General features: G+C 45.1%; 1 long non-coding RNA gene across 3 annotated transcripts; it reads left to right on the top strand.

Moving 5' to 3' along the window:
* Window positions 1-45,027: 45,027 nt before the first annotated feature.
* Window positions 45,028-47,741, top strand: LOC122919187. 3 transcript variants are annotated; one of them, XR_006386761.1, is made up of 5 exons: window positions 45,028-45,222; window positions 45,770-45,977; window positions 46,553-46,609; window positions 47,028-47,143; window positions 47,513-47,741. It is a non-coding gene; the product is annotated as an uncharacterized LOC122919187 (long non-coding RNA). The 3 variants fall into 3 exon arrangements; XR_006386762.1 differs by lacking the exon at window positions 45,028-45,222 and having other exon boundaries at window positions 45,353-45,977; window positions 47,032-47,143; XR_006386760.1 differs by lacking the exon at window positions 45,028-45,222 and having other exon boundaries at window positions 45,353-45,977.
* Window positions 47,742-72,089: the final 24,348 nt, after the last annotated feature.

Below are 72,089 nucleotides of genomic sequence, written 5' to 3'. Positions count from 1 at the left end.
AAAATATTGATGCCAGACCCTAACCCAAGAATAATCAGATTGGAGTTCCTGGGGGTTGGGATCAGGCATCAGTATTTCTTAAAAGATCCCCAAGTGCTTCTAATGGACAGCTTGGGTTAAAACCTACTGTCTTAGTTAACAGAATTTAGTTACCTAAAGAGGTAAATGCTGCTTTTAAAATAGTTTGACTTTTTCCCTTGGGCACCCAACAAATCATGTTGATTAATTAACATTTTCCAAACAACAGTAACGAATTAACTGCTGCTAATGTTGAGGCCATGGAATTAGACATGATTTTTAGGCATCAGACTCATGTCCCCAGATAGAAGGTAGAACATGAATTTCTGAGAATGAGAGCTTGGCAGACAACAGTCAGGGATAGCCTGACCTCAGCTGAGCAAGTGCCATGGAGGGAGCAAGACAGAACTACTGGCTCACTTCTACATTAACTTAAGTATTTATTAAGTACACCAGTCACAGTGCTAGGGGCTGGAGAGTCTGAGATTAAGAGAATATGACCGATGCCCCCACAGGAACTGACAGTCTAATAGGGAGAAAGAAATACAGATAAAACTTTCCGGCCACCCGTGCAATATGTAATCTAGATACATAGCAGGTACTTGGGAGAACAAGGAGGAAGTATGGAGGATGAGGATTAGATAGAGGAACTGTCATGAAGACAGATGAGGATTCCTGGAAAAGGTAACTATGAGCTAAATCTAGAAGGACGAGTGGAACTCTGCTAGGTCAATGAGGTCTACAACCTCTGCCAAAGTGAGGAAGAGCATGACCAGTTCTGAGAACAACCCAAGTGATAAATGAAACTGGAAAGGTAGGCAAGGAGCTGATTATAGAGGCCCCTGTATGTTCTCTAAGGGTTTTGGATTTAGCCTTGGAAGTGAGGAGGTTATTGATGGAATTCAGGTAGAAAAATGATATGATCAAGTTCACAGTTAGAATGGTCATACTAGCAGTTTATAGAGCCTTGATACTCAAAGTGCAGTCCACAGACTAGCATCATCAGCATCACATGGGAGCTTTTTAGAAATCAGAAAAAAAAAAAAAAAACAACTCAGCTCCCATCCCAAATATACTAAATCAGACTCTGCATTTTAACAAGCTCTCCAGGTGATCCACATGCATTAAAGTTCGAGGTGCACAGTTAAAGAGGAGAAATTTTCATGAAAAAGAGGTGAGATTTTTAGGAAGACCAGTCAGAAGGCTATGGCAACAATTTGTTAAACCATCCTTTTAAATGGCTTTTTAACAACTGCCTATGCACACACCCACCTATAGACCCTCTTCCAAAACATTCAGTTGATAACTGAAACATTCAAGAAATACTTGTCAAGATAAGCTGAGTTTTATCCTCAAGTTACCTTCATTTTCCACCAGCTTACTGAGAATCCTGTAAATCTAACCATAGCATGAGATCGACAGGCCACGTGCACTGGAATATGCAGTGATATCTATTGTGGAATTTCAGGTGCAATTTCAGCAGAAGGGAGGAGAGGTCCCTTCATCTAGCTTTGATGATGAGTACAAGCAATGAGCCTATAATCTTTTTCTCTCTGTTATCTCAAAAACCATGTGTGGAGAAAACACTATCTTGGTAGTGGGGACCCAGAGACCTAGACCAAAGTCAATTACAAACTTTACAGTTGTTGGTTCAGTGTGCTGAGAGAGATAGAGACCAAGAAGACACAAAAATAGCGATCTGAAAAGAGAGATGGGAGAAGTTATGTGTCTAGGGGTGGCCTTTGATGGAGATGATTTCTTCTCCTTTATCATGGACAGTAAGTGATCATGGGAAAAAGCTGAAGCTACCTGAAAGCATTCTTTTCACCAGAAAATAGCCTTCCCAAAGAGCACATCATGAAGAATTTGAAAAAGGGAGTGTGATCTGGTAGGTAAGAAGTAAGGGGGCTAAAAGGACAAACAAGCAATTAGTCTATAAATAAGCATAAATGTACCTCATCTTTAACAATCAGCATGTTATTGAACAGGGTGTACAATTGGACTGGGGTTAAATTAAACGTATTTTAAGCCCATTCTGGGAATTTGCTATTTAAAGGAATCCTTTGTAAAATGGATAATCACCCACTAATGAAGCTTTTGTTAAATCTAGAGTTCTACAAAGCTGAAGTTCCCAAACAGACTATGATTGGAAGATCACCCCACAGATATCTGGCAGAGTACAATTTGTCTGTATGCCAGAGAACTGAGATCTGTAAAGAGTCCAGTGGTTAGGGAACCTTGCTCAAAGGAGTCCTGCCTTGGTGAAAAGTGGGTATGTAGATAGATGAAAGAGTACATAAGTTAATAACTAGAAGATTCAGGGATTTTAATCCAAGATCCAGGGATCAAGTTAAGTAGGTGGGAGACTAGTAAAGAGAGAGCAGATTGCACATCACAAGCAGACAGAAGAAAGGGCGACTGACCACAGAGAATATGGAGATGGTGCTTAAATCGTGATTGAGTCTTCCTTTACTCATCTCTAGATTTCTAGTGTTGTTATCCAGAATGTTTCAAAATACTGTCAATTTAATTACCTGATAAGCATCAGTTCTTAACTAGCTAGAAAGACATTCTGTATTGCAATGCAATACACAAGTAATTTAGTGTTAATAAAGTGATCTTGTATATCTTGTATATTTTGACTCTAAGTGCCAAAAGGAGACATCCCTCTGTGCTGGACTTCTTTGAATGACTTCACAGAAAAAATGGAGCTTGGGACACCTGGATGGCTTAGTTGGTTAAGCGACTGGCTCTTGATTTTGGCTCAGGTCATGATTTTAAGGTTGGGAGATCAAGTCCCACACTGGGCTCCATGCTCAGCTCAGAGTCTGCTTGAGATTCTCTCTCCCCTTCTGCCCCTCCCCTACTTGTGCATGCACTCACTCTCTCTCTCTCTGTCAAAGAAATAAAATAAATAAACAGATGTTGAATGAAAAGTTAAAAGACGGAAAAATTTGTAGTTTGGAAAGGAACGTGGGAAGAGGTCATCAGAATTAAATCCAGAGGTATAGTTATTTAAGACTCTCTCTTAAAATTACCAAGCACAAATCATGGACTCTGAAATAAATAAATATGTATATCCAATTGTAAGCATAGAACGGGACTCCAAGAGCAAGCCCAGGGTGAAGATAAGAACCAAACACATTTCATTCTCAATAGCAACCTAGGATTGTCATGGCCTCCTCGTGCTTCCCACAAAGTAGAATGCTGCCTTTCTACAGCCAAAGGATGAATGAGAAGGAGGTTGAGAGATACAAAAGCATCAGTGCAATGAATCAAAACAGAATTCAAGGGATGAAAAAAAATTCAAGAGATAGGCCAGTGAAAGGGTCAGAAAGGGGTTAAATAGAGTCAAAAGAAGTTCCATTTAGATTTCAACCAAGATCAGTACCAGCTATTTCTCAAAAGCTTTTATGACTTCATGTAACTTAGCAACTGACCTATGTTTAGTTTTTGTTTTGTTTTTATCCATGTTAGTATCTCTGGAGTCACTCAGCAAAAATGCTTAGGATTGTGCATTCACTGAGGGATGGGAGGCAAGGGGAAAAAATATGTGCTATGTCCTGTTTGGCAAGGTTGTGACAATATAGGGCAGCAAAAATGATGAGCAAAAGATCCAATCCTTGGGGTTCTCAAAAGAAAAATCAAAACCTAATGGCTGTTCTTATGATCTAGACATGTACTCAGGACAGTGTGTCCCAGAAGGCCACTGTGGGACGTGTCCTTGGGATATTTCAGGATTTTATTCTTCCCCTACCTGAAAATCAGAACCAATCCCCCAGGCAGTCTGTCTTCATAGACCCCCTTGTTCTATCCCATATTGAAACAAAGGGACTGGGAAATAAAGCAGGCTCTCTTACAGTTGATGGTGGGCCCCCACAAGAACTCTACCCCCCCCATCCCCATAAGATTCTCTTCCTTGTGAAGAATATTTGGTAATGCCATGGCCAGTGAGCTATCCCAGTTGTGAGGGATGACTCTCACTGGAATGGTAGAATCACATACCCTCCCCCGACTCCCCTCCCCCACCCCGTTATCTTCTTGCTGTGGCCATGCTGTGGCGAGGCAGAATAGCTTCCAGCTTCCTCACTAAGGAAGCCGTTTAATGTGCATATCAGCACCACCACAGCGGACAGCTCATAGCAGGGCTGTCTGCGGAGTGTGTCCTAGAAATTTGTTCAAAACTTGGTAAAGGAAAGTTCCTAGTTGTGCACTCAGCCACCCCTTTCACTCTGCCCTGAGACAGAGCCAAGAAGTTTTGTGACCCTCTCTTGGCATAAGGAGAGCTCACACCTCTCCACAGGATGTCCATCTCGCTTTTCACTTTAGAGAGTTAACTGAAGGAAGGTTGTTATTTGTTTAGACCCCAGTAATGCCACCAGGAAGTCTGAATCTTTCTAGTTTCTACTCTGCCAGCCTTAGCTTATTGGCTTTTCGTCACTAATGGTCTCAGGACAGCTGCCCCTGCGCCAGGTACCACATCTGCATTCAAGAAAGACAGAATAACGAAGGGATGTCATTCCAGTAAATCTGTTTATTTTATTAAGAAAACAAAGGTTTTCCTGAAGCATCCAGAGAGTCCCACTTAGGTCTCTTTGGCCAGTACTGTCAGATGACCACATCTAGCTGCAAAAGGGGCTGGGAAAATGAGAATTTAGCTTTCCTACCCTTGGTAGTCAAAGCGTCAAGGCAGGAGAGTCAAGGCAGCTACCATGTCTGCCATAAGCAAAAAGTATAACCACTATCAGGTTACATACCACTGTAAGGCTACTTCTTCATCTGTAAAGTGGAATCATTCTAGCACCTTCTTCATAGAGATTATAGAAAGTCACATGACATGGTTCCCATAGGACATGGGACACACAGGCTCTTCAGGTCCCAGTTCAAGCACTGGATATTCTTTAGTCCCAGGAACATGCCAGCAAAAATCTGGTTACAGAGTGATGTTAATGTCCATAAAGAACTTTTTTGAGTCAAGTAAGGTACACATCAATATAAAAGTCATAGGAAGCTTGAATCTTCATGACCTCAGAGGCCAAAACCATTTTTTCTAAAAAAGGTTAATATGTTTAATTACATTAAAAATAAAACTATTCCTTATCTACAGAAGAGAAGCTGGGGCTCAAAGAGGTTAAGCAATTTGCCCAAGATTACATAGTTAAGAGTGTTCATGATGATAATAAGCACTCTTTATGAAACACCTAGTATGTACATGTATTATATTTAATCTCACAACAACCCATAGGTATTATTATCTCTACTAAGCTATTCTATCTTAGAGAGGCAATAAAGGAAGCCAGAGCTGTCTGATTCCAAAGCTCTGTCTGTTCTACCCTAATGTATGTACTTGACCCTTCTGCCATCCAGAGACGGGACCCAGGGAATGATCAAAAAGAACATTCAAGCAGGTCTGTTCTGTGAAATGTACTTCCAATAAGTAAATTAAACTCTTGCAGATCAGCTGAGGGGAGAGAGATATTCAGCATAAACTATGATGATGAAGCAATAACCGTGACATACTCTTGTCCTGCAACCTGCTGACAAAGGAGCCAGGTTTTCAATTCTGGAACTCATCCACCCACCACCAATTCCTGGCCAACTTCCTGGCCATCCCATAGGTACTTCTCACCCCCTCAAGAAGAATCCTTTTCAAGAGACACTTCCCATCTAACCCGAGATACCACATTAGGTCAGCCTTGAAAAGCAGCCACATTTCTGGAGGTGTTGTTCATGCTGAGTTTATTAGAAATGAGTTTAATTCATTCCCTTTTAAAGAGCCAACTAAGAAAAAAAAAAAAAAAGAGCCAACTAAGAACGAAAGGAAAATGAACCTCACATAGGTTACATATTTTGAAAGGAAGTGGGAGCTTGATTGGATAAAATGGAAAGAATACTAAACAAAGAGTCTGAAGCCCTGGGTTCTGATTGCTTCTTCATTGATTGGTTGACTGGGTGATTCTTTTCAACTGTACGAGCTTCAGGGTCTCTTACAACTCAGGCCCCAGAAAAGCAGGAAGCAGGTTTGAAAAGGCAGCTTTCTGAGAGAGGGGTCAAGATTTTACTTAGCCACATGGCTGGCTAAGTAAAGTGAAGTTTAGCCACAAGGGTAAAGTAAGTGAAATTCAGGGACAATATTTTGAGGGCAGACAGTTAGGGGTGGAGGTAGATAGATGGAGATATAATGGAGGGAGCAGAGGGAGCAGCTATCAACACTCAATGAGAAATCCAGGAAGAGTGTATTACTTCCTGGGCTTACCCAGGGAGGAGAAAATGGTGGTCCTTGTCTTTGCAGACATCGGGACCCATGCTGCCCATCTGTGCAGTGAGATGAGCGGCCATGGTTCCCTTCCTAGGAAAAACTTGCTCTTAACTGAGAATCATTTTGGAACAGCCTGCTTGCTGATGTGTCAAATAGAATGAAGCTTCTCTATTAAGTCAGGAGATTGAATCCAGCATCAGCTTTATGCTAGGCACTGTGGGAGATACAGAGAGGCCTAGAAGAAAACCTGTACACAGAAGAAAACTTGCACTGACCACCAATTTTCAAGCCCAAGGCTAGGAGTTGTGCATCTATTATCTCACTAAATTTCAGAGGTCACTCTTACAAAGTGAAAAGGAATAAACTTCCATGAGAAACTCAGATGATAATGATGATAATAATAATTATAATGCCTAACATCTTTGGAGTGTTAGGAGTGGAGAGCCAGGCCCTGTTCTAGCATTCTAATGTATCATCTCCTTGAGACTGTGCTATGGGGAGGTCTCTTGCTTTTTCCCTTCCTTTTCATAGTTTTGCCCTAATCATTATGGCTTCTATTTCCTGAGTTTTCTTCCTGCCATGTGGGGCCTCTGAGCCTGTCTTTGATCTCAGTCCATAAAGTGATTCTGGGAAAAAGAAAAGGTTGGTCTCGATAAGCTGAGAGCCCCCAGGGTGGCCTTGACTCAAATGGAAGCGTCCAGGGAGAAGCACAGGAAGTGCTTCTGGTTCTCCAGGGAGAACTCACCAGAGACCAGGTGCATTAAAGAAGGGGCATCCCTTCGGAAGTGATCCATCACTTATGACACTTAAAATGGAGCTGGGAAGAATTAGACGACAAGGATGACAGAAAGGAGCTCCCTCACTCATGCCCAGGAAAATGAAACTGATTGAGTTCCTCCCAGGGCTCTCTCTCTGACTCCCCAACTTATAGACTCAGAGGCCTATAGACTCAGAGGCCCCTCCCAAGAAGTGGATGGTGAGCTCAGCCTGCCTGAACACAAGGACTCTAAGTTTTAAGCCCAATTAGACTCTCCATTTGCTGCTTGACCCTTGATCTCTTAAGTAGTGTCTACACAACCCCAAAACATTTTATCGGTTGAATCAGAAAATTCAGCCAGTCATTTACCAGAGATCTGAGCTCCAAATCTTTGGACCAGTTTGAAAAGATGCTTTTATTGGATTGATCAAATTGAACAAATGTTCTCCCTTGATGCTGGCATGGCCGTGGGTCCATATCTAGTTACAGCACAGAACCTGAAGGGAGGGATGAATGAGGAAAGAATGTGAGTTGTTTTTTTCTTTTTTAAGATTTTATTTACTTATTTGACAGACAGAGATCACAATTAGGCAGAGAGAGGAGGAAGCAGGCTCCCCGCTGAGCAGAAAGCCCGATGCAGGGCTCGATCCCAGGACCCTGGGATCATGACTCGAGCTGAAGGCAGAGGCTTTAACCCACTGAGCCACCCAGGTGCCCCAAGAATGTGAGTTTTTTAAACCCAGGGCTCTGCTTACCCAATTTTGCGTGAATAAATTAGATCGAGTACCTTAGGTTTCTGTTAACCACATCTATGGGAAGTGTCTCCTCATCAATGACACTTCTTTAGTAACAATTATAATTCATAGGGCGCTTTATAGTTTATAAGTACAAAATTTTATATATATCTGCTGAGAGTCCCCCGAGGCTGTGGTTATTCTAAACTGAGGGTCTGAGGACCTATAGATGGCTGCAGGAGGACCCAGAGGCAGTCTCATAACCAGGAACGAAGCAGGCCAATTGCTGACCAAGCTGGGTCAAATGTTGCTTAAGGACAAGTAAGATGAGACTTCCCTGACTTCCCTTCCCTTCTAGGTCCTTCCAGTCACTAAATATTAGAGTGCCCAGGGCTCTGCCTTCAACCCCTTTGGGCTCTCTCTACACTCACTCCCCTATAATATTCCTATAGCTCGATGTTTTTACCAAATGTATCCTTGTAGCCTTGACCTCCCTCTCTCAGCTCTAGACTCATATAAGTAAATTTCATGAGGACAGGGATTCTGTCATAATTCATCTGTGCATTCTTCACGGTACCTTGAGCAATACTAAGGTAGCAGGTCTCAGCAAGATGTGCTTCACGAAACTGTCTCCTAAACACAAAGGCAAGATTGGCCATGCCACTGAGAAAGATCAGCACTCATTTCTCAGGCCTGTACTTTCATTTCCAGGATGCCCAAGGGTGACTTGTCCCCATGGCATTCCAAGGGAGCCTGTACACCTTTGCTCCCACGTAAATGCCATACTTCTCCCAACCTTGAACAAAATACCATCACCAACATAAAAGAACTGGGATTTCCAGATCCCACAAAACTGGAAACTAAAATAGCAGAATTATTCACCTCTGTCAGAATAATCTCCAGAACAAATCCAAGGGGATCCTGGTAAAAGACATGAGGAGTTTTCTCCAAGATTAAGCAGAGACAGTTGGTATAAGCTACACTGGAATAGTATGCTCACTGTGGTATGTCACCTCTAAAATATCCCCCAGTCATCCCCACCCTCTGCTGTTTACACTTCTGCATAATCCCTTCCCCTTGAGTGTGGGCTGGATTTACCAATGGCTAATGAATAGAATATGGCAGAAATGGTGGTAAGTCACTTCCAAGATGCTGTTATAAAAAGACCATGGTTTCATTTTGGGACTCGCCCTTGCTCTCTCTACAAGCAAGCTGCTGCACTGCAAGGCAGCCCTGCAGAGAGGCCCCCATGGTGAAGACCTGAGGCCTGCCATTGCCACACGAGTGAGCAGGAACGCAGATGCTCCCCCCAGTTGAACCTTGAGCTGACAACTTGACGGCAGCCTCTTGAGGGACCGTGAGTTAGAATCGCTGGCTCAGCTACTTCTAGATTCCTGACCCACTTAGAAACTGTCAGATAATAAATGTTTGCTGTTTTCAGCTGCAATCTTTTTGGGGTGATTTGTAACATAGCAATAGAGAACTAATGCACCAGTTTTAGCATGTACGGCCCCCCACAAGCTCCGCGTACCTATTTTAGCTCTTTCCCACATTTGTTCAGATGTTAACATACTCACTCAATTGTTATACACACATTCAGTTCGGTTGTTATTCACATGTTGGTGTTTTATTCATATTTGAATGCTAAATGCAGTACTTAAACATAAAATATTCATTTAAGTGTACATGAAAGCTCTCAGATGCTGCTTTACCCCAGGTTCCCAAGAAAGCAGTCTGAAGCAAATTGTATGTGCCAACATATTACCAGTGATATAATCCAGGGCCACCAGGGTGAGGGGGAACTGGGAAGGGAGGTGGGAACAAATCCCGAGCTTCACAAAATAGCACAGCCCGTTGCTTAGTCATACCGGAAGTTTCCAGAAAGACAACTTGGAGTCATGGCACCTGGAACAGTCCATGAGACAGAGAAAAAGGGAATCATTTGTTTGTTGGTTCCTTCCTGTCTCCCGTCTCTCTGTGGTCAAACTTCATCCGATGGACATGAAAGCCCTCTATGCTTCCAGGTTGTGTCCACATCCTCAGGGCAGCCACTGGGGAAACCAAGTCCCATGCCTATGATCTGGTGCTTCCCCTGAAACCAGACATGAGGGTGCCTAAGCCTCTGTGGGTGCCTCAATACCACCCTCCCCACCCCCACGGTGGAGCTGTTGTGGCTACCACTACAGCAGACGTTAGAGACCTTGGCAAAGTCTGGCCCTCACTTGGAGGAGGCTGAGACAGATGGCAGTGTTAGGAGGTGAGGTGACAGAGGAAGCAGCTGGGGTTCTTCACTGATCAGACAGCCAAGAACTTGAGGGCAGTTGAGACTGAGCAGATCAGGGTGGAGTATAAACAGGATCTGGAACAGACTCCACACAGATGAATGCGGATGCTGCTTTTATATTGGAACTGTGTATCTATGGACACACTTTCAGGTGTTATCTGTATTCACTCAGACTTTATTACTTGTCCTCTGAACACAGGATGTGCCACCCCCTCCAGGAGGCTTGGAAGACAGGTTCGGCAGCTCGGAGTTTTGTTGCCTGAAGGCATCCTTATTCCTCAGGAGAATTTCACTTTCCTGGAAACTTAATATTATTTAATTCCATTGTCTGGTTTCATATCATGATGTCACCAAGAATACAGGAAGATGGGAGCTGACCTAGGATGAGATTGCAGCTGAGACCCGAGTCGACCCTCTAGAGGGCTCTGGTGTGAGGATGGCCCTTCAGTGTTGTCCTAAGTGAAGGGAAAGAACCAGCCTTTGTATTCCTGCATTAGCCAGTCATCAGGCAGACTGCGTCCTGAGGGGAATATAACCTTGGATGAGACAGCTCCCTGCTGCCAAGAGCAAATCTCAGCAAGAGATGCAACTCTGAGCCCCTCGATGCCCTTCCCAGTGACCAGAGATGGACACATGGGCCCTGTAACAGGGATCTCGGTGGAAGACCACAATATTCTTGGGTAAGAAAAAGTTTTCTATATCCTTCAAGGTTCTTCTGACTGATCTAAGAATCAAGCTGATATGAGGCAAATTAACAGGAGGAAATCAACTTTAATTTCATACATATGAGGAATCCACATAAGCATGAGATTCCAATGACAGTTGGGCAACATGAGGTCCATTTGTCATCCTGAATTAAGGAGAAGAGGGGTAGGGATCAGGGCTTCAAAGGGAAGAAAGGCAATTCACAGGAAGAATGGAAAAAGTAAATGTTTGGTAAACAAGTACTTATTGGGCCATCCAGAAACAGTGAGACATAGAGAGGACTCTGATCAAACAGGCCTTGCTAGGTCTCCCCCCTCAACATAACTAGTTCATATTATAATGTAGTTATTTATGGTGCCAGCTCACTTCCTCAAGCAGGTCTTCTATCTTTTAGACAGTTAGAGGGAAGGTGAAAACTGCTGAGTCTTTTGGGCCTCGGTTAAGTTTTCAGCTCAAAATAATCTTTGTGCCAAAGTGATGCATCTTGGGGTAACTTCTTTTGAACACCTACCATGTTCACTACAGTTGGCTACCGTCTTGACTAAACTTCTCGTGTTAAAAATTGCGACTAAAGGGTGCCTGGGTGGCTCAGTGGGTTAAGCTGCTGCCTTCGGCTCAGGTCATGATCTCAGGGTCCTGGGATCGAGTCCCGCATCGGGCTCTCTGCTCAGCAGGGAGCCTGCTTCCCTTCTTCTCTCTCTGTCTGCCTCTTGCCTACTTGTGATCCCTGTCAAATAAATAAATAAAATCTTTAAAAAAAAAAATTGCGACTAAATCTAACTCTGATTTTCCTCCAAAACTGAACATAATGATTCACCCTAGACTTTTTCCCCAGAGTTGAAAAGGTTTTCAATGAGGTGTAATAAAAGATTTTACAGTGTTTGCAGTGTTTACAGTGATCACGTGATGTTTCTTTCCAGGCTCCAATGATTCCCTGATTCACCAGATGACAGGGACGGGAGCCAGGCCTCAAGTAATCCCAAAGTCCAGGAACCTTTTCCTTAACAAATAATCCGAAATACAAATTCAGCTTTCTTAATCACTGTGCCTAGATTTCCTTGTCCCTCCTGAACCAAAGGGCAAACCCAGCCATTGGCTGTAGACCAAGAGGATGTTGCCCTATTGTCTCTGTTGATCTAAAGAAACCAGTAAAATAAAATAACATATAATAGCCATAATCTGAGGCCAGAAATCTCATATTCCTCCTCCTATCCCAAGTCTGGCTAATTTCTTCTGATCATTCTCCCTTGCCTTCCCCTTCTACTGTCCCCAATGGTATTGAGACTGCAGAGTCCTGTCATTGTATCCAAGTATTCAAACTCTGGTTTGCCAGGTGCCCAGAATCCCCCAGGTGCCTAAAGTCAGTGCTTCTCAAAGTACAATCTGAACACTTTGGGGTCTGACACAGTAGGAAATGGGTCCCCTATCCTGGCTATTTCCAGAGCAGTTATTATGGGTTTTGTTTTGTTATTGTTGCTTTTCATATGTTTTACACTCTGATCTTCCTATAAAATATTTTCAGAAGAGAGGTCAAGAAAATGCATTTGAAAAGCTCTCTTTCTGATCAACATTCAAGTGCTTTGCATCACCAACACCAAATTGACCTCCGCTTTGTACCTACGCTTCCTCTCTCTGAGCACAAGCTCCCATCTCTCTAACACTTGCTAATTTCCCACTTTAAGTGGGAAAATGTGGACTCGAGGCAGTATCTAGCTGGTGTTGCATAACCTTGTTTCCCGCTGTGCTCCCTTTACAGTTGCCTTCTATTGTAACAAGTAATATCTGTTTACCATCTTACACCTGTGACATAAACTTTTCATTTTAAATAGGTATAATTCACATCATTAGATAAATGAATTTAAAGAAAACTATGAAGTAAATGACAGAGCAGACTCAGAGTTATGGCAAAGAACATGAAGGTGGTCCAGGGATGAATGCCATCCTCTGTGGGGCCGTTACCCCTTGCTGGGCATTCCATCTGTGCTCGCTCTATCATCACTAGCTTCCAAATACAGCACAGCGAGAGTCCTCCACCTTATTGGGCATGAGAACCAGAGAGTCCAATTCAATATGTTGGAGGTGGAACCCAGGAATCTGCATTCTTGACTGACACCTCAGCTGGTTCTGATGCCCGATTATCCCCTTTTTGACGTATCCATTCTCCAGGACTCCCAGGCCACAAGTTCCTTAAGGGCAAAAATCATCTCTCACTCTTACTTAGCTGGGCTTAGCACATGGGGAGTCCTCAAATCAATGTTTGGAGGGATAGAGTCAGCTGGATAGGGCAGAAATTACATGCAACCGGAAACATCAAGCTGGGAAAAAGCCTTTCTCTCTACAGCTAGGGAATGGAGCTCGGTGAGGTTGAACTCCTTGGGTCTGACCCTTGGCTGATGAAAAACAGAGTCGCAGCAAAGGCCAAATATCTGAGCTCCCGCCTGAGTCCTAGACCACTGTCTCCTGCCTTGGCAGGCCTGCCAGGATTAGAGCAGGAGTTGATGAGAACTTAACAAATCATGAGCAAATATTCAGTTAGTTTGGCTCACTTGGTCCCACATCAGAATCTAAGCCTTGAATTTTTCAAAGGCATAAGAGAGACTATGAGAGTCTGGGTAAATCTGCCCAACTGGAAGAAAAAGAAAAAGCAAATCTACTCTAGGTTGTCAGTAGAAACTTCTTCAAATGCAGTTGCCAGACATGGAAGATGTGTTGGAACCAAATAAGGACACATAAGGAACCAGACGGAGACATAAGGAAGCTATACCACTCCCCGACGTGCAGACTGGGAGGTCCTGTGCAGCCGTCTCTATCCATCCCTATGTCCCTATGGTTATTGCCTCCATTCAAGGCCCCATCAAACAAGCCTGTGAGCTCAAATCCTTACCCTGCTTCTCACTATCTATAATCTAACATCCTCTGTACCTTCGTTCTCTCAACTGTAAAGCTGGAATAATAATAGTTGTTACTTCATATCGTCATTCTTACCTCAAGGGTCAGAACTCTGCTACCTTAACATGCAGTAAACATTGGGTCAGAGTGAGCAACCGCTCACATTTTTCTGTAGTCACTAGTCAAACACCTACATTATACACAATACGCATTGCCTAACATGCTATCTTACAGGTGTGATGTGTGACAAGGTTCTAAATAAACTGCGCCAGTAGACCAACATTCCTCCGAGTTAATCTTACCAAACCCCATAAATCCATAATAGCACTGTATGTGCTAAATAGTCCTTAAGTTAATTATTTAATTAGCTAGTGATTTACTAATGCACCAATAAGCTACTAATACCTAATTGTCCTTATCAATACTACCCTAAGACTGGACATAGTCCACAGACCCAATCCATTCCTTGATAACTAGTATAATGCCTGGCACATAGTGTATCTTCAGTAGATATTTGTGGAAAAAATAAACTTACTTCTGGTTTCCATTTATTTTCATGTTCAAATATCTTTAACATTTTGTTATTATTGTTTGTGTTTTGTGTGTAACCCGAGTGCCTGGTCTCATAAGGACCATGAGCTTGGGATACTGAAAACTGAATACTGAAGTGACACCAGGCCTTCACTAACCCCTCCAACAATGGAAGAAAACAAGGAGTCACAAGAGAAAATTTTCTGTTGTGCGACTCTACCAGAAGCCTGAGAAAATACTTCACAGGCAGGGAATGATGAGAAGACCCTGGGCGGTGTGGAGTGGGGAGGAAGCTGATGGGCTCAGAGGAGAACAAAAATTCTACAGCAAGGAACATGCCAGCAGTCTAATTAAGAAAAAGGGACAGGGAATTGGAGACAGAGTGATGTGTCAAAAGATAAATTAGAACAGATATGAAACTACTGACCTGCTATTCCTATTCTAAGATCTTCAGTCAGCATAACCATAATGCAGTTTATGTTCCTATGAGCTGCTCACTGAGAGGAGAAACTGTAATAACAAGTCTTCCTCAAAAGTATGGCCTGAGTCAGAGAAAGACAAGTATCATATGATTTCACTCATATGTGGAATTTAAGAAACTAAACAGATGAACATGGGGGAAAGGAAGGGAAAATAAGATGAAATCAGAGAGGGAAACAAACCATAAGAGCTAGGAAACAAACTGAGGGCTGCTGGAGGGGAGATGGGTGGGAGGTTGGAGCAACAGGGTGACGGACATTAAGGAGGGCATTTGGTATAATGAGCACTGGCTATTATATGCAACTGATGAATCATTAAATTCTACCTTTGAAACCAAAAACAAGAAAGGAAAAAAAAAAAGAGGGATGCCTGGCTCAGTCGTTCAGTGGCTGCCTTCTGCTGAGGTCATGATCTCAGGGTTGTGGGATTAAGCCCCACATGGCTTTCCCTACTCAGCAGGGAGCCTGCTTCTCCCTCTCCCTCTGCTGCTCCCCCTTCTTGTTCTCTCTCTGTCAAATAAATAAATAAGAATCTTGAGAGAAAGAAAGAAAGAAAAAAAGAAAGGAAGGAAGGAAATGAATGATTTCAAGTGGGGGTATCCACTTAACACAAGAGTTTTGGGGAAAAAAAATTAGCAGTTATACCTTAGTCCCCATTTTAATGATATTAACAATGAAGATGCCAAAAAAGAAAAAAATACGGCCTAGCTTCCTTTGTCTTGCAAGGAAAGCTCTCAGCTCTGCACAACACTAATTGGAATGGGCTGCAGGAGGCTTTGAGCATGAAGCCGAGGGAAACTGAGGTTTCCCATGCCTGTGTGTCCTTGTACAGGGGTGGGTGTGGGAGCAGCAGGCCTGAAGTGAAGTCTTCCCAAAAGTGACCAGGTGAGATGGAGTGGTGACATGTAGGAGGCAGAAGTAGAAGAGTATCCCTGAGGTTCCTGTACAATCTGTAGGGAAACTCAAGGCCTCCAGTAACCTGGAGATGTCATGGAATGGGCCACCTGTGCCAGGCGCTGGGTTAGTCCACCTCAATGCAGAAAATCAGTTGGCATCTCAGGAAAGCCAAGTGAAATTTTACTTGTATTTGACTTTTTATCCATCAGAGTCCTGGCAAGAATTGAATAGCAGCCCAAGTCATAGATGAAATTAACCAGGGATGATGTCATACCCCAGGGCTAGAATATCAGGGACCCATTACCTTTCCTGAACCCACAGGGCCAAGGGGAAGTACCCGTTGCCAGATCCCGGGGGGAAGTAGCTATGGAAGGAGATGGTCCCCATTAGCACCAGTGGTCTCTGGTACAGGGCACAACCAGCCCCAGCAATACGGCAAGGAGGGAACCAGGGGAACAAACACCCTACCACTCTCTCAGGCGGCAGGGCGTGTCTCCTGTTGGCCAAATCTAACCAGAAGCCAGAGAGTAAGTGTGACCCTGAGGCTCAGGGCAGAGCGAAGGATGGAGAGTGGATCAGGACTGGGAGGGGCTGTTTGAGGCAAATGTGACAGAAGGTGATTTCACACACCTCCCAAATGTATTCTTACCCTTCTCCAGCCTACTTTCTACTTGTATGGACCATATCAAAGGGCCACATCCCATGATTGCTGGCTTCTGGTTGGGTTTAGCCATTGACAAAGTTGAGAGTGTGAGCATAATGTTTATTTGTTTATTTATTTCATTATCTCCATCTCAACAAGGGGAAGCTGACTACCTGAGTCTCCATCCAGGTCCAAATGACAAATACTCTTTCCACTTGTCCCTTCTGACTATCACACACACTTATCTCTTGTGGCCCATTATAGCTCCATGCCTTTGTAAAGAAAGAGTTATTTTTTAAAAAAATTTTTTTAATTTCCCTTTGACTTATCTCATTTTGAGATGCTGCCTTTTTCCTGTTGGGACCCTGACTAATTCATTTCATAAAGATGATTTTTGTAAGGTGACATTGTTCTATAGTAACACATATCCAATTTTTCAGTGGAAATAAATGAGGAATTATAATTTATTTACCAGAAATCCATTTTTACTTCTTATGAACCATTTTGGAATACATACATTCTACTATAGGAAGGCACACCTGTACAAGGGATAGTTCATTATAATTTTTTTCTTACACAAGTGGGGAATATAAGAGAGAGAGGACATTCCTTTCCCCCAAGACCCTGTGGCTCTGCCACTGGCTAGCTCCCAGCTTCAGCTTAAGTAATTGCTTCCCAATGCTAACATTAAAAGCAAACTGACCATTTAGCTTCACTATTCAGCAAAATATGGATTGAGGGGATGTTCATCTGAACAGACTTGAAATTCTAATTGGTCTTTCCTGCCTTAAAAAAAAAAAAAATTCCAGCTCTCCTTGTGTAGAATAAAATAAGCCCAAACCAGAAACTCCAAAGCCCTCTGAGATCCAACTCCAACCTGCTCTCTTCTCTTCTTGCCCTCTGAGCGAATATCTTGTATTTCACCTACCATCGATGGCTACAACACTCTTCCCTGTCCATGCCCTGTCTTTACTTCTCTGTGGCTGTGTATTTGCTCTGTTTGCATCTCTTGCTGTCAAAATAGTACTTGACATGCAAAGACTTCTACACATATTCACAACAGCTATAATTTAAATAGCCACAAACTGGCAACAACCCAGATGTCCATCAACAGGTAAATGGATACACAAACTGTGGTATCCATACAAGTAACTTCTACTCAACAACAAAGAACACGGTATTGATACATATAACAACACGGATGACTCTTACAATCCTTATGCTAAGTATAAGAAGCCAGATCAAAAAAGAGTACGAAATGTATAATGCCATTTATGTAACATTCTAGAAATGTAAACTAATTTATGGTGGCAGAAAGGAGATGCAGTGGTTGCCTGGAGATGAGGGCAGAAAGAGGAGGGATTACCAAGGGCCTCAAGGACTCTTGGGAGGGTGATAAAAATGCAAGTTACTGATTGTGATGATGGTTTCACTGATGTACATGGTTCCAAACTCGTAAAACTGAACACTTTAAATATGTGCAGTTTATTATACACCAACTGAACCCCCAAGAGGGGTCAAAAATACCATAAACAAATTATAACACAAACTGGAAAAACTAATGGCAGCAAACCAGAAAAGGAGTATTGCTCATATTAAGTGCCCCCAACAAACTAAAAAATACAACTAAAACAAAAACAATAATAATAATACAATACAAATGAAGCAATGGAAAAAGGGTACAAGCACAAGTAGTCAATTCAGAAACAAATACAATGACACGCATGTGTGCCTAAAATCCTTCTGCCTCAACACAATGTAAAAATACACCCTCTTCACCAAGGGGCCTGAAGGACCATTGGTGTCTGGACTGAAGGTCAGGAAGCAGCTGTCTCATGGGAGGGGAGAGGGGTTTTTAGGAGCGTCTTCACCACATCTTCAGCCCTTTCACTTTCATCATGCTGAGCTGCACTACTTGCCACGTCAGGTCACCAAGTTCCTTATGGGAAACAGAAGTCGCATTCCATCTGGACGCTTGTCCTTGCATTGCCCCTCCTCAGTCATCATCGGAACCTTACCATGTTCCAGTCACCGTTACATTTAGATCATTCCAGCCCAGTACAAAGAAGGGCTGGTTACTCATCCTCAGGCCAGGAGAGCGCTTGTGACGGGCTGTATCACAGTCTGCGTTCTGTCACAGCCAGTGGCACACCTCTCTCTCTCCCCCAGAGGGAACCACGGACCCCTGAGGGCCCTGGGCGGGTCTGTCCATGGCAAGCCTCCCTCAGAACGCAGCACAGCACCCGCCACTCTTCACCCGGAATAATATCTTGAGTTTTAATGTGGCATTTACGAAAGCACTGTCGCATACTTTTTTAATTCCACTTTCACAAGAACCCTGAGCTAGGATGATGATTAATCTTATCATTATCCTGACTCTCAATGTGAGGAAGCAGAAGCTTGCAGTTGGGTGCCTTTCCTCGAGGCGGTCCACTGCAACAGAAAGGGGACACGAGCCTCCACCCACTCCCTCCCTGTCCTGGGTTGTCCCCAGCGCCCCCATCACTTGGGGAAGGACAGCTGAGCGGAAGCGCCCCCGCGCTGGGGCAGGGGGGGTGGTGCACCCGCAATGTGCTCTGGCGGCTCCACGGTTTTCCTGCATCCAGTCTCTCTCTCTCTCTCTCTCCCTCTCCCTCTCTCTCTCTCCCTCTCTCTCGGCCCGGCTGTTCCACTCTGTTTGCGGGCAGCAGCCGACTGAAACTGACAGGCTGGCGGGGGAGCTGGAGCAGAGCGGGTCGAGGGAGGGAGGGGTGTGGAAGGGGGGAGGGGTGCGGCAAGAATCGGGATGGAAAAATCCCAGGTGAGGAGGAAGAAATGAGGTAAGAAACAGGAGCATCCCTAAGAAGCGGGAGACAAAGAGAAAAGTTGGACCTCCGAGGAACACAAAAGAGTACATAAGCCTCTATGAAGGGGGGGGGGAGAAAATGAACAGATGATGGCTCATTTATTAATTATTAACAAACAAGTAGCACTAATGAATAGCATCATTAAAGGACATTTTGTGAATATTAATATGTAGCTATATTCTAAACGTTCTCCCCTTGGCCAGCCAAAGTCTTTCCGATCTTTGCTGGAAGGTCACTTATTTTCATTACAACCACACCCCATCAAAACCCCACCATAACCACCCTAATTCTGTCAAGCATAGTTCTTATCACCAATAAGATCCCATAAATTAGTGTTTCCTATACTATTTTTACCATCTATCTCCCTGCACTTAGACCGTATGCTCTACAAAGACATGGATTTTTGTGTATTTTGTATACTGATGTGAACAATTACCTAATATACGATAGGTGCTCAATAAGTAGCTAATGAAAAAATAAAATAATACTAGACAGAAAAGGCAGAGAGGCTTCCTTTCATGCACCACCACCCACTTCCTGCACAATTCCTCTCTCCAGCCAGCCCTTTCTCTCACCCAGGCTTGCATGAAAGTTCAGCAGTGAGCTCAGCCTTTCCCTCTGAGCAGGCTGTGAGCAGCAGAAGGGCTGGGACTGAGAGCAGATCACAGAGCTCCTGGCTGCTAACCCCTGGCACTCTGGACTCAGGGTAGCATCCTTCCACACAAGCACGAAATCAGAGTTCTAGACTTGAAACTGTCCAACCCTCTCATTTTATAGAAGCGGAGTGCGGGACCCAGTGAGGTGGAGTGACAGTGAGCTCCTGAGTCCCTCTGCGGTCTGGACTGATACACACATGGGGGCTTTGTTGGTAGGTAGCCAGTGGGCCAGCTCTGGGAAAATGTTGAAGGTAGAAGACACATTTGGGCCTTGCAGCTTTGGCTTTCTGTTATTGCCTCTCCTCACCCCTGCACAGGTCTGTCCTCTCCCAACCTCCCCGGAGCTGTAATATACGCAGTGATTCATTCAGTGATCGCATTTGGCCCAGCAGATAAAACCCTTATTTGGATTAGTGCAGGGGAGGAGGCTCTGGCAGTAGGGTTTCAGTCCTCAGGGAGCTGAGTAGAAAGGTATTTCGCAGAGGAGGGCAACCTTGTCCAAACCCTAATATGTGGTTTTTCAAAGGAGCTTGCACCCTTTTAGAACCCACGTGATAGTAGCAGAAGCCCAAAGCCAGTGTGAGGAAATGACTGGCTCATGGTCTGTCTGTGAGTCGGGCTATAGAAATTCAGGTTTTTCCATTTCCGGCTCCCTGCCTGCAGATTTTCTCTTCCTTCCATTATCATTAGGGCTTGAGCAGGAAGAGCTGCGTATATAAGAAAAAGGTCCGCAGGTTTTCCTTGGATCCTCCCAGATCTAAATAAGCCTGTGATACGGGAGCTTTTTCTCACCCATACCTCTTTCATTTTTTAAAGATTTATTTTAGAGAAAGAGAGAGAGAGAGTGCGCGGGTGTGTGAATGGGAGGGGTAGAAGGGGAGGGAAAGAGAGAATCCCAGGCAGACTCCCCGCTGAGCTCAGAGGAAGAGGCAGGACTCAATCTCACAACCCTGGGATCACAACCAGAGCCAAAACAAAGAGTCAGATGCTTAACCAACTGCGTCAGCCAGGCACCCCCATACCTCTTTCAAATAGACAAAACGACATCATCAGAGAGGACTTGGAGCGAGAGATAAGAAACCCAGTGCTTAAAATAAGCCATAATGACTTCTATTTGTTCAGCATCTAATACATGCCAAGAGCTTATACTCACTCATCCTCTGATATAATCCACACATCAGTCCCATGACGTAGGCTCAGAGAGGTTAATCAGCCTGCCAAATGTCACACAGCTGGTAAGTCTCAGAGCTGGCACTCAGACTGAGCACTGTGTGCTTGGGCTCCCTGTCAGGCCCCCTCCGGGCCATCCTAGCCGCCTTGGGCAACAGCAGAATGGAGCAAAGGACCAGCTTCCTGTCTGCCTTCAGGAGGATGACCCTCTTGTCTCTCAGAGGCTGCCATCCCCACGGGGTCCTTTCCATCTCACGTTTCTGGGTTAGGTTTTCCACAGCTCCGTTGCCATGGCACTGGGGGCTCTCGTCACTATTCAAAAACCCAGAAGAGGAAAATAAGAGGACTCGGCTCTTTGATTCGAGAGCTGACCAGTTCTTTTAAAAGATAAACTCAATCTGGTCCTTGAATCAGGATTAGAAATGGGAGATAGATAATGGCACTTATAGGTCTTGGAGTTATTTAGCTTCTTGCTTCAAGTTCAGCTCACTTTTCAGACATGATCACATTCTCCTCCACAGGCTCTTAGCAAAAGCCAGGAGTAGAGAAGGGGACAATTCTCTGTCGGCCGTACCTACAGGGAGGCTCATGGCCCCCGTCCATGTGTCTGAACTTGTTCCTCTTCGCTCCTCTACTGCCTGGCATGAAAGATAAAGATGTCACACTCCCGGCACTGTTACATGTAAATGGAAATTTACGGGAAGGCCATGGTTTACTCCATCGGGTTTAAAATATCAAGAAGTAAATATGCTGCAAGGTTGGTAGGTAGCCCGTTAGAGATGAGAAGGCTTTTACTGCTTCAAGCCCTGTTCCCCCCACCCAGCAGTCACGTGGTGTCTCCCAGAGGAAGAAACAGAAGTCCCAAGAGAATGAGCGAACCAAAGGGAAGGGGTGCCTGCTACCCCGCTTCAAGACAGCCTCTAGGGATGGAGACCACCTTTCCTACTGGCGGTGAGAAGCAATTTCCACCCCTACTAGGATGCTCAGAGTTTGTGTTGTTCATCCCTCACTCTCTTGGCTCTTTGATTTTTCTCCTTGACTCTGCTTGCTCTTAGCACTTGGTATCATGGAAAGAAAATGCCCTTTGGAATCAGGGAGACTGGGATTTAAAGCTCAGCTCTTCCTCAACTGAATAGCTGAGTGATTTTAGACAAATTACTTAAAATTCTCTCAATTCGGGTCTGAGGACAGCCTGGGCAGACCCATCCACTCTCTGATTTCCTGTCCTTGTTTACTTAAATAAGGTATCAGAAGATTCAAGTCCTTGCTCCACACTTTGGTATCCCAGTGCTTGCATTTTGAATGCTTTTAGCATTCAGTTTTGGATTCCACATCTCCATCCACCAAGTTTTTATATTTACACACTAGGGTTTAGCCTTGCTGACTGGTTCTCAATACAGAGGGATCTATTGAGAGTTCTGTAACAGGGACACATACCAATTTCCAAGTTAGCTAACCCACTGACTGATGAAGGGAAAAGAGATAGAGCTTTTGCTTAGATAAAGCATGCCATTTAGTAACCAATCGTCCAGTTTGAAGGTGAAGCCAAGGATGTTAAACATTATTTATTTAGTCTTCTGTGAATCAGTGCTCTCTGCTCTCCTCTGCTCTCTGTTCTCAGCCCAAACTACAAAGGAAATCTTATTTGAAATTTGCAATAGTCCCAGCCTTGGGCACCACGAAAACGGAGAAGAGAGGAATGGCCTACAATCATAGAACTTCCTAACCCAGTCAGTAATTTGAAAACTGAGTGCAATCGACGCTATGTGGCAAGAATCTATCAATTCATCCTCATATTTAAATTAAACCATCTACTTCCCTGTCAGTGCCCAGCAGGCCTGAGTTAAAATCTGTAGGCAGAGGTTTGGGGATTTGGGGAAAAATAAGGCTAATGGATTTTAGGGTTTCTTTTTTTTTTCCCAAAGATTTTATTTATTTATTTGACAGAGAGAGATCACAAGTAGGCAGAGAGGCAGGCAGAGAGAGGAAGGGAAGCAGGCACCCTGCTGAGCAGAAAGCCCGATGCAGGACTCCATCCCAGGACCCTGGGATCATGACCTGAGCTGAAGGCAGCAGCTTAACCCCCTGAGCCATCCAGGCGCCCCTGGATTTTAGGGTTTCTTTTTAGGGTGATGAAAATGTTTGAAAATGGATCGTGGTGATGGTTGCATGACTGTGAATATACTAAAAAGCAATGAATTGTATACTTTAAATGGGTAAATTATATGATATGTGAATTGGATATAAATAGAACTGTTTTTAAAAATTCCTTGGCCTGTAATTCTGTTTCCTTAGTATGAAGTGGGGATAAGAGCTGACAAAGCTGTTGTGAAAGCTGAATGACTATAGCAAAGTGCCTAGTGCTGGATTATAGTAGATGCTCAATTAGGAGAATGTTATTGTCAGAGTAGCAGTAGTAATAGTAATTAAGACAGCAGAGGTAGTGAAATCATTCTCATAGCCTCCACACTTGCTTAGCTCATTATACCCCCTTATTTTTTCCTCTAGATTATTATCTCTACAGCTCATTTGAAAATTTGAAAAATTAATGACCTCTTTGTGGTAGCTCTTTCAAGGCTGTCCGGAACAATGAATCCTATCTTCTATTCAGCTAGTTTACGTAAAAAATAACTTTCTATTTGTTTGTACCATCTTTCAACTAGACCATGAAACCCCAGGGGCAGAGAACACGTCTCAGTGCCCCTCTCAACACAACTTGCTCTTGAAGCCACTTGAGATGATTTCTCGACTGGATTTTACTATTGGATCTGTTGGGAATATGGAATTAATCTCCTCACAGCCTTTTTTTGTCCCTCAGTTCCCTCACCTGTCCTTTCTTTTGTAATTTCCAGCTAGTAGCCTATCAATCATCTATCTTCGAATGTGAAGCATCAGTCTTTAAAAATGGCTTCCTCCACTTTCTACTACCCCCTGTGAATCTAACAGTACACCAGAGCTGAGAAGAAATTATTGTTCCAGCTGACAGATCATCAGTTAGAGAGTATTGCACAGAAGGGTGGATATGATACCCTCACAACATGTTCCTTCGAGGAAGCTTAATAAGTGGGGCCCCAAGAAATCTTTTACATACCAAATCTTGTGCTCCAAAACAGACTTCCAGGGAGTGAAGGGGTCTCCTTACTAGACAAATATCTCCTTTCCTGGTTAGCTCATTGTCCTTTGCAGCTGAAGGAACTCTTTCTTACCAAAACAAAGAAAACTACACAGTTCAAGTCATTAAGGTAGCAAATGAGGCTTCGCACCTCGAGGAAATAGAACCGGTTATGATTAAGAATGAATCTGAATCCCCCAACAAAATAGAATACACAAACTGGCAGAATACTATGTCTCCTAAGGGGAGCTAGTAACTCGGTTCGTTAAGCGTCTACCTTCAGTTCCAGTCATGACCCCAGAGTCCTGGGATCAAACCCCACTTTGGGCTGCCTACCCAGCAGGAAGTCTGCTTCTCTCTCTCCCTTTGCCTCTGCCCCTCACACCCCAATCCTGCTTGTGCTCTCTCCCTCTCTCAAATAAATAAAATAAAATCTTTTTTTAAAAAATGCGTCTTCTAACTACTGCCACTACCTTACGTCAGTTGGGCACATGGGGCTAAACATGGCAGGAATGAGTGAAAGCGCTGTTGGTTGAAGAAACTCTGTTGACTGATTTGGAGTACTCAACAACAGATGAAGTGTGTACTGTATCTTTAACAAATGACCTAGATTCATCTCCTGACTAGCCACTCAGTGTATTAGAATGCTTTTAGCTGCAAGGAACAGAAACCCCTGCTCAATCAATAAAGAACTTGACTTGCTCACATAACAGGAAGGCCAACAGAAAAGCAGGTTTCAGAATTGATTGAAATAGGGGCTTGGCAATGTCACCAAGGACTCAAGTTCTTTTCATCTCTCTACCCTGCCACATGCAGTGTTGGCTTTAATATTAGGCTGGTAGCAACTTGGCAGCAACAATTCTCAGCATTTCATCCAGACATTCCACCATCCTTTAAGAGTAAGAAACCTTTTTGCAGTGACCTCGCAGCACTAGTCACTGGTACAGGGAAGAGAAATACCCCTCCCCCACTCAGCCCTACTCTGGAGCTGGGGGTAAAGTTGACATATGACCACATGAAGAATGGAGGGTACATGAATACAACTGGAGTTCTGAGGGGAAAGAAAGGGAAATGGAGGCTATGTAGACAACCAAGCATGACCATTACACAAACCATCCAAGGACATATGGGATGACTGGTGGGAATTGAACACCTAAATGAGTATATTCACAGAAAGTGCTTTCTCCACAGACTTGGGATGATAAGGCTTATCCTTTCTTAGAGACAATACAAAGCGGTCGTTCTTAGGAACTCCAAAGGAAGGTCAAATCATCCTAAAAAATATGCAGCCATGAGTGGAAGTGACATGAAGGTAGCTGGGGGAAGGATGAGAACATGTGAGCAATGACTAATAAAACCCACAGGCTTCTGCAAAGTTCTGAGATGTCTAACTGCCAGTAGAAATGAGGGTGGAGGAGGGGATGTGTCACTAGCTGTTTCCAGCAGCACTGTGACTGTCTGATAAATCAATGGTGTCAGGATGAGGATCACTGGCTTATTAAGTTAATGGTAGAAAAAAAATTTCAGATACAGGAGGGACCAAAGCCAAGTTCACAGGCAATGGCCAACTCAAAGCAGGATAACAAATTTCTCTTTGAATTGTCCTGGCACTATCTGCACATATTTGATGGGCATGGTTTGACACTGGCATAGCCCATAAGGATTGGGAAACCAGAAATGCCAGTATCTCCCCATCAAAGTTTTTGTAGGGACTGTTACTAACTTTGGGGCAATACTCTACAGTTAACAAAAGAACTTTGTGTAAATGATACCATTAATTTTTAAAGAAGATAGGTATTTGTTGTCATCACTCTTTACATTTGAGGAAACTGAGACTCAAGGGAGTTAAGTGACCTGTTCTAATCTTCATGGTTGTTGAAGAATCAAAACTATACCCAGGGTAAATTTTCATAGAGGCAGAAGAGCAATGTGCCTTTTCTTGCGTACTTTGTGGCATCTCTGAGGCCCTAGAGATTCTTAGACTTTCTTCCATCTTGTCCTGAAACTGAGCCTGAAGCTCCCACTAGTGGGAACATGTTCATTGAGCTAAGATGCCGTGTCTGCTAAAGATCCCTGCCATAGCGTTCATGTACTGCCTTGGATAATTGAAAAGAAATGGGCATCCAATTCTCCATCAATTATTCTTCAGTGTCCATCCATGCTTCCCTGAAATCCAGGTCTGTGTAGCCAAATCTTACATGGTAAAACAGAGAGCCAGAGAGCGCATACTTAAACCAAAAGGGATAAGATTAGTTACAGGCGGTGCGGGGGTGGGGGGGGGTTGGGGAGGAATGGGAGGGGGAGATGCCACGGGATTCCATCTTCTTTCTGATAGAATGGCACAGAAGGGATTAGATAAATGCCTCAAGCAGCTGGGGAAAAGGGCAGACAGCTGATGGGTTGGGGTGGGGACGGTGGTGAGCCTTAAAGCCCAAAGAATAGACTAAAAAGGGAAATGATTACTAGCCTAGAGTAAAACCCAAAGGAATCTGAGTTAGACTCCCAGATCCTGAGCCTTCCTTAAGACTCCAGTTTCCAATATTCAGCACAACTTGCCAAGGACACAGAGTCAAACACACAGAGTTCCCCAGTGTAAAGACCCACAGAGCCCTAGCTGGGATTCTGAAGGGCCCTCGTGGCGCTGTCTTGGGTGCTGAAGTAGTACAGCCTGGTGCCCAAACACGCAGAGGCAGCAAGGTGATTTCAAGCTGCACCATACTCCATTTCTGATTCAGCTTGAGTCAGGCTGCCCTCTACCCTGGCACTGCTTGTTGCAGAACTGGGACAAAGTGCCTCAAATACTCAGCTTTGCCTTTCCTCCCACCGCTCTCAGGAGCTTCTTGAAGAAACAGAAAAAGGATTTTGAAACTCCGAGACATGTACCAGAAAAACTGGCAGTTCAAATCATTTGCCACTAATCTCCCAGGAACCCACTTTTTGTGTCACCTTTTCTCTATCTGTGGTTCCTTCTTCCTCTGCTGTAAGTACAACTATTCCACAACCCACTTCTCTTCTTCTTGGAGGAGAGTCTGGGAGAAATCTGTCCTAAACCAGAGTGACTTAAAGTCATTTGACAACTTATATGACATGAAACGAAAGGTTGACACTCGCATAGCCCATAAAGATTAGGAAACCAGAAATGGCAATATCTCCCCATCTAAGTTTTTGTAGGGACTGTTATTATTAGGCAACACTCTGCAGTTAATGAAACAATTTGACATAAATGATCCCATTAATTGTTACATAAGATAGGTATTTGTTGTCATCATTCTTTACAGTTGAGGAAACAGACTCAAGGGAGTTAAATGACCTGTTCTAATCTTCATGGTTGTTGAAGAATCAAAACTATGCCCAGGGTGACCTTTCATAGAGATAATTGAGCATTTAAGAAAGGTATTTGGGAGGCAATAAAGAAGGAAGAGATTCTCAATGCTTTTAATGTTACTAAATCCATAAACAGCCTCCTGTTGTCTCTACATATAAACAGTCCTCATTATTACTACATTATACAATGTGAAAAGTTTTAGTACTATAGGGAAAAAATATTAAACTTACTATAAACCCAAATTATTTAGTCATTCAAGTGAAATATAAGGATGATCAAGACACAGGCTCTATCTTCAAAGCTTTCCCAATCCAGTTGAGGGAATGGGTGACATCTTACAAACTAATAATTTATCTACCAAGACAGGAGCCAAGTTTCACAGAAGCCCAGAGACCTGCCTGGAGGATCTAGGCAATGATCTAGGAAAGAAGTGTACTAGGTTAACAAAAGGGAAAGGGAAAAAAGAAGTACAGATTTTGTGGTTAGAAGATGTGAGCTCCAGTCCTAATTCTGCCAATTACAGTGTGATCTTAGGGAAGTCGTCTAGCTTCTCTTTCTTTGTATGCAAAGAAAAATAATAACACTGGACTCAATGAGTTATTTCAAAGATGATCTGAGATAATATGAAAACATACTTCCTAAACTGCAAAGCGCTATTCAACAAAAGCTAACCATGTTCGGACTGTTTGGGTGACAATATAAGCTTGTGTGTAAGTGTGATGAAGGCAGGACTGGGTTCTTCTCACTGGTTACAGTGCCCAACAAAACTTCATGTTCCCAGAGAGAGATATCAAGAACAGTCTGATTTCAAAAGAGCTCTGACTTGGGGAAAGAAAAAGGCCAAAGTTTGTCCTTAGTGGCCCATGCTGCCCAAGCCATCCCTGGGGTGCAGAGCTGAGAGGTGCGATGGAAAAAAGACGGCTCTCACAGGAGGAGTTGGCCTTAAACAGTAGCTCCAGATGGAATTTCAGCTGGAGGCATACAGCAGCAGCTGAGCTCAAAGAAATAACTGAGGTTTTCTGGACCTACTCTCTGGCTGGTAGATGAGATGAATCAGAAAGGAATAGAGGACAGGTGGTGCAAGCAGAAGGGAAAGGAGATGGGATGAGGAGAAGCAAAAGAGAGGTCATGATATAGGGTTACATTCTAAATCCTTTGCTTGGGTGGAAATTTTCAACTAATATAACTGCCATTGGATATTGCTATCGCCTCATGAAGAGATACTTTTTAGAAAGAGGATAACCACAGATTATGAAAGTTGGAAGAGACCTTTAAAATGATCTAATCTAACACTTTCATTTTACAGATAAGATGAGGGTTAAGAGAGGTGAAATTCAAAGCCAAAACATGAGGTCCCGAGAAAACAGACTAGGATTCAGGTCTTCTAATTCCCATGTCAATTTGTTTCTCACTACTCAATAATTGAATTAAGGTGAAGTTTGAAGTGCTGGAACAAATAAACCCAACACTGCAGAGACTTGAAGAATGAATAAGGATTTTTCTCCATTCACATAACAGTCAGAATGTGAGTGGTCTATGGAGTTGGATTTCCCAGGAAATGAACTGATGAGGAAACTTGCATGCCAGAGCATTACTTACGGAGTACTTTCCAGAACAGCGACCGGCAGAGGGTTGTTGCAATTGCAACAGAAGCTTCAGCCAATACCATAGGAAGCTCTAGAACTGGGATGCCCTTTACCATTGTCCAAAATTGAGGCATGGGAGCCAGGCCTGTTGACCATACATTGACCAATCACTAGATGTGGGCTGCACCTGAAGGAGGGAGTGGAACATAAGGTGGGGCAGCTCTTTCTGGCCAAGAACAATGTTTGAAAAATCCAAATGTGAATCCTCAACAGCCTATGACCCCAGAATCTGAGGGAAGGAGTGTTCCAGGCCTGAAGGGGGAAATACAGATTTCCAAAGCTGGGTCACCATATTGTCTGGGTTCATGTCTTGGGAAGGAGATAGAGAGCATGGTGGAGACACACCAATATCTTAAGTAACAGAACGGGTAGTGACTGAGATTCTGTTGACAAGAACTCAATGGCATGGTCATACCTAATCTCAAGTGCAGCTGAGAACAGTAGGCTTGCCGTGAAGCATGCGCCCAGCTGCATCCACTATCTGTGAGAGAGCATATACAAGGGTATTTATTTTTTTGACGTAATATATGTTTAAATTATCTGTTGTTTTATTCCTCCCTTTGGGGCTGGATAACACATGTTCCTTGAGACTCTTCTGTCTCCTATTATTCTTCCTGGGGCCAATTTACTCCAGAATCACTCTCTCCAAGGACGTGGTCAAGCCAGAATGCTCTCTAGATAGAGGTCTTTCTCATCTGCCCTTGAAGTGACAAGAAAACTATCAAAGAGATTTTCAGAAGCTATCACTCTGTTCTAGAGAAAACCTAGATTCAAGGGTTTCTCCATACCCAGTAAAATCTGGAGGCACAATGGCTTTTAGTTCCCCCCCCCTTATGTACGTGATGCACGTTGAGCTACCAAGACTTGCCAGGTGGAAGTTTCGTTTATGTCATCATTTGTTAATATTCCGTCTCTCTCTCTCAAAGTCTAGCTGGTCATAGCAGTATCTCTTCTGGCTCAATGCCCAACACAGCCTGACCTCACGTATTTTATATCAGAACCTTGTAACTTAACTGCTTTTGAAACAAGAACTAGATTTGTCAGGATCCGGGAAGTGTTTCTGAGTATTCCGTCCAAAATCCTAGAACTGAACTAATAATTCCAATTCTCTGAAACCCAACAAAGCCTTCCAAAGTTTCAATGCAAAATCATTTTTTTCCCTTCTTTCCATTTTTGATTCTATAGTCACATTAAACCCACAGAAGCCGTCTTTCTATAGAGCATTCTCTTGGGCTTCCAATCCGGTGAAGGAGGAACTGGGAAAGATACTCAGGTGCTTCTAAGGGCCATGCAGGGAGCATAGCTGGAGTCAAAAATGTCGAGATGTGCACCCCCCCAACTTGCAGGGACTCCAATCACTGAGGAGGAATGACCAGGCCTGTTTTTACTAGGAGCACCAATTCTTCTTTAAAAAATGTTCAGAGATTCGTAGAACTTTCATTAGGAATAGCTCCACCCAAGAAGACATTCCTCTCTGAATATATAGAACAATCCTCACCATTGCTTTCTGTAGTCAGTGCTTTGCAGCTTACAAAGCACATTTACATCCATTGACTTAGGTATTTCCAAAAAAAAAAAAAAGGGTGCAGGCATGTACCTATGCCAGGGGATATGCAGAACCATCCACTGAAGTGCAGGAAAGGAAATACCAGAGCCCGTGTGTTTTATTAAATAGCAGAAATGGATTTTTATTAACATCTAATACATGGATTGATATTGATGACATTTTGTCCCTGTGCTGAAAGCCCAGATGTAACTTATAGGAAACATGTTACCTGAGGGAAGAGTGAGAGCTCCACAACATTGAAGGCTCAAGTTGGGTTGCAGATTATCTGATCTAGTTTTAATTAAACAAAGCCTCCTCTCCCAAACAAAGTGGATGCTTGGCTCAGAAAAAATCCCAAATGGAAGTGAGTATAGAACACAAGCAACGAAAAAGGGCAGGGCTGACCCTTCCACTCCTAGTAAGAACGCAACTGTATAACAACCATATTATAAGATCAAAATAATAATGACTTACTCATATCTAAGAAGTTGGCCAAAAATTTTTGTAATTATCGTAACTGTTTGAAATACCATTTAGCATCCACTACGATTAATAATGAACCTTATCCTTAATGTATATTATAACTTGATATATTAGCTAATGATATAAGTGATGGGATTTACAAATATATAAATATACGTATATTGGGGTTACACACACAAATACATTTTTAGCAACAGGAAATACTCTCAGTAAGTTTGGGAGACCATTGCCATAAATCATTTCAACAATTCTTCATGGTCACCCTGTGAGTGGTATTATTTTGCAACTAAGAAAACAGAAACCCAGAGACCATGAGCTATAAAACTTATGTGGAAGTGAAGACCAGCCACCAATGAAATTGGCAACCCAAAAGCTGAGTGAGCGATTCAGGCACATCTGTGAGAATTAAAAAGCAAACCCCACCCCTCTAACTACTGAGTCCCAGGCTCTGCCCTGTTCTATTCCTAAAAGATTATACCAGGAAAGCTGGCTCCACAAAGAATATCTCATTCTATCAGTCTGAACCATGTCACCCTGAATCCTGGAAGCCTGCAGAAACATCATCCTTTAAGAAAAAAAAAGCCAGGCACTTGTCCTAGGATACTTTAAAGACGCTGTCACCCTCCCTACCTACAAACGCAAATGTTGCCTTAGTATATGCCTGAAGCAGGAAGTGAGACCACAGTCCCAGGTGACTGAAGCTGACTTCACAAGGGGTTAGGGGAAGGGGGGAGACTGATCTTGGCAAAAGCCAAGGTTTCTCGAAGTCATCCCTTTGGGGGTTGCAATGTTTAAAAGAAAATTTGCTCCCACCACTAAAACTCGCTGGGTGGAAATTGCCCTTGGAAGAATGGAAACCCATTTCCCTCTGCAGCAATCCAGTCAGCTTCCCCAAAGCTCAGAAATGTGCTGTGCTCAGCATTTCTGTGCTGATGCAGCATCCATGGTCCAAAAGGCGGGCGGCTGCAGCAGCCGCAGCAGCAATTGCTCTAGGGGGTGGAAATCAGCTCGCACCATTTCTACCTCATTTGGCAGCAGAAGCACCGAGTCACAAGGAAGATGAGGTTCTAGTCCAGAAGCAGCTGGGCTATGTCACTCTAAAGGTGGTGAGTAAAATGGCTATTCACTGGGGCATTAGGTTTTTGTGCCATTTTCCTAAGTGAAGATTCTGCGTGTAAGCAGATATGTGTGTGTGTGTGTGTGTAATTGTACACATGTATGGGTACTCATATTGTCACTGAGCAGCAATACTTGGATATCTGTAAGTGGAATAAATAAATAGAATGCAGTGTTGTCGAACTGGAAGGGGTCATAGAAATTGTGCGTTCCAAGCCCCTTATTTCACAGAAGAGGATCTTGAGGTTCAGAGAAGTGAAGCCTTTTGCCAGAGATTACAGAGTTAACCAGAGGCTTCTCTGGTCTAGCTTCTCGTGTCCTGATGCCCAGTGCAGGATTCTTCCCATTGCTCTTCGTGGGTATAAGATGACTGCCTCTATGCCAGGTAACCTGTATCCCTGGGAATAGGCTGAAACCTGCATCCGCAGCATCAGTGTCACCGAGACCCTTCTCAATGTTTCCAGTAAACATGGGAAGCCATTTCTAACTCACTGCAAGCTGGGGCACAGAAGCAAAACAGCAGCACGTGTTTGTCATAAATTGCTCCAGTCCTAATGGTCACCTCCTCCCCCGAGGTTATTCTTCCGGTCACACTGCAAACAAAGTGTATACAGCACCAGCAAATCTTCTCAGCAGGGTCAAGTGGACTGTTGATAGGGCCGGAGAGTATGCTTCATCAATAATATCCCCCTTTGCTTGGAACAAGTATTTGCTGAGTGCCACCCATACGCCAGGCACCATCATATTCTTTATCTCAGTCCATTCTCATCGCGGCGCCGTGAGGCATCATTACCCATCTTGACAGTAACACGGAAGGTGGGGGAGGGTCGCATAGGCAAGCTATTTTGGGTCTTTGAAATGTTCCTAGTTCTTCCAAGAATTATGGTTTTCGAAACAGTTATTTTCTGTGATCCTCCTTACCAGAATGACCACTGCCCCTGAAATGGAAGGAAATGTTCTCTCCTTAACGAAAAGCCATTATCTGCAACATTCTGGATCAAATGTGTAGTCAGATCAGGGAGAACGACATTGAACATTTGCAGGCTTGGACTCTAAATTAGGCATTGTATGGGCCTTTGGGGTTTTCTCAGGTTTTTCTCCTATTTTTCTGGGTTCTGGTTCAAGTGAAGATTGCGCAGCACGTTTAGGAACCCTGGCTTTTTAATACAGCTCTACTCCTAATTATGTGATCCTGACCAAAGTTAGTTTACTTCTCTGAGGCTTCTCATTGATAAACTGACAACGAAGACTAAATTATCTCTAGCCCTCCTTTGAGCATGGAAATGCTTGTGCATGAGTTCATTCATTCACTTACTCAAGTGTTTCCTGAGTTCTCATGACGCGCCAGACGTAGGAAGGAATTTTAGGGAGAACCGCCTCCAGCCCCACACCTTTCAAGCCTGCAGGAATTACTTGCACAGGTGTAGTTCTGGTGAAGCTCCATCAAGATGCTGTCCAGCATGCTTTCTGTGAACTAAGTCCGCCCTCCCTCAAGTCCCCTCTCAGTTCGAAATGAAGAGAATTTCCTTTCTGCCTGCTCTTTTGTATAATAACTTTTATTGAGTACTTAGTAAGACACAGTGCCAGGCACTATGCTGGATCATTTTTATGCATTACGTCATTGGATCCAGACAGTAATCCTATTCAGTAGATCATATGATTAGCCTCGATTCACAGATGAAGAAACTGGCAACTTGACCAAAATTGCAGTTAGAAAGTAGTGGGGACAGAGTTTCTGTTTGGGTTAATGAGAAAGATTCAGGCATGGATAGTAGTGGTAGTGGTTGTCCCACATTATGAGTGTACTTAATGCCACTGAATGGTACGATTTAAAATGGTTAGGAGGTGCCTGGGTGGCTCAGCCAGTTAAGTGTCTGATTCTCGATCTCAGCCCGGGTTTTTATCTCAGCGTTGTGAGTTCGAGCCCCATGTTGGGCTCCATGCTGGGCATGGAGCCTACTTAAAAATAAAATAAGATAAAATGGTTAAAATGGTAAGTTTTACATCGTGCGTATTTTACCATGATAGTAAGTATAGCAGTGAAGAAATTCAACCTCCATAGCATCGACTCCAAAACCTTCAAACCTTCAACTCCCAAACCTTCAACCTCAAAAACATTCCTCCTTCATCCTCACCACAAGACAAGACTCAGAAAGGAGGGTGTACCCTCTCTAACAGAGGCTTAGACTTTTTCCTTTTGTTTGTTTGATTTTGTTTTTTGTTTTTGTTTTTGTTTTTTAGTTTCTTAGGAAGCCACAAAAATAATGCCTACACATTGGGAAAGTTCCTTTCTGTGTTGAAGGTCAACATGAGCCTATTCTGAATTCTAATCAGATTCTCAAGTCTGGAAGACTCAGAAACCACTTCCATGTTGCTTCTCCCATTCTTCTCCCAGCCTGTAAGATAAAACTCTGTCTATAAACTCAATCCAACGGGCCTCGATCCCAGGACCCTGAGATCATGACCTGAGCCGAAGGCAGCGGCTTAACCCACTGAGCCACCCAGGCGCCCCAACACATTTAAATACCAGGTAGCTCCTTTGTACTACGTCCTGGTTTACATATTGTGGGGGGGCCAGGATGAGAAAGATACCATTTCTGCCTCCAAGAGTTTGCAATCTCGCAAAAGGGGCAAAGACAGAAATATGAAGAAGCAAAGTCATTGAATAGAATTTCTGAATACCTATGCTAGATGTGAAGACTCTAGACATGAACACAACAGTTTTGGTCTGCTGCAAAGATGACACAGAGTCAATGAGAAGGGCCTTCAGAGGGAAGAGATGATATTCTGTGGAGAGAGAAAGGTATTTGCATGGTGGATTTTTCTCCTCATCCATAAAATAGCCATGGACTTATTCCAGATGGTATTAGAGTTTAAATCTCACCACCTGTTCCTCCTTTTTTTCCCCTCCTCTCATTGTTTTTTTATCCTCCTTTCTTTAGGCTCACTCTGTTTTCCTTTTTTCTAATGTTTTCAATTGGACACTTAGATCAGTAATCTTTGGTCTTTTCCTGTACTAATATAAGCACTTTAAGACTAAGTTCTCCTTTAAGTGTTTCTAATGACTACAAGATACAAAGTCTTGATGTGTAGTATTTTAATTAATTAATATTTTACAATCTGGTTTCTTCTTAGACCCGGGAACCATTCAGAAATGTCTTTTATTCCCAAAAGCAGGGGAGAAGAAAGTGAATGTTTTTTCTAATGATTTCTTACTAAATTACACTATAGTCAAATAATACAATCTGGGGGTGCCTGGGTGGCTCAGTGGGTTAAAGCCTTTGCCTTCAGCTCAGATCATGATCCCAGGGTCCTGGGATTGAGCCCTGCATCGGCCTCTCTGCATCGGGCTCTCTGCTCCATGGAAAGCCTTGTTCCTCCTCTCTCTCTGCCTGCCTCTCTGCCTACTTGTGATCTCTGTCTGTCAAATAAATAAATAAAATCTAAAAAAAAAAATACAATCTGTATGACATCATGTCATAGTATTTGTTGAGACTTCGTTTGTGGGTTACTACAGGATCAAGTTTTGTAAATGTCCCATGTAGCTTAAAAAATGTAATTTTTCTAATTCCTGATAAGGGATTTCTAAGGTTGCCCACTACAGCAAGCTTGATAATGTGGTGTTCAAATGTTCTATATCCCTTCCAACCATTTCTATAATTACCAAGAGAGGTACCTTGAAATCTCTTCTTATCATATCTAATTTGTCTTTTTCTTCCCAAGATTACATCATTTTTTTCCTGTTATATTTGGAAGCTATGTTTCTAGGGGCATACAAGTTTAGAATTGTTTTTCTACTTAATTATTCTTCTTACACTGGTTTTTACTTGGAGAACATCTTAACCACCATGATGTCTTTTGTCTTCAAGTGTATTTTATCTGACATTAGTAAAATACACCGGTTTTCTTCTGACAGGTATTTACCTGTTATTTCTTTTCCTATCCTATTCTTTTCAGCCTTCTTGTTAACATGTTTTTTAATGTATCTCTTGCAAACAACCCATAGCTAACTTTTTATTTCTTGTCCAACTATATTTACTTCCCTCAAGCTTTACTATGCCATTCAAAGAATATTACTATATCTTACCTGAAAATTGTAGATACTAACTTCTGGGAGGTTTTCAGGTTTCTTATTGCCAGAAACGAAGGGTCTAGGACCCTGTTACTTAAGATTTCTAAGGGTGAGTCTTCCCCTTTCTCCCTTTGGGGTGTTAAAATTGGCCCTTTCTCTCACTCAGTCTGTACTGTTCCATCGCATCACACCAGTCCTACATTTCATCTTCTTCTTCCCAGACATCCCCCAAAGAATTTTGCTTCTACAGCTGGAGTCTTCAGTATCTCCTCTTTATTCCTGCTAATAGATTGTACCAGAAGTGAATGATGATGAAGATATTATAGATTGGCACTTCCTTGAAAACAGACCTTAACAGCAAGGCTCAGTTCTTCAAAAGAAATGGAGTTACTTAGACCCTTGGAAAATGTGGTTACAATTGGCCTTCTCTGCAATTAATGATAATGCCATTACCACAAGGCATTTTGGGGAACTTCTCTGGCTTTCATCAAGAACAAATTATACTAATAGTCTTTCTTTGCCAATAGCAACAAAGATACCCCTTTTTAAAGGTAAAAATCAATGTCTTTAATATTTGTTGAGCATTTACTACAACAACGCACTGTGGTAGTTTTTTTTGTTTTGTTTTGTTTTGTTTGCATTATGTGATTTTATCCTGACAATTGCTCTCTGAGGTAGATATAACTATTACCCCTGTAAGAGGGAACCTCCAAAGCGTGGGGTTCTGTGAGAGCTGTGCTCAAGCCCAGTGAGAAAGCAAGTCAACAGGCTCCACAGTTTCCCAATGAAGAATTCTACCTCTTCTCATCTGTCCCCAACTCTGGTTTACTACACAGATGCACAAGCCCTTTTGCCTTTGACTTCCAGGCGCCAAGTAACTGTGTAGCCTCAGGCAAGGTGCTTCTCTCCTCTGAGCCTCCACTTCCTTATCTTTTAGCTCTAAGATTCTCCCGTCTGACCACTACACACACCATGGAATCAAGACTGCCAGTCAACCTGGGGAGGCAGAGCTGTGTAGTAGAGCAAGTATGTGGTCTCATGTCTGTCTCGGCTCTAAAACGCACACCTGTTCTAGAGAATCCACCCTCTCTAGGAGAAGCCAGAGACGTATGCAAAACCAGCACAATTTCAGAAGTGCCAGCAAAGCATCCTGTTTTCCCCAAATAGCCATCATTCGCTGGCTTACGGGTTTCCAAAATGTTATTAATTGATGTTATGGCCTTTTAAAAATTCCCTCAGAGAAGAAATGTGGGTAGATGCAGGTTACTGAGTTGGGATCTTGTTCCGAGAGCATTGGGAGGGAGCTGCTTGAGAGGGAAGAAGAGAGCAAAACAAAGAAAGCTTGGAGCTCTGGGTGAGTAGGAAGAACCCTTACACCCTCCACTTCCCAGTGAGAGAGGAATTAGGCTCAGCAAGGGAAAATGATGTGTCCAAGATCACTGCAGCAAAGGAAGTACCAGAACCAGTTCTTCTGGTTCTTCTCCGGACTCCCAGACCAGTAGCCTACAACACCCAGTGTCTTGAGGCTTGCCTTACAGGCTCTTCTATTAGGCAGGGAACTCTCTTGGTAACACTGTGGCTATTGACATACAACGAGTAAGGAACGTGGAATGAAATGCCATCTTTTCCTGTCCTAGGGTAGCCAGATAATTTAAATATGTATTAAACAGAGAAACAATTCCCATAAAAACTAAATTCCCATTGTTTCTTTCATTCTCTCCTACCTTGTCCATCACTTGCTTCTGTCCAGTATTTCCCTTTGTAGTCTATCAGCTCTGAGTCTCAGATCATGCACCAGAAACTGGGAACATCTCTGCCAAGCAGGAGTCCTGCTTATCATCCCTGCCTTGGGGGAGACAGGAAGCAGGAGATCACTCAGAACAAAACCGAAGTGTATTCACTTTGGTTTATGGTCCCCCATCCCGAGAATTTCCCCTGGGAAACTCTGCCCTCAAATGAGCCCCTAAGTCTGTTTCTATTTTCCAACTCCCCTCCCCCACCCCATTCCAGGTGATGAAACACTAAGACTGGTTAGGATGCTGCTTAAATGCAGAATGTAGAGGACACCTGGGTGGCTCAGTGAGTTAAGTCTCTCCCTTCAGTTCAGGTCATGATCTCAGGGTCCTGGGATAGAACCCCACATTGAGCTCTCTGCTCCGTGGGGAGCCTGCTTCCCCCTCTCTGCCTGCTTGTGATCTCTCTGTCAAATAAATAAATAAAATCTTTTTTAAAAAAATAAAAAATAATTGCAGAATGTTATTATCACCATGTATCATCCAGATCAGTTTTCTAGGTCGTCCTAGATGTCAGAATGATGCAAGCCAACATTTTTATTATTTAGGATACAGTATACTAAGTTTATGTTGATTACTCTAAGTATCATCTTTGAAAGATAACTAGCATTAAAGTGTTGATAATGTTCCACTTTTGCAATCATATTTGCATAGTGTACAACAGAGTTTAGCAGGAAAAATTATCTTAAGTGGTGTTTCTCATCTGCTCTGTCAGTCTCACACTGCTTGCTTCGACTTGGTACATGAGGCAGGACAAACGTTTACAATTTTTTTTTTTTATATCAGCTTTACATTATAGAATGTTATTCTTGTCCCTTCTGGGAAGCCTGCAGCATGGAGTTGTCATGGAAAAAGCAGAGTCTTGGGGGCCGGTCGTAACTGAATTCCAATTCCAGCTTATGTACTTGAGAAAGTGATTTAACCGCTCAGGGAAGCAGCCACCAGCCACCTCTTCCGTAAAATGGAGTTAGCAAGGCAGTGAGATTGCAGATAATGTATGGGAAACACCTAGACAGCACCGGGCCTGAAAGGCAGCAGCCCCCTTTGTTCCACATACAGTGTTTTTAAATGCCCCTTGACCGCATGCTGAAATTAAAGCTGGGAAGTAAGCTGACATTCCCTGTACCACACTTCTGGCTAACGATTCTTTGGCCTTCCAGCAGAGTTATATATGCAGATAATCTGTTTGATGCTGTTCAACACAGAAGGGACGCTGATTTTATTTTAGAACAATAGTTGACTGTCTCCCGAGTGTCGGCTACTGGGAAATAAATATTGTAGATTTCATTTATCTATTCATTCATTACAAACAAGCTATCCTCCAAACGACCCCCTCATTCTTCCTTTCTCCCATTTACTTTTTTTTTTTTTACACTCCCCCCAGGCCTATTACAGTCTCTTGCCCAATTGGATGTTATTTTTCATTTCCATCCTGTCACCACCTAATGTCCAAATTTATTTAAATCATCCTCAGACACAATCCTACAAGATATGAATCACGTTCAGGGTTTTTCTCCCCCCCCCAACCCCCCGCCCCGACTTGTCAGCTGTCTCATTTATGATTGACAAGATTTCCATTTCAGTAATTTCTACTAATTCTGCTTCAAATCTGTATATCTAATGAACACACCAATCGGCACCTCATTTTTAGTCAGGACCATTTTTTTCTCGTGCAATGCACTGACTTCATAATTTGCAGTACAAGGTAGCTGCCTCTAAATGAAACTCGAAGAAAGCCTTGTCCAGTTTGCATGAAAACAGTCTCTGGCATGTGAGTACACCCATAATATCCTCTCATCCTTTATGCATACGAACACTGTTTGCATGCTGCCGTCAGACTCTTACACCCAAATGAGGTTTTTCTCTTTGTAAAGGAATGTTGAATTGTATATCTCTGCACAAGAACAAAAAAGAAAAACAGTTTGTCTGCACCGAAAAGCAAAAAAAAAAAAAAAAGGCAAAAACACAGTCTAAGTTCTCCAATGCAAACGCAATCTGACACATGCTAAAAATTGCCTGAAGCACTGGTGAGTTATAGATCTTCTCCCTGGGGCAGATAATTCATAAGGAAATAGCTTCATGCCCTATGTAGCAATTGAACAAAAATATTTACTTGCAGTAATATCAGATGATAAGGGGAGCAGGGTTTCTTTCTGGGCAAGGGGGGGAGGGAGAGCCCTGCGGTAGAGGCCCATCATAAGCATTGCAAATGAATCATTAGTCGTCATCCTGCAATCTAGGTCAGGATGGAGCCAAAGGGAAGGGCTTTTAAATGGGCTACAGGGCTCAGGTTGGATCTGCTTCTGTGAAGGCACAAGAGGCAGACACTTATGTTGTGGTGAGGCATTCTAAAGGGAATACAAAAATGCTTTCACCTGAGAGAGGGACCTTTTCCTGACCCAGAGAGTAATCAAGAACAAAGAGGGTTGTACTTTCAGATGAATGCCATTTAAACACACACACACACACACACAACTTTTCTCTAAGCATTCTGAATTCAACTTTGCAGGCCCTGAAGAGTGTCTACCAGATAGATGTTAAAAGGGAGAGAGTATCTTTCAGACTCAGAAACCTGTGGGTTGTCTTTTAAACAATGCAATTGTATGCTATTTTGGTCGGAAAGGACTTTTCAAGTCATCTACTCCAGGCATCTCGTGTTGAATAAGAGGATATGAAACAAGAAAAGAGGGACCTACTTGCTCAAGGGCATACGAGTCACCTGCACACAACTGTTTAGTTTTCTTTTATTTCTTAAAGATTCTGTTTTGTGCGATAGGAATAATTAAATAAGGCAGAAACAAAACAAATTGACTTGGCAACTGCCACCTGATAAACTAAATTGGTGTCAGATATTCTTGCCAGGTGCCTCAGCCTTCCCCCAAAATGATTCTGAAAGGCTGCTGCTTGGGGGACCACTGTCTTGGGGGTCCTTCCTGGGCATGTTGGGGTACTCAATCCACTTGGCCAAAGGCTCTGAGACCTTTGTGTGACTCCTGCCCTACCCCTCTGGGGCCACAAGAGGCTGGCAGTGTGTGTGTTTCAAAATACGTTCTGAAATATAACTAAAACTAGAGACATTTAAATAGAAAGACTTGAATTCCAAAATTAAATCCAAGCTACGCACTAAATGTAGTTGCTAGGGTTGGTGGGCTATTTCTTTTATTTGCAAAAATCATAAGAAAACTTAAAGGTCAAATGGCATCGGAGGAAAATAGGCAAGAAAGGAAGAGAATCCGTTTTGTCTTTAACGCTAGATTTGCTACAAACCATCCACATGATATCCAGAAGCAATGTCGCCTTCTGTCTAGGCCTCGCTTTCCTCTGGCTTTTCCTCTTTTGTACGAAGCAGAAAAAAAAAAAAAAAAATGATCTCTAGGCATCCAGCATTAGGGTTATGCCATTCCAAGGATATCTCCAAAACTGACTTGTTTTTTGCAAGCCACAGTCACTGTAGAACTCTCTGTAGCTATTTCCAAGATGTGAACTGACACATTAGTATCTGCTAAATTCATGTAAAGCTTCCGAAGGAGGTAGTTTCACTATTGAAATCATTCTCCAAAATAATGGTGACTGACTTGAGACTAAGAGCTTATGAATCTAACCCTCTAACCAGTATTTTTTTCCCCACTTCACTTCCCAGATTGACTTGTGAGGGCTTTTTTTTTTTTTCTCTTCCTTCTTTTAAAATATTTGTTAAGGCCTGAAGAGAACTAGGAATTTGGGGTACGCAGTACGTGTAGGCACACATAAATAAGTCAGAACAAGCCTGGTTCTTGTCTAGCCTGAACACTTCGGTAGGAAAAGAGCTCTGTATTCCATTTCTTCGGCCACCACAACTTGAAGGTTATAGAATATTCTATTTCAGGACACTTTTAGGACAGAGAAGCCCATTTAAAAGTACTGCAGTGTTATTTTGATTTCTGCCACTGAATGAATCACTCCTCCTGAATGCAAACACCAGCAAAGAATGCGTTAGACGATCCACCATCATATTAAAAATTAAATCCGGCTGCATTTCATAATGGGCTTTCCTTTTTAAAGCACAGTTTCATCTTTTCACCATGGAAATTGCGTTCTGATGGCTGTTCTTTATGGTTAACACTGAGGCATCGGCTGAGGTCAGAACCCTGCCTCTCTGAACAGGGAACCAAAATGTCACAGACACATGGTACGCTTGGCAAATAATATATTTCTTTCCAATCTCCTGTGTGTCTTCAGTTTACCTAGTGTCATGCTTGTGGTAAGCTGAAGAGAGATTATTTCTCGGGTCTTCTTTCCTTCCTTTGGCGGAACCAGCGGGAGGCGTGCGATTTACAATGAATTCAGAAGTGCACCTCTTTTGATTTTTGTTGTCTTTATTTTAACCTCCAAGAAGAGAGAGATTTAACTCAGTCTTCACCCCAGGCTAAGCTAATACTTAGGTCATGTCTGAGCTCTCTGGGGAACCCCGCTTTATACCATCCGAGGGGCAATGGTGTCTTTTCACGTGGAGCAGCACAGCTGTCCAGCCATATGGGCCCCAAACAGCCCAGTCAATCGGATTTGGGGAGGTTTTACAATGTAATTTCTTAACGTGCTAGTATTTGGGGTGAGTTTGATCAGGGGTAGAGACAGCTCTTAAGCCCAGGGGTTTAGGTTTTAAGAAGCCATCACAAATGTCCCAGCATCTGATCAGACTGGTTAAAAACAGATAAGAAATCTGTGACTGGGGGAGGGGAAAGGACTCCTGACCCCCTCGTTGGAGAGAGTCCCAGGGGTATGCTGTAACTATTAATTCGGCATCAGCTGCCTTTTTTTTTTTTTTCTTTTCTTTTCTTTTTTAACCCGGGGCTCATCATTTAAGGCGTTCCCACTCAGGCCTGCAGAGCATGTTACAAAACCATCTCTCTGCTCCCCTCCCCCCATGCCGCAAGATGAGAGAGCAAATATCCTGCATTGCAGCAACCGCGCTGGAGGACCGCATTGAAACCGTCCTCAAGCTAAACAAAACCAGGCCTTTGAGAAAAACCTAGAGAAGGGCAGCACCGGTGTGTCCTGCTGCCTCTTGGGCAAAACGCACTCCAAGTCGCAGCCCGGTCCCTCCACGTAAAGGGGTTTGGAAACTGCCTAAGGCATTCGTAAGGACTAGAAGACAAACAGTCCTGAATCTAAAACCCTCATCAAAATGGTGGAAGTCCTGAACCAAACTACCGCCAATACAGTTTTTTCCACCCGAAAAAGTATTTTAGTTGGAGGGGAACGTTAGCAGAATGGTAAGTTTTCCCCCAGAAAGGTATCCCACACCATGGCCCTTTCCAACTAACTACACAGTCTTCAGAAATTAACTATCTATTGAAGGAAGGTTTTATATATTTTCCCTCTCTGTTTCTTCCTGTCCCTCTGTCTCGCTCTCGCTTTCAATTTAAACCAAGGCTTTCCTTTTCTCAGAATTTACAAAAACTGCTTATTTTTAAGCGTTCTCCTGGTACGCTGTTGGAGGCAGAAAGCCAGTGCTACGGGGTTTTGAGACTGCTATTCTTTTACTGGGACAAACACTCTGTAATTGACAACAACCCTAACGGCCTTGAAGCTGGCGGGACAGCGCCCAGGGTCACCATTGATCTGGACCCTTCGGGCTCCGCGAGCGCTCATCTGCAGCGACCCCCGCAGGACCGCTCTCCGCCGCCCCGCACGGGCCATCTGATTTGAAGAGCTGCTTTCAGCTGTCGGGGGCTGGTGCTACACCTATCATCTCTCGGTGCTCTGAAACCCGCGCTGCCCAAGAAACAGTTTGGGTTCTGTTGTTTCTGTTGTTGTTGTTGTTGTTGTTTGAAGTCCTCAAAGAAGAAAAGCCGGAGTAGGAGAAACAGATGGGCCCTGCGTGTGCGGAAATCGCCGGGGCTGGCGATTGCCTCCCGCCGCTGCCGAACGCACTCCTCGGGGAAGACGGAAGATTTCTCATTGCTGGCGCTGGGTTTTTGTCGGGGGTTTAGGCGGGGGGTGTCTTTGGGTTTTGTGTGTATGGGCAGATTCATTCTGAGTCCTTCCTTATGACCAAGCTAACCCCGTGCTCCCGGAAAAACACACAACACGGCCACAACCATCACAACAAAAGGCACCTCCCCGAAGTGAGTCTAAATGTACGCGGGACGGGTGGCGGCCGGACGTGGAGACGCACTTTTGTGCCTCTCTAATCTCGGGAGTCCATCTGGCCCCGGCGGGCGCTGGGCGGCGGGGCGGGGTGGGGGGGCGCACTGTAGGGGAGGGCCGGGAGGAGGGGAGCCGGGAGGGGCGCGCGCACGTACCCAGAGGCGCGGGCACGCGCGCCCGCTCTCCTTCACATTCACCTTGACTGCAGGGGGGCGGAGGATGGGACTACCTTCCCCCATCACCACCAGCCCTTCTCCCCAACCCACCCCATCCCCGCCGCTGTCCTGCCCAGACTTTGCTAGGGGCTGGGAGGGAGGGATGGTGGGGAGGTGCAAAGGCGCTCCGGTCGCCGCAGCGGCCGGACAGCCGCGTGCTCTCCGCAGTGATGTCAACCGCATCCGCCGCAGCACCGCCCCCCCCATCCACCCCCACCTTGGGCCTCGCCCGCGCTGTAGTCCGCGGAAACCCCCGTCTGGCTCCTCCAGCCCGGGGACGAGAAGCTGGGGGCGTGCCGGTGTCCTGAGCCCCCCACTCATTTTGCAAAACCGGGAGAAACAGGGAGTGAACGAACCGTGGTGCCGCAGCTACTGGGGCGGAGGAAGGGGTGGGGGACGATGGACCTGGGTGTAGGTTTGACGCCCAGGACTGCTGAAGGGAGTCTGCCCGGGACTGGTGCAGCCTGGGTTACGTTTAGGGGGCGGAGGGCACGCATCACTGCAGGTGCCGCGCTTGTGGGCACGGCGAAAGCGCCCCCTTCGCCCAGGATAGAAACGGATAAACGGAAGCGCGTTTGAGTGTGGGGGTGCGAATTGCCACCTCCAGCCTTGGCTTTCCCGCTCTTCCGAGCGCTCCCACTTCTCACTTTCCCCAAATCCGCATTTTCCTTGGCACAGCTCTCCCGGAGCAAGAAGGAGAGGGAGGTACCCGGGGGCAGTGAGAATGACGTGTGCTGGTGCAGAGAGCGGGTGGGGGGCTGCGGGCCCCGCTCTGTGGACCGGCTCCTAATCCTCTTGTTTTCGGTACAGTCAGCAGATGTGGCTTCTTTTAGCTGAATAATCCGTTAAAGGAATAATAATTTTTAAAAAGGAGATCGACCTCACCAAAAGAGGATGGCGAACAAGATTAGGGCTGGGTAAGGATAAATTAAAAGGCTCCAAATTCTGTCTGTCCCTCTCAGCCTTCCTCTCTATCCACCTCCCCCTCCCTTCACCACCCTCCCCTCCCCCCCTTCTTCCTCATCCCCTGCAATCCGCACTCGACGCGAGTTCACGCGGAGGGCTGGATTTTCAGGCTGAACCGCAACTTGCGCTGCGCGTTATTATTATTCATCTGAGGGTGCTGCCGCCACAACCTTTGCCTCCTGCGCTCCTCTCCTTCCCCCCGGCCGCTGCCGCCAGCAGTGCAGTCCCTCCTGCACGCATGCTCTGGTTCACCGAGGGGAGATTCTGAATTTTTTATCGTGCTCATGATCATCATCATGATATTCCTTATCATGGTTATCATTTCCTCCTGCCAGGTGGAGCGACCACCAGCGCCTTCTCGCCACCCGCCCCTTCCCCAGCGAAGGAAGCAATTCCGGCCGGGCCGCGGCGGCCGCTCCCTAGATGCGGGTTTCCTTTGCCTCTCCGCATCCCTCCCTCTTTCATCTGCATGTATGTATCTTGATTCCTTTATTCCAGTAGATCTATTGCCTTTCTTTGGGCTGGCCGAAACGCTGAGGAATGCCACCAGTCTCTTCAAAAGAAGAACAAAAAGAGGAAGACCTTGAGTGGACCCCAGGACAAAGCACTTTGGGCTCGGCAAGAAGGGACGCGCGGGAGCGCTGACTCGGAACGAGAGTGATCTCCGGTGCCAAGGAGCGCCCACCCAGCGTGCGGACTTCTGAGGGTATTCGGATTGAATTTTATTTATCCTTTTGGCATGCTTGAACAGTGACACTGTTGGAGAGGGCTAGGGTTTGATTTTGTTTAGTTTTTCTGGGAAAGCGAGCTGAATGGTGGGAGATCAGATAGACTTAAGTTGGCTTTCCTGCTCCCCTGCCTGGCCTTCTCGAGATCCGGGTGTTGGAGAAGAGAGACTGGGAAGCAGAAGGCTTAGAAAAGAGTAGGCACCGGAGATGTTGTCGGCGAGCTAAGGGAAGGTTGAGGTGAGGGGTAGGTGAGTGGAGACAGGACAGCTGGAGGAGGATTTTGAAAATAGGAGGTTTCTTTAAAACCCCCCTTTGGGTTCACAAGATGAGTTTTGCTGGGGAGGAGAATATGGTTGTCTGTCCATAGAAGCTCTGAGAAATTGATGAAAAATTGATATGTCCATGTACACACATAAGGAGGCGTCTGGATTTGTGTGTAAACAGAGCAGAGAGGTGGAGGAAGGCATGGAGGGAGGGGGCTTAAAATAATGTCTTATTATCCCTTTGGCTTTGGGGACTCTCATCCTCTGTCCCTCCCTCTTTTTTGACCCAGGGATCCAGCTGCATTAGACACGAGTGACCTTTTAAATCTACACCCACCCTTTACCTGGTAAAGCCCGTTGACAGTTTGGGGTGGGGTGGGGTGGGGTGAGGAGACTGGTAGGGGTGTTTTGAAGACATATATATATTCTCTCTCTCCCTCTCTCTCCCTCTCCCCTTCTCTCCCCTCCTCCCCTCTCTCCTCCCTCTTCCCTCCTCCCGTCTCCTCCCCTCCCCTCTGTCTCCTCCTCCCTCGCTCTCCCCCCATCACTCTTTCTCTTCCTCCCTCCCACCTCCCTCACTCCCTCCCTCCCTGCTGCATTTTGCATGAGCTATCTAGGTCATTAGCATTTTAGCGTATGCAAGACTTGACAAAGCTGATGAGGGGCCAGATGGGCCTCGCTCTTATGGTTTTTTTTTTTTTTTTTTTTTTTTTCCCTTTTTTTCCCCCTCTTTTCCTTTTTCCCCTCCACCACTTGGGACCTGAGCAAGAGGACTGCAGCAGGCGAGTTTCGGAAGGCTGCCTCCCCGATACCGGCCCGGAGCGAGGCAGCTCGCCCCTGCGGCACGCCCGGACAGCCTGCGCCCGCACTCAGCCAGAGAGGTAAAGGCGGCGGCGGCGCGCCCTGCCCTGGTAGCCGCTGCCAAGCCCCCGCTGCCCTCCGCGTCCTGTGCTCTGGACTTCCTCCTCCACCTGGTCCCCCTCAGTTTACTGGGCTAAACTGAGGGTGAGAGGTGGGTGGGTAGGGTTTGCTGTGCTGGGGCGAGGTGGGGTTGGTGTTGGGTTGTTTGTTGTTTTGGGGGGTTGGTTTTTTGTTTTTTGTTTTTTGTTTTTTTTCATTGTCTGGATCTGCAGGGGAGGCGAGGCGCGAGGAAGGGGCTATGGGAGTCGGGGTAATTAACACGGGGGAGGCACCCCTCCGTCTCCCACTTCCACCCACACCCCCAACCCTCCACCCCCTCCGCTTTGCAGGAAAAAGCCTGGATCCGAAAGGATGGGGGAGAACAAAGAGCCTTTGGAAGACGTCGCTGTTATCTCATTGTCTGTGTGATTGGGGGAGCTGCGGTAGGGAGGATGCTGTGGTCCTGTTCTGCCTGCCTCCCCACCCCCATCCCTCTCCCCGCTGTCAGTGCGCACGCACGCGCGCTTCTTTTTACTTATTTTTCCTTGTTTTCTCATTCCATTTTCTCCCCAACCCCCCCTTCCATCCACCTGTCCTTCCTTCCTCCTTTCCTTCCTCAGGAGAAAGGCCTCTCTCTCCGTGTTCACAGCGGACCTTGATTTAAATGTCCATACAATTAAGGCACGCGGTGAATGCCAAGAATGGGGCTGGCTGAGCACCGTCGGTCCGCGAGGGCCCGCCGGGAAGGAGCCACGGAACCGAGGCGCCCTCCGCAGAGCTCAGCGCCGCGTCTTTGGGCGGGAGGGGTCTCGGTCTTCCCCCGGCCGGGCTGCCCTGAAACCGAGACCTTGGGGTGGGGAAGTGTGCAGTTTGTGACAGACAGGGGGCTTAGAGACACAGACAGGGAGAGAAGCTGATTCTGTGACAGAAGCACAGATCTGTGCAAGCACAGATGCGATGGGGGCGGGGGGGGGGCGGTTTGCCTCTGAGCGCATGACCGAGTGCTTCTGTGTGCATATTTTTCTCTGGGCTGGGGGCGCATTGTATGTGGGTCGACACCTTCCGTGGCTGTGTTTTTGTTCTGGGCTTAGCTTTTGGTTTGCCCTTAAAAAAAAAAAAATAATAATCTGGCATTCGGAGACTGGTGGTCTGTGCCAGGGCTTGCAGATATATTGTGTTCTCCTTGAGATGGGGGGTAGGAAGTGGGAAGGGGGGGGTAGCCAGTTGGAAGGGAGGAGGGAGGTGTTTGTCATTCTTTGCTGTAGAGCTGGAGGCACCTGACAAGCTTAAGGAAGTCATGGGATATATGAGGAAGAAGGAACAAACTCCTGGAAGGTTCACCAGCTTGATGGGGGCTGAAAGCCTGGCCAGGGCTCTTAGGAGCATCTCACTTCCTCCTTGCGGCTGTAATTGTAGTTTCAGGCAGAGATCCAGGAGATGCAGAGGAAGGGAGAGGCGCCATAACCTACATGTACCAAAGGAGGGGGAGGGAATGAATTCCTTCTTAAATGGGAACCGAAGGAAAAACAGATTGTGCGCAAGTGTTGCTGAGGAAAGACTGTTTTGAAAGAGGCTGTCAGGGAATGGAAAGGGCTAGCCCTCCCTCATCCTGAAGAATCTGCTTCACAAATGAGGCCTTCCTCCCCAGCCCTAGATGGAGAGCAGCAGCTGGTCCTAGGGAGAACCCCTAGCTGTGGAGGATGGTCGCAAGACCTTAACTCTTAAATTTGCAGGTGGAGAAAATGCTAGAGGTGCAGGTCCCCGCAGAGAAAGGAGGCCAAGAGCTGGATCTCCCCACCAGGAAGGCTGCTACGTCCCTTTCCCCACCCTTGGCAGAGGCCTGTCTTTGCAAGGCTAAGGCCATGAGGGATGCTTGGGATTTTAGTTTGATTCCTAGGCCATTAATAAAGGCCTAAAGGAGTCTCAGATGAAGCTTGCTTATTTTGTTCAGCAAAGTGCCCGGCTAACCCACTTAGCAAATTAGTATTCAGAGATGCCATGGAGCCCTAGCCTCATTTCCTCCAAAATACTTATGGAGTACCTCCTATGTGCCAATCATTGTATAATTATTATATCTTGGGTTCTTCCTTTGCCCTCCTAAGGGAGTGTCTGGAGTCGGTTAAGTGCGCTGTACCCCCTCTAGATACTCCCAGAACCTTCTTTGTGGAAATGTGCCACAACCCGCTCACTCCTGCAGAGAGAAGACCGCAGTTCTTATCATGCAAACTGTGGGCATGGTGCTATCTCTCAAGTCCCAGAAGTCAAGTTTGGCCAAAGGACAGAAAAGAGCACTCTGGCCTCTGAGCCTTAGCCCTCGTTGTCCTAATAGTCAGCGGCAGCCACTGCCTTCAAAACAGACCAGCCTCCAAATGGTGCCTCGTTGGGGTGTAAATCCCCTTTCCTCTCCCCTCCCTCTTACCTAAGGAGGCTGCTCTGGTGTTGGGCTGGGGTTAGGGTGGGGGAGAGGCATGGTTTAAGCCTCTGATGACCAACACTTTGCCCCATGCTTGTGGGCGATAGTGGGATTTATCTCTGTAATTGCTTCCCCATAAGTCCATCAGACATGGCCGTGCCCTTTCACTGATGCGCCTGTCCGTCAGTACAATCTCCAGATGCCTCCCCAAGTAATGGCCCTTAAGGTGGAAACCTAACACGCTTCTCCCTGAGAAGCACAGGCACCATGGACATGGCCCCCACCAGGTTCCTGAGGCTGATAAACTAGGCAGGGAGGGGCATATTTTTTATGACTTATGTAAACTCTTGTTCCAAAAAGCATTTCATGGGTGTGGGAGTGTTCTAGGTTTGCCGGGTCTGTGTGCCTGGGTGTGGGGGTTTTCCTGTGTTCACCAGGTCTTGTTATGAAATGTATTTTTACGTGGGGCTTTAATGGCCGAAAATGGCCCAGATGAATGCACCACTTTGCCCCCGGTGTAATTTCAAGGCCCCTTTTGTGTTCACCAATAGAGGAATCCGAGCGAAGGTCAGTCTTAGCTTCTTGCCTTCTGTTATATTCAGGGCCTATTTATACCTGCTGATACTTACGTAAGAAAACTGAGATTTATGCCCTTCCAAGGCATTTCTTTAACTCAGCATCATCTGCTCGCTTGTCTAGTTGAGTCCCTCTAGTTATATCCTCAGCCTTGAACGAAGGGAAAAACATTAAATTTTTAAAACACAGGACGTGTTAAGGCAGTTCGCTGATTGAATATGCCAAGGTGGCCCCCAGGAGTCCCTACCCATCACCATCATTATGGGCCTCATGACTGGGAGCTCCTCTGTTGCTCAAGGTGACTGTACCAGATACATTAAGATGGATTTAGAAATGTTATCAAAGGAAAAAATCGGTAATATTCTTTCTCCTGCCAGAGACGGCCCAGGCCCGGATCTCTGTTTAAGCAGAAAAGAAACTGATCTTTTAACAAAAGCTAAGGTAAATTTCTCTTATCCTTTCGGTCACCAAAGGGGTGGGGAGCAGGGACAGGTTTTGTGGCTTAGCCAGAGAAGTGAATAACAGGATAGAGGCAGACTTTCCAGCAGGCATATGCCCATACACATATATACATACATTTTCTCTCATAATCCTATCCATTGCTTACATATATAGGAAAGCATTTAAACACACACACACACATCTCTACTCTCTGCACAGGAAGACAATTTTCTCTTTCCTTCAACTTACATAATACCCCCACCCCTTGTTCCAGCCTTAGAATGGAGTCCTCTGGGGGCAGCTGCAAAGCACTCTCCCTAGGACAGATGGAGCCTCCCTTCCTCATCTACTCTGTGGGTGGTTTTAGAGCTCCATGAGTCAACTGGGACCAAAGGCTGTGCTGGTGGTATGTGTGTTTGATTCACGGGGATGAGTATGTCAATAACAACAATTTGAGAATTATGATACCTAATAAAGATTTTTGTTCTTCCAAGTCCCATCTATAATTCTTTCATTTGGGTGTTTTTTGCCAAGTCCTTCCCCATTTGATTCCAGTGGAAAACAACGACAACCACCACCAAAACAAACAAACAAACAAAAAAAACCAAACCTAAAAAACCATTTAATAGTTAATTGCATCTCCAATGTAGACCTAGAACAAGAAAAAGGACTTCAAATGGGATTCGGTCCAGTCCATGTGTGCTGTTCTGTGCCACCCCATCTGGATGCCAGTGGCCTGGAGAGATCTGCACCAAATTTAGATGGCCTGGAAAAAAATGCAGGCCTGGCTGAGAGCAGAAAATGTTCCAGGTCAGAAATGAAGAGTCAGCAGCTCTCAAAAGGTTCACCTTTTCATTTTCTTACCCCTCTCCCTTTTGTCTTAAGATAGAAATATTTGCCTCCAAACACGAGGACCTGGGTCATGGCTGCCGATGTCCCCTAGAATAAACCTCCAGGATGACCCAGGGCTTTCCCAGAATTACTGTGGGGAGGCAGGTTTATTTGAAATTAAAATCCAGTCTATTTCTTAGACATGTACAAATAGTGAGACCTAGAACCTAGGAGGCAGTATTGTCGTTGGAAGTTCCACTTGCTCCTTGAGGTGACCTCTTCAAGGCCGTTGTTGCTGGAGAGGAGCGAGCGCGCTGCCCAGCCTGGGTGGCAGGGGTGCGGGCTAGGCCTGGCCATCCACCTGGCCCGCGGCCCCACGCCTGGAGCTTTGCAGTGATCTGCATTCCGACGTGCACAAGGCTTTCGCTTTTTCTCCTAATGCCCCTGAGACCTCTAAATGGAGCAAGGCGAAGATGAACAGGCGCTGGTTTCCTTTTTCTTTCCTTCCTTGCCTCTGTTTTCCCAGCTTTGATTTTTGTTTTGTTTTTTGTTTCTCTTGCCTGAATCAAGAAACAGGTCCCCGAAGCCCTGGGTATCCCGCATTTCCAAAGCTTCGGACTGATCCAAGGTGCGGGTGGTCGCTCAGACAGCAGTGTCCTGGGCACAGAGCCCCGCACGGCGGAGGCAGCCCCAGAGGCCCACCTCTTACCCTCTGCAGCCCACCTCGGTTTCCCCAATTTCGCTCCAGAGCCAGAAGGATAAACGAAGGTCAAGTTAGAGATAATTACGGAGTCGGTGGGAATGGGGGATGCATCGAGGCGGGGTACATCTTCAGCTTGGAAGAATGGGACAAGGCAAACCGAAGGCCTCAGCGGAATGGGCTGCCGCCCCCTCCCCCGTTCCCAGCACCACGGAGCTTTCCCCAGCGCGCAGGTCGAGGCCTAGATCCTGCGCCCTCCCGCTGCTCGCCGCGCCGGCCTTGGCACGCAGAGCACCCAGGGCCCCCAGAACGGTCCTTCTCCCCTCATCCTTCTCCAGGCCTCCTTCCTGTCAGCTCCAGGACCTGCGGTCTCCACGACCTCACCCTGCACCCCGGAAAGCCGCAGGATGTTGGAGAAAGAGGGGCGGGCATAGCCCAGGGAGGAGGTTGGGAAAGTCACGATTTAACCCCTCCCGGGCTTCCCACTAGCCCTGGGCCCCGGGCGAAAGCTCTTTAGGGGTGGTTTTTGGAAAGGAAGCAGTGTTTCTGCCCCCAATACGTCCTCGGTGACTCCCCTTTACACCGCCCAGCCTCCCCTATCCCCCTACCCATGGAGCCCTGGCGATGGGGCCAGGTCGCTGGCACGGGCCCCCAGGACCCAGCAACCCACCAACCCCAGCAACAGGTCCTCGCCATTTCCAAATACCTTCCTCCCCCACCCCCACCACACTCTAAAGTAGGCAAAACAACCACCATGGAATCCTCAACCCAGAAGAAAAACGACAGTTTTCTCCTTCAGCCTTAGCGCTAGTCGCAACACCAGAGGAGATGGAGCCCCTGAGAAGTGGGCTGGAAACATACGAGCAGACACTCTGTGTCTTCGTGAGCCCCCAAACCCCAGGCCTGGCCCCAGGCAGAGGAGACACTCAGCCTCCCTTCCACTGGTCCGCTGGATGGCCCCGCTTGTAAAAATAACTTAAACCCCCCTTTTCTTCACTTGCTAGGCCCACCAGGGTGCAGAGTCAGTGCTGTGAGGCTCCTTTGGATTAACAGGCCAGTGCTCTGAAATAACCTTCAGAGCCTTGTCTCAAGGTCATGTGCCCAAAGAAAGGAGGCCAATTGGCCTCGAGAGGCTACCGGTCCCTTCAGGAGGAGTCTGGCAAAGGTCATACCACCAAAAGCCTCTGATACACAGGAGAGTGCACCTGGCCTTCACAGGGGGCTTCCCTTCAGCCCCCTCTCACACTTACCCAGATTGATGTGGCAATATTTATTCCCATTTAATTGAGACACTGGTTTAATTTCAGATTGCCTCGGTTTAAGGCCCAATGGGGTTTTCTGCAGCTCTTTTCCCCAGTGCCTCTACAGAAACTAATTGCTGTTAATATCCAATTTTGGCTTTATTATTCGTTAGCCAATTATGGATCCCATAGCCCAGGCCCCTTGCTGCTTACCGCCTCTGCTGGAATCAGCTAACACTATGCCTGGCTTCTGCTTCTTGCCTTTGCCTCTCTTCAGACCCTTCCCCCACCCCAAGATGATTTACAGGACACATCAGTCATTTGGTTGGTCCCAGTACTTAGCACAGTTGGGGATGGGGGGGTGGTATTTTCAGGCTTTTTTTTTTCTCTTTTTGAGGGAGACTTCTTCTTTGCAGGTGAAGTAAACAATTTCCACTTTTTAAAAAAGAAAATGCAAGTTTTTTTGCTCTCTCTTCACCACCTCTGGGCTTTCTTTTTCTGGAGCCATTTTTGAAGTAGCCTGTTTCAGCCAAAGGCAAGCACAGTGCCTCAGCCCTAGAGTTTCCTCTCCCTCCTGGAGCTCCTGTTATCTCCCCCAGGGCCCTGCCAAAAGCTACAGCTACCCCGTGTGTATAATACCATGGGCTCTAACAGTAGAGTGCTGGGACCGGGTCATTTCACATTTCAAGGAGGGAAACATGAAAAAGCAATTTGGGGAAGGCACCATTTTCAGAGATGAGAAGGGAGCTGCTTTTGTCTCTAGAAACCGCTCCTGCTTTAGTTCCTTACCTCCTTACAGGAGCTGACGCCACTGGGGGCAAGAGCCTTTTAAAAAAGTGGTTTTGTTTTGGGCTTTTTTTTTTTTTTTGCTTCTTTTTATTTGTGTGCCCCAAGTTCACTGACATGCTGAAGCAAACACTTCCCATTACTGGTGCTCTGCAAACAGGAAAATAAAAGTAAAAATCATAACTGACAGCAGGAAGATCCTTCTTTATCTGTCTTCCTTTCTTTCCTCATTTTGAAATAACGCTTTACATGCTCTAATGTGCTCTTATAGTTATCTCTAGCAGTTCTATAGCAACCTGCATTGTGTCCGCATCAGAATCGATGGAAATAAAACAGAATGTCAGAGCAGCTGGCTTTAACTGAGGCCTTCCTTTGCCACCTGGAGGCCCATCCCCTTCGGAGGAGGCTGAAGACTCAGCATGGCCAGGGAGCGCAAGAGTCAGGTTATTAAGAGCGAGGGAGTGGGGGTGAATGTTGTGTAGGTCTGGAACACTGTTAAGAAGGTGCCTTACACATAAGGCTCAGTAAACACCACCAAATTGGATGTAATTAAATTAGCAGCAGCTGTCCTGCTTTTCTTGCAGAAAAGCTTCAATTATGCCTTAAGGGATTTGGGGCAGAGGACAGACAAAGTGACCTCACAGAGAACGAAGGGACCTAAAAATGTTTCTGGTTCATCCCCTAGCCTCAGCCCTGCTTGACTCATACAGGTGTCTGGAGTTTGATTTTCAAACAGTGTTTGAGTTTTAGTAAGACTGCATACATGACCATGGCAGAGGGGTGGGCAATAGTACATAAATAAATATCCATTTCTATTTCCTTCAACTGTAGTCCTCCCAGCCCCTTGGAAACATCTATAGTCTCAATGGTCAACAGGTGTTAGGAAATTAAGCCATCTCACAGTAATTTGTGAGTTGCTCAGTCTCTTAAGTTTCCCAGAGATATTTCTATTTTAGAAGAAACCCTTAAAGTAACAAGTGGGATTCAGTTGTAGGAGTTTCTTATAAAGGCATCCAAAAGTGGGAAAGCGGAAAAACATCAACTTTCCCACTTTTCATGTGAGGAAAGTATCATCGCCCCTTCATTCCAGACAGACCAGTGCTCCAAACACATAGATATGACATAGTTCATAAGAAAAAAACATCTTGGGGCAACTGTCTGGCTCAGTGAGTGGAGCATGTGACTCGATCTCAGGGTTCTGTAAGTTCAGGTCCCATGTTGGGTGTAGAGGTTACTTAAAAAATAAAATCGGGGTGTTTTTGTTGTTGTTTTTGGCTTTTTTTTTTTAGAGAGAGAGAGCATGTGAGTGGGCAGGGGGAAGGAGGAGAGGTAGAGAATCCTAAGCAGGCCCCATCAGCACGGAGTCCGTTGTGGGGCTCAATCTTACAACCCTGAGATCGTGACCTGAGTCAAAACCAAGAGTCAAGATGCTCAACCAACTGAGCCACCCACGTGCCCCCCAAAAATAAAATCTTTAAAAAAGAAAAAAAAAAGAACACATTTCAGGAACCCCAAATGAATCCTTGTTGGTTCCCTCTTTAAGCTCTGATGTTCAACTAATCCCAGGAGAAGGTAGGGAGGAACCCTGAGCCCTTAAGAAAAACACCTGTGATTTTTTTTTTTTTTAAACATTTTTTTTTTTTAAAGATTTTATTTATTTATTTGACAGAGACAGATCACAAGTAGACAGAGAGGCAGGCAGAGAGAGGGGAGGAAGCAGGCTCCCTGCCGAGCAGAGAGCCCGATGCGGGACTCGATCCCAGGACCCTGAGATCATGACCTGAGCCGAAGGCAGCGGCTTAACCCACTGAGCCACCCAGGCGCCCCACCTGTGATTTTTTAAAAAAAGATTTTATTTATTTGACAGAGAGAGAAATCACAAGTAGGCAGAGAAGCAGGCAAAGAGGGGGGAAGCAGACTCCCTGCTGAGCAGAGAGTCCAATGTGGGCCTCAATCCCAGGACCCTGAGATCATAACCTGAGCCGAAGGCAGAGGCTTAACCCACTGAGCCACCCAGGTGCCGTCAACACCTGTGATTTTTGCATAATAAACAGTTCAGGTTAAGGTCACCACATTTAAAGCCAGCCCTTTCAGGTCACTTTGCATAATTATGAACTCTGATTTCACTATTCCATGAACGACAATTAATTTTTCCATCAAACCCTGGACTATGTGATAGGGTGAGATTTCCCTCCAGAAGTCCAAAGCAAACCCAAAGGAGTTTCAGGCAAAACTGGAATTGGGCAGAGCTTTACTTTGCCCCAGTCCAGCCTTGGTTTTGTGTACTCTCCTCCCTAGCTGGCCCTTCCCTTGTCTAAAGGAGCTCCTTCTTCTCCTTGACAACCTGACTGTGTCCTGTCCCCACAGTGCATCTGTGTTTCCAACAATGGCAAAGCCAGGTCCCAGAGTAGGTCCTTGTAGGGCAAGAGGCAGGAAGGGTTATGACTTTTGTTCGGGCCCATACAGTAATGACCTTCCCAGCTTTCTGCCAACCTCTTAGAAAACTTGGATTTGGAAAATGTCAAATGTTTCTCCCATCTTTCCACTCTTCCCCTTCTACCTCAGCATCTTGCCAACTTCGTGTGGACAATTAACCAATAACATCAGAGCAGCATGAGAGGTTCTGATCAGAATCTTGCTGCCAGACCACACTGCCTCCCTGTTGCATTAGACCTGTCTTGCTCAATTCCTGAATCACTCATACTACTGACTAAAAACTATCCAAGACAGCATTTGGGGCATCTAGGAACATCATTTAACGTAATACCAGGGACTCTCAGAAGTCTAGAGGGATTTGGTTTCTTCCTTTTTCTTTTTTCTTTTGAGACTTCCAGGGTATTACAAAATTAAGAAATGCCAAAACAGGGTCACCAAACTTGTAGTGTTCTTTATATACTTATAGTTAAGAATTTGAAATGGCCTATGCGGTATGTATAGCATCTTCCCAAAATAGTACCAAAAGTTCTGCCTCTGAGACCCTCTGTGATTCTGGCACCCAAGCAGAAAGTCCTGCATGCTCAGGCCTACCCCTTAGCCCCCAGAGAGAGAGTATAGAATAGCGTAGAGGACTACCAGCTTTGGCATAAGACTACCTCTGTTTGATTCTTTGTTCCATCACTAGGCCTTGTGACTTAGGGTAAGTTGTTAAACCTCTCTGAGCATCTTCTGTAAAAAATAAATAAATAAATAAATAAATAATAAAAATGATGATAATAATGCTAGCCATACTTCGTAGAGTTGTTGTCAGGATTAAATTCGACCTTGCACGTTAATACGTTTAGCATAACACAAAGCACTCTTCAACAGAAGTATATGGAAGTGTAGATGAAATTTTAAGTTCTCTAGTAACCATATTTTAAGTCAGAAGAAACATGTGACATGAATTTTAATCCTATGTTTTATTTAACCCAATAGATATAACCCCAAATATTGTAATTCCAACACTCAGTCAATACAAAAATGATCACAAAGATCTTTAACATTGTTTTACTCACAGTAAATCTTCAGATTCTAATGTATATCTTACACTTACCATGCCCATCAATTCAATGCTAAATTTTCATCAGAGATACTTGCTTTGTTTTTAGATCTCACAAAATTTTTGTTGAAGAGGTAAATTTGCATGCCCCAGTTAGCTCTGACCATTCTTAAATATTTTCTCATAACCAGAGCATCTGTTTTTAAGTTTAAATTAAAGATCCCATTCTTCAATTTGGTCATAGTTCAGGTGCTCAATAGCCACCTGTGGCTAGTGGCTCCCACACAAGGCAGTGCAGATCAGCATAATACTTGGCATAGAGTACCATAATTGCTCACTAGCCATTACTCTCAGGGCCGATCCCTCCCCAGACACAGGGCACAACTCCTTTTCTTACCTCAGACTCTAAATTGGAGCAGGCTTGTCCTTTGTTCCACGCATGGGCTCTGAGGAGAGCCCTTCTTGACTTTCCGGAATCTCCAGGATTGTTTTGCCATGTGCTTATGTCAGAAGTGAGGTTAGTAAGGTTTTTGTGAAGGTTTATTCTTGGCGACAATAACTTGGTACATCTGTGCAGCAGAAATGACTGGACTAACGTGGTCACACTGGTGACTGACATTTGTTCCTATTCTCAGACCAAATTGTATATGAGAGAAAATAGACACGGGTATGGGACATGCTCCTAAATTTAATTCTGTGCTAATTTTTCATACTGTTAATTACAGATCTTTTCTAGCTTCCCCATATTCATTTTTCAAGCAATTTTTATTAAAAACTTGCAGTGTGTCAAACACTGATGTCAGCTAGGAGGAATTTGTAGATTTGTAAGACTCACTCCCTCTCTGTCCTCAGTAGTCCTACAGACCACTGGAAAAACTAGGACAAAAACAAAAATAATTATGACAAAGCCCAATGTGATTGGTGTCATACAAAAGAGAGAGTCCTAATGCTAGGGGAGTTCAAACGAAAGAGATGCCTTTACCAATGAGAGGGTTAGGGAAACTTCAAGAAGCAGGTAGAATATTGAGGTAGGGCGATGCTGAGTGGCATCCTAAATGGTAAGATTAGCCTGAGTGCCAGCCCAGGGACGAGGAGAATCTGCAGGACTAAGCCTGGGTATGATGACAATATATCAGAAAGAAAGTCTGGGGCCAGATTGCATGTGGGAATTGCTGGATCATATAATGTCTTAGTCAGCTTGGGCTGCCATAACAAAATACCACAGACTGGCTGGCTTAAACAGCAGAAATTTATTTTCTCACAGATCTGGAGGCTGGAAGTTCAAGATCAGAGTGCCAGCATGGTTGGGTTCTGGTGAGAACTCTCTTCCCAGCTTGCAGATGGCTGCCTTCTTGCAGTGTCCTCATGTGACAAAGACGGAGAAAGAGAGAACTTGGGTCTTTTCCTGTAAGGGTGAGCATGATGTTCTGACCCTCTTGGAAATCTAATCACTTCCCAAATATTATTTGGCAAATGCTGTCTCCAAATACCATCAAGTGGGGGTTAGGGCTACAAAATATGAAGTTGGGGTGGGTGAGTGAGGGGACATAATACAGTTCATAATACGTAGAAATCCTATTTTTTTAATTTTTTGAGGAAGCACCATACTGTTTTCCATAGTAGCTGCACCATTTTACACTCTTACCAACAATATATGAGGGTTCCAATTTCTCCACGACGTTGCCAGACTTTGTTATTTTCTGTTGGTTTTTGAATATCTGTCATCCTAGTGAATGCGAGGTGGTATCTTGTTGTGGTCTGATTTGCACTTCTCTAAAGACTAGTGATGTTAGGGCATCTTTTCTTGTGCTTATTGGCCATTTTTCTTTCATTGGCCATGTATATATCTTTGTTGGAGACATGTCTGCTTAAGTCCTTTGCCCATTTTTTAATTGAGTTATTTGGTTTTTGTCACTGTTGTGACAATCATTACTTTGGCAAATCTGAGGCAGTTCTGACAAGTGGAACAGAGTCAGCGGTCCCTTGACTGCTGAATGAAATCTTCCCATCCTGAGTCTAGTAGCAGGTAGTAGCCCTGGTCACCTGCATGCCCACTGATCATCCTGGGTCTCCCACAGTTTGTGCTTAAATCCCCAAACCTTCCTCCTTGGTTGGGTCTCTGAAACCCTTCTTCCCTCCCTCCAGTTCCTGAGGGTGAGGCTTGACCTCTGGAGGACTCCTATTCCAAATCCAATGAAGGGCTTCAGACAATAGAATGTTTACATCCCTGACCCTGCCCTCTGGCATATTATTCAGAACTCTGATGATTTCAAATGACAGAGACCCAATCTGAACCAGCTTAAACATGCAGGGGAATTTAGCGATTCATGCAACGCTGTCCAAGAACCTAGATGTAATGAAAGGACAGCTGGAAACATGGACTCAAACATCTTGAAGTCTTCATCTCTGTGCCTTTCTGCATGCAGGTAATTCTTCTCCTTCTGCAAACCGGCCTCTGCTTCCCAGGTCTACACTGCAAGACCCATGGATATTGGGGTTTCCCAGGTTTTATATTTTAGAGCCCAGCTTAGATCAGGGGGCCACCTCTGGGCCAATCAACTTGACCAAAGAGATGGAAAACCCTCATTGGTCAAGTGTGAATTAGGTGTAGGCATGGAGCTCCCATGGTAACTGTGGATGTAAGGGAGGGGCAGCCACCTAGAGAAAGGTACTGGCTGAGTAACACCACAATGTCCTGGGACCACCAGTGGCCTGTAAATGGTGCCCTGGATTTGCACAGAGGTCCTGGGAGAATATGCTATTTCTGGACTGAAATCCAACAGACCAGCGTCACCCTTTCTCACCTGCCTTCCTCAGAAGGCTCTAAAGCCAGAGCCCGTCACATCCTCAGGAGTCCTGTGGTTTGAAATGCTGACCCTGTCTCCTGACCCTGGTGCCAAGCTCCCAGCATGCTTCAAGGTCAAGTTTAGTTTATGATGGAAGCTAGTTGGGAACCACACATTGTTACTTTTTTTTTTTTTTTAAACCAACTGTATAACATTTGGTGCTTTTCACAACACTACACCACTTCTATCTTACTGTACTGTCTCTCTCTCTAGCAAGCCATCAGTATGTCTTGTCTACTCTCTAAAAAAGAGAAAAGGGGAGAAAAGCACCAGAAATACCTATGCTCTCATCTCCCAGGGGTTCCTGGACAGAGAGCAATTTGGGACCTGAAGGAAATCCCCATGGAAAGGCCCTGCCCCAGGCCTCACTAATTCTGGATTTTATTCTCTCCTGTGCGCTGGGCATTGAATTACTGTCCCCCAACCCCCATACCTCCTGTTTTCCATTGTCTCATCTAATAAAGGTTCCAGATCCGAAAGTATCTGAGACCCTAACCCTAATCCAATTAAACCCTGCAAAAGCAACTAGACTCAGGAAAGACAAAGGGGTGAAGAGGTTAATAGCAGACAGAACCTCCACTGACGAGCTAAATTAGCCTTGTCCTCCTCAGGAGAAATGTTAAAAGCAGATTACTAAGACTGCTGTTGGTGATTAACATTTGCTCAAAATTCTAAGTAGCTGATTTTTTTTTACCCCAAGTTAAATGTTAACCTGAAGAAAGGACAGTAGCTGTGGGAGAAGAAGGTGAAGAAGAAAACAGAAAGGCCTGCTGGGTTGATGTCTTTCTGCCCAAAGTAGGAGGAATCACGAATGGTGATTCCCCATCCACCCTCGTTCACATCCCTTCTCCAGTAGGAAAGACGGAGATTTTTCACCATCTTCATTCAACCGAAAAGCTCCGCTCCAGGATGGCAAGGGAAGCAGGGAGGCAGCTCCCACCCCTGACCTTGAAGGGGAGGTTGGGAGCTATCTGGAGGCCTTCCAGTTTTTTGTTTGTTTGTTTCTTTGTTTGTTTAAGATTTTATTTATTTATTTGAGAGAGAGAGAGAGTGCACACAAGAGAGAGAGCACAAGCAGGGGGAGCAGCAGAGGGTGAGGGAGAAGCAGACTCTCCACTGAGTGGAAGTCCTATACGGCACTTGATCTCAGGACCCTGAGATCATGACCTGAGCCACCCAGAGCCACCAGTCTTCCAGTTTTGTATCCTATCTTGGTCTGTTCGAGCGACTATAACAAATGCCATAGACTGGGTGGCATAAATAACAGACCCTTATTTCTCACCGTTACGGAGGTTGGAAAGTCCAGGATCAAAGGACCAACCAGTTCAATCCCTAGAGAGGACTCTCTTCTTGGTGTGCAGATCTATGCCTTTTCCCTGTGTCTTCATGTGGCAGAGAAAGAGCTCTGATCTCTCCATCCCCTTATACTCTCATCAAGGGAGCTCCACCCCTAGGACCTCATTCAAACCCAATACCTCCCAAAGGCCCCACCTCCAAATATCATCACACTGGAATTAGAGTTTCAGCATAAGGATGCTGGGGCATAAGCAGGGGTTGGGGGGTGGCCCCATCCCCTCTCGACATTTTACAGTACATTGGTGCCTCGGGACCATATTTGGGTGCAAATAAATATCTTGATTTTCCTTGCTATCCTCTGCCAGAAGCTTCATTTACCACAATGAAGAGTAGAAAGGTTCTGATGGGAGTGCGTATGTATGACTGTTCGTGAATACCATTAGTCGGATGTCAGTGTAGACAGAAACTCAGTCCAGCAACCAGAGAGGCCCAAGAGTAGTAGGCAGAACAACAGTGGGCACTCCATTAAGGCACTAATCCATCTGGGAAGAAGCAAGGAAAAATTGGACACGGGTCTTAACTTTGAGAAACTTAAAATAAGAGGAAGAGAAGACTTATAGTTAGGGCTAAAGAACATAACTAACATAGACTGCTGCTAAAAAGTCATGTCGAGGGGCACCTGGGTGGCTCAGTGTGTTAAAGCCTCTGCCTTCGGCTCAGGTCATGATTCCAGGGTCCTGGGATCAAGCCCCACATCTGGCTCTCTGCTCCGCAGGGAGCCTGCTTCCCTTCCTCTCTCTCTGCCCACCTCTCTGCCTACTTGTGATCTCTGTCTGTCAAATAAATAAATAAAATCTTAAAAAAAAAAAAAAGAAGAAGTCATGTCATTTCAAGAATATAAAATGGTGTGGCCACCATGGGAAACAGTCTAACAGTTCCTCCAAAAATTACAAATGGAATTACCATAGAATCTAGCGACCTCACTTCTAGCTATAAATCCAAAAGTACTGAAAGCAAGACTCACGTATATATTTGCACACTCACGCTCATAGCCGCGTTATTTGCAATAGCCAAAAACGTGCGAGCAGTTCAAGCGCCCATCAACAGATGAATGCATTAAAAAAATGTGGTCTATCCATACAGTGAAACATTACTTAGCCTTAAAAAGGAATAAAATCCTGACATAGGCTACAACACAGATGAACCTTGAGGACATGATACTACCTGAAATGAGCCAGCCTTGAAAGGACAAATCCTGTATGAGTCCTCCTCTAGGAGGCACCTAGAGCCATCAAATTCACGGAGACAGAAAGAAGGCCGGTGGTGCCAGGGCCTGTGCTGAGAGAGGGTTGGGGAGTTGTTGTTTAATAGGCACAATGTTTCGGTTTTGCAAGACGAAAAGTTCTGTGGGGATGGTAGTGATGATTGTGCAAAAATGTAACTGCACTTAACAGTGTTGAACTGTGCACTTAAAAATGGCCAAGATGGTAAGTTTTAGAAATGTGTATTTTGCCACAATTTTTAACAATATCATGTTATTTCAGATAAGACTTCCTGGAAGAGGGAGCATTCAGCTATGCTTGGAAGGACAGGTGAATTTCAATATGTAAAGAGGAGAATAGACTATAGAAACAGAGGGAAGAATGTGAAATGTCCAAAGGCAGTGACATATTCATAAATAGACACAGTGAGTGGTTTGTTTCCTGGAACAAGGGCTCAGGGAAAAAAATAAGTTCAAACGGCTGTTGAAGCCTTGAAAACCAGACCTTGAAATCCAGGATTTTATCCTCTATGCCAGCAGATGGAGTGTTTCCATAGTGTGTTCTATAGAATACTAGTTCCCTCCGATGCTGTGGGTAAAAGGGAGGATGGAGCCCTACTGAATACATTTGAGGAAATGCTTTGTAGCCCTATGGGCGATTTACAATAGCTTATCAGTGATACCCCTAACATTTTGTTTAACTTACTGTTGCCCAAGTGCGTTTGCTCATGCTGCCCCTGGAGTCTCACAACACCTAACATCTCCCGAAAGTGAGTTCCATATGTTGAGAAACACCTTCTCCAGAACAAGGCAGCTGTTGGAGATGTTTGAGCAGAGGTCATGGTCAGAGATGGCTTTAGGGAAGCACCCCAGACACCAGGCTGGTGACCCGAAGGAAGGGAGTCGAGACAAATGACAAGAATGGTGGATGATCCGTTGTTGAGGAAGGGGCACGTGTCAGGTTCATAGGTTAAGCCCGCTTTGAAAAAGTGCCCGAAACACCAAAGACTCTTCAAGCACTGAAAACATAACTTCTTACTGAAATCAAAGGCTGACAATCAGCAAATGCCCCCAAACCCAAATGCTGACTCATCCTACCCCCAAGCAAAACACAGTCTCCTCTAGGTCCAGCCCTCCTATGTTGGTGGGAATCCCCTCAGCCCCCAGAGGAAGATGAAGTAGCGCATTGAAGGGGCTTATACCAGCTTGTGAGAGCTATTTAGGAATTTTGCAAGACCCTTTGGTGGGAGCCTGCCACCATGGGAGCATTTAGACCATGGAAGTCAGCCACTGCACCGAAAGCAATGCTTTTGTTTTTCGGAGGTTTAGTTTACCACACACCACAGAGCCGATGCCAAGATGGGATTAAACAGGGAAGGATTTTATTAGGAAAGCACCTGTGTGAGAAAAAATGGGAAAGGCTGCGAGAGTGGTGTCAGATAGCAAGGCAAGTCTGACCCCAAGCCAGGGAAAGAGGGAAAAGGAGTTTGGTGGAAGCATCCTGAATTACATAGACATTTTGTTGAAGAAAGGTTCTGCTAGGTTGTTGGGGAGTCCTTGAGCCAAAATGGACCATGGGTGGAGGTGTCCCAGGAAACAGCCTGTCTCAGTAACCCTGTGGCACTTGATCATTTATACAGAGCCAGCCCATGGAAAATGTGGCCTCAGCACAAATGAGGCAATAGTTTTCTGAGCTCAGTAGCTAGGACCCTGAGTCATTTGTGGTCCCTGTTGGCCATGGTCCCTGTGGCATGTTCTCACTGTCACCACAGTCTACCCGTTTCAGCACATAGGAGAGTCAAGAAGCAGCTCCTCTGAGCTTCCCATGGGCCTTGCTTCCTAAGGGATGAGCCACAGCCCCCATCACTGCTGTTGACCTTGAGGCTGCAATTGGCACCCTCATCTCTCTCTACTCTTCATTTTAAACCCCCTTCCCCTTTAGCTCTCAACTCACCATGTGTTGGTGGCTTACCTGAGGGTCTGAGCATCAATCTTGAGAGTCTAAATCCTGATCATCACATGCTTCTCACTTTGGAGGGGCTGCACTTGTCCATTCACAGTTGCAGTGGAACAAGGGAGAAGCAAGAGGCACCGCAGTAGGTCTCCCGGGTTCCTCCTTGCCCTCATTGTGTGAAAGCACTCTTACTTCCTCCTGCCAATGAAGGTCAATGATTCTTGTCCATATGGGGACTCCTCTTTTCATCTGTGGATCTCTGTGCACAAAGACTCCAAAGTGTCCTGGTGGTAACCTTAACTTGTAGTTCAATGTGATCCTTGCTGTGTGTCCTGGCAAGGGTGTGCCCCCTTTGGGGACCAGGACCTCCGACCTTGCAGAGCACAGAGTTTCAGAAACAGGAGATGCAAAATCTGCCCCGGGGTCACTGAGAATGGTGAGGCCAGTGGTCGCAGGGTGCTATGGTGTGTGATACCCTTAGAGAGTCCCTTGTTCACAGGCCCACTTCTGAACCTCCTTAGCTTGGGCTGTGTCCCTTAATTGGATGCTGTGCTGTATGGATATCCATGTCTGTGGATTGGGTGTTATATAAGCCCCCAGAGAGCGGGGCTGGTGGAGGCACTGTAAGCAAGAAAGGCAAATCCATGCCCAGAATAAGTACCTACCCACATGAGGATGAGCCAGTCAGTGGCCTTTTCAGGCTGGTGTCCTTGAGCAACAGTGCTCTATCCAGGACTCCATCCAGGGCAGCTCTGTGGCTGACAGTCAGAAGCAGCAGTAGCTAGACTGGCCTTGGAAAGTGGGAGTCCATGCTGCTGGACCCATACGTTGCCTCCATCTCTGCCACCTCAGCCATTCTGTTCATGAGCCTATTGTGCCAGTTCTGGGGTGGACAATGGCAGCTGACATCATCCGCCAAGTCATTTTGTCTAATTGATTGTTCAGAGCCTCTCCCATGGCAGATGCTTGTGGGTGGACATTAAAGCATGCTACAGAATTCTTCACATGTTGTACCCACTCTTTGTACTGCACATGTCTCTACCTCTGACCTCCTCAGCCACTGCCCAGGATCAGCATATATTCTCATCCTTCCAGGCAAAGTGGTTGGCCCAGTGTGCTGCTCATAGCTCTGTCCATTGGGAAGACAGTCTCTCTATACTGAGTTTTCAGGCCACCCCTGAATGTGACTGTTATCCACCTTTAGTTTGTTCCTGCATACCAAGCCAACCCATTTGTAAACCAGAACTGGGATTTTCTCCCTCTTGTAGCTGGTCATGCAAGATCCTGCATGCCGTAGGTACAACCATGGAGGAGAGCCCCAGGACGAGTGAGATTGGTGGTGGCCTGAGGGTCTGGACTACGTGCTCTCCCAGTTTACTCACACCTTCTAGCCCAGCTCAGACTCAATCCAAGTTGTACCATTTCTATTTCACAATGGAGTGCAGCAATTTAATTTATGACTTTGTAGATTTGACAAGACTCAGTCCATAATAAGCAGTTCTGAACACAGGTCCCTGGGTACACCAAGGTCAAGTGTTCCATTTCCACTAGGGCCCAATAATATGCTGAAAGCTGATTCTCGAAGGACATTTCAATCTCTGAGTATGATGACGTGACCCTGCTCCCAAATCCCAGGACCTGCATTGTGATTCTCCCACGAGTGCTTGCCATAAACTCTATAGTGTGTCTTTTTCCTTTATTGACACTTCCATCCCCCCAGGATCTACCAGATTGTGTGACCCAGGTGCCATGGCAATTACACCACAACTGAACTCTCTGAATCACGCTTTCCTGCTCTGGGTCATCCTCAAAGCTAGATTCTTCAATGTCACAGTACAGGAGCCAGAACAATATATTTTTTAAAAGATTTTATTTCTTTATTTGAGAGAAAGAGAGTGAGAAAGAGCATGAGAGGGGAGAAGGTCAGAGGGAGAAGCAGACTCCCCATGGAGCTGGGAGGCCCAATGTGGAACTCAATCCCATGGAGCAGATCATGACCTGAGCCAAAGGCAGTTGCTTAACAAGCTGAGCCACCCAGGTGCCCCAGAACAATATTTTTATGTGTGGAATGTTTCTTTCAGAACTCGAATAGACTCACCGGTGTTGGGCTTTCTTCTTTGTTGTATAGGATGCAAGATATGCAATTTGCTTTTTATTGTGGAGGGCCTTGACCACTGGACTCCTAAAAACTTCACTGAGGTGGCCAATCCCTGAATCTCCATAGGGCTTTCTTACCACCTACTGGAGTACGTGTGTTTTACCCAAGCCCCCTAGGCTACCTCGTGCTTATCCTAAGAGCAGGATGTCATCAATCAAATGGTGTAATCCAGATCTCTCTGGACTACATTATGACAGAGAGCAGAAGAATTAATATAGATTGGGGGCAAAACCATAAATAAACATTGTTGGCCACTGCACAAGAATGCAAACTGTTTCCCATCCTCTTTTCTGGTTGAATTGGAAAAGAATACATTCACCAAATCACAGGCCACATAGCATGTACCTGTGGCCTGATTAACCTTCTCTAATGGTAAAACCATATTCAATACAGTAGCCACAATCAAGGGTCCTCATTGATACAAGTCTGTGGTAGTCTACTGGGATCCAACCAGGCTTTTCAGGACCCAGACAGGCAATTAAATGGACCACTACTGCTACATCCTTTAATCATCTCCTCCTTCCAGCCCCCACTATAACATGATATTGTTTTTTTACTTACTTCTCTGGCTGTGAGAGGGTCAGTTTCAGAGGTTCCTTTTGGCCTTCCCCATTATGGTAGCTTTGTACAGCATAGACCAGGACCTGGTATGGAGGTTATTCCAATTGCCAAGTATACTCATTCCAAATATATACTTCAAACCTGGGGAAATTGCCATCAAGTGGATCTAAAGATCTAGTAGACCCATTATTAAGTGTACATTATCCAGGACCTCATTTATTACCTGGCCCTTACAGGCCAGGGAATGTAAGGACACCTTGGATCTCCAGGTATCAGTGTCATCTCAGATCCTGGCTCCAATGCTTTTCAAAAATTTCTGGTTATTCCCCTCTTCCCAGTGTACAATTACCCAAATAAATTAGGACCCCTGGGGAAGGACTTGGGGGATCATTACAATGTATACTGCCATGATATTGTAGGTTCCCTCCTTCTAGAGACCATCTCTTCAGTCAGTGGGTTTCCAATCTTAAAGTCTGTTCAAGTCTGGGAACTGAACAAAGGATCTTGACTTTTTATTGGAATGGCTATCCTTAGGTTACTAACCTCCATTCTTGCCTTATTTTTTATTATGGATATTAAATAGCATCCTTTTTGACACCTGTCTATTCTTCCTCTATAGAACCAGTTTCACGGTTCCCTGAGGGTCAAGCCCACTTGGCTCTCTCTCCAACCTCAGTGGTTTTTATAGCAGTTAGGTGGCTGGCATCCGGGAGTTACCTGTTATCACCTGGCCTTTATTACTTGGAAACCTTCATTCCAGTAGCTCTGTGACCACTTCTTCTATTCCTCTTTGCCTACAGATGAGATCCACCACTGAACTCCCTCATTCCTTCCTAATACTTTTGGTAAAATGATGTATCATGGGCCTTCCCATGGAACATAATCCTCTGCTGGGTCTTCTTCTGGCCTTATATTATATATCCATTCTAGTATACCCACTTCCTCTTTCTGCCTTCTATTAGCATCTTCCAAAGTAACTCAGGCATTTTCCACTTTGCATCCATTGTTTTTTTCCAGGCTTCTAAGAGCCACCCCAGCAAGCAGCAGAGTTTTTTCCAACCCAGTGGGGTCATCAATAAGAGTGTTAAATTTCATGCTCTTTAGGGCGCCTGGGTGGCTCAGTTGGTTAAGCAACTGCCTTCGGCTCAGGTCATGATCCCGGAGTCCCAGGATCGAGTCCCACATCGGGCTCCCAGCTCCATGGGGAGTCTGCTTCTGACCTTCTCCCTCTGACCTTCTCCCCTCTCATGCTCTCTCTCTCTCACTCTCTCTCTCAAATAAATAAATAAATAAAAAAATATTTAAAAAAAAATAATTTCATGCTCTTTTAAAGTGCCCCCAAGTCAATACTTGCCTATCCAACCTCACATTCCAGCTCCTTTGATCATGTACCCCTAAAATCCAATTCCAGACATAGCCCCCTGGCTCCTGCCAGGTCATGTCATCTCGTTTGTATAATTCTTTAGGTGCAGAATCTCTGTTCTCCTTCTGTGGCTGAGCACACCCCCAGCCAGATTTAAATCTATGCTGAGAATTAACTCATTCTCAGCCTGGCAGTCAGGAGAAGAGATAAGATCAACTCCTTAGGGAGAACACCTGATACCCTGTAGGGGAGGGATTTCTGCAGAATCTTCCAGTACAACAGAAGTTCTGGACCTTACTAGGGAAGGGTTTGCTACCTCTGCAAACCCATAAGGCCCCACTGTGGTTGTAGAGTTAACATCCTCAACATCCATCCAGATGTCCCTTGTCCCATGTTTTAGGGTTCCAGATCATCTTAGTCTGCTCAGATTCAAGCCATAACAAAATTCCACAGACTACACAGATTAAAGAATAGAAAGTCACTATCTCACAGTTCTAGAGGCTGGGAAACTAAGATCAAGGTGCTGGCCAATTTGATTTCTGGCAAGAGCTCTCTTCCTGGCTTGCAGACTGGCTGTGTTCTTGCTGTGTCCTCACATGGCAGAAAGAGAGATCTCTGTTCCTCTTCTTGGAAGGCCACAGTCCTATCAGATTAGAGTCTCACCCCTATTATCTCATTTATCCTTAATTCCCTTCTAAAAGCTTTATCGCCAAATACAGTCACATTGGGGATTATAGCTTCAACATAGAAGTTTGAGGGGAACACAGTTCAGCTCATGGCACAGATTTTCCCAAGACCCTGTCCTTTGCATAGCAGACCTGTCTTTGCTGAGCATTCAAACATATTTGGAGCTCTGCGATTTGCAATGAGGTCTTCAACCTGCTGCTCAAGTGTGTCTGCCTTTCTACTCTGAGTGAAAAAAACCTCTTTGTCAACTACCACCACAGCATTCTGGCTCTTGCATTTAGGCATTATCTGCTTGTTAATAGCCTTCAGTCTCTCATTATCCTTTTTGAAGGGCATCAGTACAACTTTGCAGTCATCAGTCAGCTCCATTGTCTTTGTAGGCACTGTCTCTCCATTTTCTTCAAATTCCTGCATCATCTCACCTGCCACAGCATTTGCCTCAACATTCCCTTCCACCATGACATTTTCCCAAGTTACCACCAGTGAAATCTTTAGCAAATGAGCCACTCCATTGTGGTGACTATCCGAGACCCACCTCCTAATCAAGATGGCTTCCTCTTCCTATTTTGGGTGGTGGCTGATCCAGTCCCACATCTCCATCTTGCCCCCTTGTTTTCTCACCCCACTCTCAATACTACTTGTGTTAGTCCAGGTCCTCAGAGAAGCAAATGCCAGGAAAGGAATCAGTCTACAAAGGGAAATACCTGTGGGAGAGCAAATGGGAGGAACTTCCAGGGGCTGGAGAGTCATGTCAGATCATGAAGCAGATCTGACCCCACGTGAAGGAAAAAGGGAGGAAGGGAGGCTAGATGGAAGCATCCTGGATTGCCACGAAGTCTAAGAAAGTTTCAGCAAGCCCACCAAGAAGTATTAGAGCCAAGGTCAACTGTCAGTACCGATGCACATTTAGTCATTGACTGGGAGCACCTGATGAAAGCCTGGACCCAGCACAAATAGTGCTGCAGATTTCAGAGCAAAGAGCCAGGACTCTTGGTCACTTATGGTCCCCAGAGTCAGAGGTCTGCCAGGTGCAGTCACTAGTCCACAGTGCTCCAGGCCTTCTCTGTCTCCAACTCTGCAGGAAGAGAAAAAAATTGTTATATTCAACAGAAGAATAAACACATAGTTTTTTCAATGCTTGAGTGTCTATCTAAATACCCACTTATGCCAATTAATCACAGAGACAATCTTCCTATCACTGCATCATCTCCACCATATTGGTAAGTGTTTGTTATTTTCTCCCCCAGATCAAAAACTACCGTTGATGGCAGTCAGTGAAGGCAAGGGTGCTAAAGGCCATCTTCACATTTTGTCCCATATAATCTCTTTGATAATTGCCTTCTGAGAAGCTCACCATCCAGAAGCAGTCACGATGATTTGCCATTGCCATGGTATCACTTGTATAACGTTCACAAGACCAGGCTAGTCTCTGTGCCTGAAAGTTAAATGATCAGTCAAGGCACGTCCCCATGCTCCTCTGAAAAGAAAGGAATGGGCAGCTGGGATCCTGCTCCTTTACCCAGAAGGGAGAAACTCAAGTCCGTAGTAGCAGAGTGGTCACCATGCAGGGAAGAGCTGGGGCAGGACTGAGTGTGTCCGGTCGCCAAAACCATCCCACAGGTGCAGTTGCAAGTCAGTCCTGTGCCAATGATTTTGTTGTTGTTGTTTTATATCTCTACTCAGTTTTTTTTTATATCCCATTCTAGATCCTTCTGACACTAGTCAAATCCATTTCCATCCATGAAAGACAAGTCCGTAAGCTCCTTCTGGCCTCAACTCATATAAAATTAGAGTATACAAGATCCTCTATACTGTCAACTCAGCATGTATTGAGCTCCTGCTGCACACCAAGTAGCAGGACTGGTAAGTTCTGGAACACAGAGATGAGATGCAGTCCCTACTTTTTGAAAGCTCCCAATCAGCTCTTCCACCAGCCTCATGCTCTTCACTGCATTTGGCGTGCCGGGGTCTAAATTATTCACAGAGGATAAAATGGTCTATTTTGGGGTAACTCCTATCACACTTCATGGTGACTGCTTCCATTTTTAAAATAGCCTCAAGTGTGACTATTAATCAGGATATCATTAAAAATAATATCTGTCAGGATGACATTCATTTCTGTTCCATAAATAATGTCACCAGCATTGAATTCCTGAACAGTGGAACATTTACAGAGTTACAGAAGAACTCCAGGTAATGAGCTTCTGGAGGACAGGGCTGTGTCTTTTGCCTTTCTGACACAGAGCACCTGGGACAGTGCCTGACACAAAATAGGAGCTCACAAAGGTTCACTGAATTAATTTTAAAATTCTTACCTCTCACGTTGTGACCCTGT

The sequence above is a fragment of the Neovison vison genome, chromosome 11 (assembly GCF_020171115.1).
Source record: "Neovison vison isolate M4711 chromosome 11, ASM_NN_V1, whole genome shotgun sequence".
Classification (NCBI taxonomy): domain Eukaryota; kingdom Metazoa; phylum Chordata; class Mammalia; order Carnivora; family Mustelidae; genus Neogale; species Neogale vison.
This window is presented reverse-complemented; position numbering and strand designations above follow the sequence as displayed.